The following is a 72,089-nucleotide window of genomic DNA, read 5'->3' as shown; positions in this document are numbered from 1 at the left end:
AAAGCTCTTCACTTTTTCCAACGGTTGCCAGGAAAAATTTATTTGAGAGGATCGTCGGGTTCCGAGGCTGATCATTTTTGTTAGACTGTTGCGCCACCTAATTTATAATACAGGTTGAGGCTACATACAAATGGAAATTTGGAAAAGCCAATAAAAATAATGAAATGTTTGCATTTTATGGTTTTGTAACATTTATGTATAACTTTTTTTAAAATTAATAATTTGTATGTCAACCATATTTGAATATAACCATAAACGGTTTTGAGTAGTTATCGCAGTTATTTTTTTAATATCACGAATAGCTTCGATTAATGTGTCCTTGAGTTCATATTGGTTGCAACCTTAATAAATTTTACAAGATTGCCATGACCAAAAGTTTTCAATTATCTTTAAGTCCAATAAAATGTTGAAAGCCTTCTGATTGAATCCAACTTTTTAAAACCCTGGAAGAGTGGATAAGAGGAGATGTCTTGTAATAGTTGTTCCAGTTCATTGTTGTGAACAAAAGTTTTGAGTCGATTGTGCCATAGGTTATAGCTCCCCACACGCAACTTATGTACGGCTATTATGGCTTCTCAAAATAAGCTCATCCTTTCTCAGACCATAGAAATAAACGTTTCGAAACTGTCAAGATAATTTTTTTTTCAATCAAAATGCTCTCATGGAAATGCACACGATTATTTTTTAGTTTTCTAAGGCGATTCAAGAAGTTTTTATCCCCCTCTGATCTGGCTGTTATTTACAAGACTTATATACGTCCAAAGCTTGAGTATAACTCCCATATCTGGGCTGGTGCTCCTGAAACTTAGTTAAGCCTCTTGGAAAGTATTGAACGTAGAGCTTTTAGATTGATTGGTTATATTACCATCATAAGATCATTTACTTCCCTTGAACATCGCTTATTAAAAAAAAAAGTTGTTTCCCTCGGGATAGTATGACTTGTATGTACACGGTCCGGCAAAAAGATCTCCCATATCCATTTTGTTGGAACCAGAATTCTTTTTTGTTTCTAGTAAACTGATTTAAGTTTCGTTGGATTGATTTGATTGATTGATTTTTTCCCATTTTCTTCGAAAAATTACGGACCTAACACACCAAATTCAGCAACAGCTCACCAAACAGTCACATAAGGGCTGTGAAGTGGTAGTTGATGAATTTTTCGAAGGTTTTCTGTTGCCCAGTATCGGAAATTTTGTTTATGTACAGTAGCCGATAAATGGAAATGGGCCTCGTCAGACAAAATTAAAACAGCACCAACGGGAATGTTTTAAATAATGTCTTCACAAACAGTTCTGCAGAACCACCAGACGGAACCAGAAAACGGCACGTAGACCTCTATCTATCTACACCCGGAATACCATTTTATATTTATGAATAAGTCAAAAAATACGGGAGGTTTGTTGCTGGACTCTGTACCGTTCTTGCTGATACTACACTTTTGAACCATATTTTAGTCACTGCCATAGTGGAACTTGAGGCAAGCCGTAGAATTAATTTATCTTGATCTTTTTACATCTGCGGTAGGGATTCTTTGTTGTTTCCCATATTTTTTTGGATCAGCAAGTTAATTGCTTATAACTGTCTTGCTTCCGTTAAGTCTCTTTGCTATTTCACGTCCTGAAAGTCCCAAATCCTTGAAAACATCTATTTCTTTCTGTAGTTGTCAAAGCCTTTCTGGAACCTATTTGTGTTACAATTTTAAATCAAAACAGTTGTTTTCAACATTCTCTTAGATATTCCATACACGAATTTTAAAAGATAGGACATAAATGCTTCTTCAAGGAAATTTTTAAAATTAATTAGTCGTTCATAATTGGATACCTACTAAAAAATTCCAATGCTTGTTTCTAATTTGCCTGTTAATTTGTTTTTAATTTATAATGGGGAAATAAGTACCTATTCACGAATAATAAAAGTTTCCGGGTACAAAACTTAAAGCAGACACATTTTTTTTTAAAATGTGTGGCCTTATCCTAGTGGTTGGTGGTGTATTTAACTACAAATTTGAGTCAATGAAGACATAAACTTACTGCCATTTGTATAAATGCTTCGTACAATTGACTTTAGAAAAGAAATATTTGTATTTGTACTCTTAGTAAAAAGGTTTATTCTCTGAAATGCAAGAGTGGTTAATGTTACACAAATATAAGCGTTAGCTAGTATTCCAAGATTTGTTTTGTCACATGCCGAAAGATAGATAGGGAAGTGCTTTTAAGCATAAGTGTGACTAGATTCAATAAAACATCGCCGAAAAACTTTTTTTTTTCTTTGAAAAATGTATTTTCACGTCGAAATCCGCTAAAAATGAGACTAGTGTTGATTAGTTTTAGAAATTCCCTACAAAATTAATCTTGATTAATCAAAACCATGTGCCGATGAGCCTAGAAAAGAAACTGTAATCGACTGTAAGGATATTTTAGAAGAACTGCATCCAATAAAAGTTGATTTTGCTTAAAGGAACATAGAACGGTCGATTTAGAATTCTATACAAGCTTTTGCTTGAAGACAGTTTTTTGAAAAAAATTGTAAAATAAAAGACATGAAATCATTCTTTATCTACACAAAAAGATTAAAACAACCGAATTTTTGGAGACTTAATATATTGAAACACCTACTACGTCTAATTTCTTGGCGAAGTTCTAAAATAAATTAAACGCCCATGTTCCGAATTTCGATCGAAAGTGAATTGAAATCACTTTTCAATTTTATTTGAGTTAATTTATTGATCAATTTGTGTAATAGTGTAATAGTTAATGGAAGTATAGTTTTTGGGAAATGAAATGAAATTGCATGTTCTTTAATTCGATCATTTTCGAAAACTTAGAAATTGCTTCGAACTGTCAGGACTGAAGGATCATCCATTTTTATTTTGTTTCTGAAGTAAAATGTTTGCTACTTGTGTAGATTTATGTTTGGTAATTTTGGTTTTGGTCAATTGATTTTAAATGCAAATAAAAAACTTTATTTCATCTTTTACCCAACGTTTCGTCGCTACTCACGACTTCTTCAGGTTTGCTATTTTGAAGATGGATGCAATATTATTGGCAATTTTAAGTGAAAATAGGGAGCAAAATTCAAGAGAATAATAAGATGAATTTTGCGAGACAAATCAAATATATTAGATTTATCTAAGCAAAGCAAAGACGCTTTTTTATATGTTCTAAGGGGAATAAGTAGCTAAGCAGCTATAAGTAGCTTCACCGATTCCTTCAATTCAAAAACTTAATGCAACCCTCCGATTCCTAGCAGAAGGAAGGAAGCTATCAAAGATCAATTCACAGAAATAAAAAATGTGATTTGAATGCGGTAGAAAAATGGAACATACCGAAATACAGATTTGCATATTCGAAAATATAATTCACGATAACGAATTGTGAAACACCCAAATTCACTTTAACATGGGCAAAAAGCTCGATCTAATAATTCTCGGTTTATCTTTGGAAAAATAATTTTCAAAAAAAAATTGAACTCGAGCATTTCTTCATGTCTAAACTGAACAATTAACTTAGATATTAAAGTCCTGGAATCTCTTGAATATCATATGATGCATACAACTTAAATGATAGAAACTATAAGAACGTAAAGTTTCATGAAATTTTGTGATAAATTTATTCTCAAGATAAAAAGTGTAAATAAAAAATGTATTAAAAAAGTTTAATATTAATTCAGAAGCCCATAATGTCAAAACGGGCGTCTTGAACCAAATTCTAATATCCTGGGTCCCCAAAATATGGTGGACTGTTAAATCGAAGTTCTATCTAATTTATTGAATTTATCAATAAACCAAGTTTTAGATTTTTCTCCATTTTTCTATGCATAAAGCATATTTAAAAAGTCTCTCATTTGGAAAATATGTTTCCAAAAATCACTAAACACTAAAGAAAAATGTATTGAAGGTCTTGAAAAATATGGTATGAAATATTTAAAAATAAATATTGTCTTTTTATTAAAATATATGGAATAACCCTGGTATCTTACCAATAATAGTTTAGAATCCTCAACAGAAATTCGAACACACTTACAAAAGTTGAATTTTTTAATTCGAACAAATTTGGATCCATACATTTGTTGACACACGACGATATTTAAACTTATAACATTCTTTTACGCTTTCACAAATATGTGAGATTGTTCAGACGTTTTGTTCTAACTTTGATGGTTGTATTTATTTATTATCAAATGCATTTGATTTCGTCAACTACTATTTGAGGATATCCAAAGAATAAAAATAATCACCTCAAAACTACTAATTTTCTAGCAAACAATTATTAGCACATCTAAATTATTATAAACAAAATGCCCTCCAATCTTAACAGTTCTGCCCAAAAATGTAATAATTTTAGTTGCAGTTTTTCAAAATCTCAAGAGTGCAATATTAGTCTTAAAAGAAGAGACTACTTAGTCTAATCGAAAAGCAACCATAGCAAACCGTATGCAGAGATTGGTAAAATACTAGCAAAAAGCCGATATATACCATTCGGATCATTGATAGGGTGTGACTTGCTTTGAAAGGGCCAAGCATAAAGTTCGTCTTTGGACTTGGAGGTGAATCAAGAAAAGAAATTGGATATTGTACGTAATCGAATACAAAGGCAAGTCAAAGAGTTTCTGAGATTTCGATGATTTTTCTGTTGGAGGAAGATTCAATGGGCAGGTTCAGACCACATAAGGGACTTGAAAGTTAGGCAAGTTTCTAGTATCTGATTGGCCAGCTGACAAAAAGATTACCTTCCAATTAAGGCAACTTTAATGGAAAGTTAACTGGAAAGTTAGTCAAGAAAAATCTCCCCAACTGTCACTTCAAGTCTACTTCTATAAAAATGACAGTTGATAATGTTTTTCCATTCAACTGAAAGCTGAAATTTATTACTTTATGATGTATTTATTTTCTGCACAACTTTATTAAATGCTTTCTGTAAAAGGCTGCCTTGTCAATTTCTAAAAGAAATAAATAATATTTCTTTACCATACAAAATACAAATTGTGGTGGATTTTGACTTGCCTGAGGAGTGTTTTGAAGATAATAATTGTGCTGGTACTTTTTGTACTATAAACCTAAAGTAGAGATTTGCGAAGCAAAGTTCTGAATTTGAAATTCATGACGCTTGAAAAACTTACTAGTTGCCTCGGTCATAATTTATATTCAAAGAATGAATTAGACTGCAAATGAAGTCCCTTATGTTGGCTGAACTTGCCCAGTGTTTTTCAGACTTATGACCGTATAACTTTGTCTAGAATGTCTTACACAGAACTTCAAAAAATAAACCTAGCATCTATAGTGCATCATTGTGTCCGAGAAGCTCTGGTTTTGGGCAGCATTTTAAACAGACTAATTAATATGGACATTTAAAAAGAAACCATACAAACAAATGTTATAAAGCTACAAATCTTTCCTAGTTGTTGAAATGTCAGTACAAAAATGACCTCAAAAAAACGGATCAAGATGTATAAATATGGCTAGCACTCCACAACCTCTTCCTCACCCAACAAAATCTCTGGTTCTAAATACATTGGAAGATTTGTGAAAGTATTGGACAAACGCTTGTCAATAAATCTGAAAAAGGCGTTAAAGGAAAAATTTCAAAATATTGGATTGACCAAAAAACATTAGAAAGACATGTCTAAAAGTTATGTAATAATTCAATTACACTAAAGTACACTATATTTACTCTAAGAGCCGGCAGCATGTTTTGGGAATGGACCATTTTTTCGACTTTCAGAACGAAATTATAACCACATTAGTGATTTAAAAAAAAATAGAAAAAATTCCCTGATTAAAAAACATGTATCCAAGAAGTTTAAGTTTCATCCTTCAGCTTGTCAGACGCATGTTAAGCATTTTCAAATGCAGTTTTCAACTTAAAACTCTCAAATTTTCGTATAGATCATAATCAAAACATCAACGTATAATGAATATTTCCTTCAAAAACGAATGATTTATTCAAGAATGGAGTGAAGATGAATAACACAACTTATTATCGGCTACATGAAACTTTATGATTAATTTGAAACATTTATGTTACATTTAAAACATGATGAGTCCAAGGAGCATTGAAGGACAGTTCATTTTCTTATTAGGAATATAAACTGGTCCTCTAAATTTTAAGTGTTTGCCTTAGATTTGTTTGCATTTTTTATCATGGATTTTTTGTAAGCTAAACCAAAGTCATGCCATTATTTCAATTCCCCAATTTGTATTTGTTAGTTAAACCTTAACCTTGATTTCGTGCTTATTTATTAATAGTTGCTATTGGAAACCCTCCCGAATAACTCCAATCTCATCATTTAAAAAAAATATATTTATACAAATCATTTTGTTATCGACAGAATGTGTCATACAAATTTAAATCAATGTATATACTCATTAAAATATATAATTCAGAATAACTCAAGTTTCCATCATCATATTTAAAAAAAAAACCTAATAATAATTTACCATTTTATTGTCCTTTTTTTCATATTTTGTCAAACTTTTAAGAAATCTGCACAAGTATTTGTTATAATTTCTCAACCAAAACACAATAACTATTCTCTATGTCCTAATATCAGTATTTTTTCGTTTTAAAACTACTTACCTTTAGCTTTTGATAACTTCTTTGATGTCCTGTTTTCCATTAAAAAAAAAAAACGAAAAAATAATACAAAACAAACATATTTTAGTTTCACTTAATCGAAACGAGTATTATAGAATAACTTTAAAATTAAAATCACGATATTAAAATTTAAAAACTAGCATTAATTACTAAATATATAGTAAAAAAAAAAAAATAAAAATAGGTTAAATCAAAACGGATACAAAACAAAAGATAAATAGATATTTTATTAAAGAAAATTGTAAATACATGAAAAAAATGAGAACAAATTTATTGAAAAACGAAAAAACAAAATTTAAAAAACACATAATTATAAGATAAAATATAACACAAAAAGTAAATTAGGTACGACAAAAAAATTAAAATTAAAATTATACATTAAACAACAGCAAAAAAACAGAAAAAAAATACAATTTTTATGTCGTCCTTTTTGAGACAAGGAAATAATTTAGTTAATAAGAAATTAATATTAAAAAAAAAAAAACAAATGAAAAATAAAATCAATTGTGAGATTCAATTCGTGTGATCAGTCTGAACTCTGAAAATGATTTTAAGTCATAAAATAAAAATATATATATTAATATGAGAAAAAAAGTTAGTTAAACATGATCTAAGATAAAATGAAGACAACAACAAAAACAAAAAACAATCTATTATAATTTATTACTTAAATGAAATAATTTAATTATGAAAATTACAGAAAAACACATGACAAAACGTAAATATATGTATGTATGTACTACAGGAGCGATCGTAAGAGATTATATTATTTAATTATTATGCAAAAGAATTATTAATATACAACAAACAAAATATGATGAAAAAGTAAAAAAAAAAAATATAAAAAATTGAGTGTTGTTTTATTTTAGACGGAAATACTTTTAAACCTAGACAAACAAACTTCCGCTTGAAACGTCGCGGTTGTTTTCAATTGATTTACATATATGAAGATGTTAAATCATTGATTTTTAATTGTATTTAACGAAACTTTTTTATTTTTTTATTACGTCTATGAAGTTCACCAACGGGCCATAAGGCCTTCACTTAACCTAGGAGTAGGCGATAGTGTCCGATGTGTAGAAATATTTATATCTCAGATCTTCTCAACTTTTCCTCAGCCGTGCAGCTTTTAGTTAGACCATTATTTGCGAAGTACTCCTAGGCCGACTGTTAAACGAAATGAATTATTATTATGCTACGGCAACACTTACACTTATTTTACTATTTACTTAAATTCATTGTAAATTTAAGTGTAGATGAAATTACACATCTCGACTTTAAATTACGGGTCTTGTACCCCTTTTCCAAAACCTATGCATAACACATACACGAATATATTTCTAGAAAAATCATCTATGAATGTAACAAAATATAGAGACTTACTCAGAGATTCTGTTTTCATAGGTCCCCATAATATGTCGGAATGTATTATCTCCAAGCAAGATAATGTCGATTTTTCATTTTTTGTATCAAATGGCAGACGTGTTTGTTTCCCTCTGATGCATGCATCACAGTTCAGCTTATAATTTTTAAACTCTGGAAGTCCTCCAACATTTTTTCACGTTGCATATGTCTCAGGGATGCTGCATTTAGGTGTACCATCCTCTTGTGCCAGGTTTTGAAATCTCCTGTTGCTTTTATATTCCTGACGTTCCCAGACTTTGTGTTTTAACAGGCTTCTTCTTTGAATGGAGAGACAAAATAAAGTTCCTCAGATTCGTTTGCACTTAAGAGTTTGTGTTAACTCTTGCTTGCAATTCTTGTATTATCAGCCTTAAAATAATCTTTCACACCATTCACAGTTGATTGAAATCAAGTTTTATTTAAGATCTGGAACAAAATGTGTATTAAAAAGTGAGCAAAAAACAGGTGTTTTAATTGACTTCGCTGACAATGTTAACTGTCCTGATACCCATGATCTTTATTTGTTCATCATTCGCTAGTTTGACAAAACCAATGTGACGTTTAGATAGAGAAGAAAACCTTTTTTCGCTGTGGAACATGTGGGATGTTGCCCCACTATCCAAGCCCTAACGAGAACTTTTCTTTTTAGGGTTATCTGATACCTCGAGCGGTCTCGTTGGAGAGATCTCCAAAGATTCCTGCATTATAAAACCTGTTTCGCAATACGAGTCATCAGCTTGTTTTGCTAATTCTCCATCTAATCGACAATTACTTGCTTTATGCCCTCTTCGTCCGCAACGTCAGCAATTGTAGTTGCAATACCTTGGAATGAGAAAAAAAATTATTAAATTTACCTTTAACTTTGAAGGCATTATGATTTGATAACTTTGGCTTTTTATCGCCAACCCAATACAATACGGGCAGTTTTCAAAGTAGTATGTCGCTGCGAATGAGACTATCTAGAAGTATGACCACAAGGAGGTCATGGTCGAGTTTTACTTCTAGCTCCGTCAAACGACTGATTATGGCACAAAATTCCCGCAGGTACTCGTACATAGTTTGAGTATTGTCCATACGAATATTTAATAGTTTCTTGAACTCTTCGGCCTTTTGTCGCACACTCTTCCTATCATAGCTGGAAGCCAAGAAATCCCAGATCTCTAAAGAAGTTTTAAAGTTTTTTACAAGAGCTACGGCGAGTAAAAATTTTTAACACCAGCTGGTCCATAACTTGTAGAATTTATATTCTAATGAAAGCGATTTGGAGATTCAGAAATAAAAGAAGGGAACTATATGACTATTAACAAGTACATAAGTAATTTATTCTACCGTACCTTGTTTCATTCTCTAAATATATTCCCATCGCTTTCATTAGAATATAAATTCTATACCGACCCACTTTTCAGCTCTCCTATGGGACTGGGTTCCACTACATCGCCTTTTCAAAGGGTATGTTCAATTTAATGCCACGTACGCCTTTGTATAACAGTTAGGTTAAGTTTGTTCATATACCTTGAAAACTGGAAAATGTGTGGAATATCGTTTATAAATAGATTAAAGAACAAAGGACTAATGAGTCTTCCTTGTGGGACGCCCAAGATTCCTTTAAGCACTTAGAAACAAAACTTTATTTATATCTCCACGAATTGGGTTCGATCAATGAGATAAGATCATAATAAATAAATAAAAGCGTAAAATTCCCGGAGCATCAGGGTCTAGTGTCTTGTATCTCTTAGAAATTCTTATGTGGGAGTCATATCAGTAATGAAGGGTACCTCTAGTTTTTATGCCGAATGCGAAAGGCTTATTTGAACTTTTCATGAGGATTTGTCTTTTTCTCGTTAGAGGCAGTATCTGTGAAAAAAAAACTTTAGGTGGAACTGGCAGGAGCTGAAGCCAAGCCCTCTAGCATGAAAGTCCTATGCAATAACCATCCCGCCGCGGGTACTAATAAGAATAAGAAAGTTTTTATTTTAAAAATATGGAATGAAAACCAAGCTTCGACAATTTGTGAAATAATATGTCATGCTAAACCCTATGAAATGCTTTGTTAAAGTAAGTACTAAGTATAGATGATTTGGGTCTGAAGAGCATTTTCAAACCCTCTTGCAACTTTATAACACAGTTGATTCTAGAGCATATTGTTTAAGAAAATATTTGCATGTAGCAAGTGGTGTTCCTATGTCTAACATAAGGCAGAAGTGCTCTGTTTTTGGCGAGCTCATCGGCTTTACAATTTCCCGGAATGTCTCTGTGGCCCGGCACCCAAATGAGGTGAATGTTAAACTGTTCCGTCATCTCCTTCAGAGATGATTGACAATCGTGGACTGTTCGAGAGTTTGTGGAGACAGATGCGAGAGATTTAAGAGCGGCTTGGCTGGCTGAGAAGATTCGTATATCCTTACAAGATATAACGTTTTCTTTGAGCCAGGATAGTGCTTCTTTAATCGCCATTACTTCTGCCTGGAATACACTACATTGATTGGGAAGTCTATAGAATACACTGAGATTCAGTTGTTCCGAAAAGATACCACTTCCAACTCCGTGATCGGTCTTTGAACTGTCTGTATAGAAGTGTATCGTCTTCCAGGGGTCTCTCTTCTTCCCAGGAGGATCTTGAAGGGATTGACACATGGAAGCTTTTAACGAATACAATTTTTGGGGTGGTATAGTCTAAGCGATCTGGGATAGATCTGAAACTGTCTAGAATAGTAGTATGTCCAGTATTGTTACTGGTCCATTGAGAGGTGGCTCTAAGCCTCACACATGAGTTGGCTGCCACCATTTTGGAGAAGATGTCAAGAGGTGTTGGGTTTAAATGCACTTCCAGTGCTGCGGTTGGTGTTGAGTGAAGTGCTCCTGTGATGCACATACCTGCTAACCGCTGGACTTTGATGAGCTTATTTAGATTTACCATCTTGTCCAGTGCGGTCCACCATACAACAGCTCCATAAATGAGTATCGGTCTAGCCAGTGGGTTATTTTTGGGGAGAAGCCCCATTCTGATCCTATGGCCTTTTTACAAGTAAAAAGCGCTACAGTAGCCGTTTTGTAGGAGTTCCAAGAGAACTTGGGGGTACTTCGCAGAAATTGTAGTTCGGCCGGAATGATTCCGTCTGATCCTGGTGATTTATATATATCAAAGCTGTCTATGACCCATTGCAGTTTTTCCCGCGTTATTAGATCAACTAATTCGCTTGTAGAAGCTTGAGACTCTGATGGTAAGTAATTGAGTATGTTAGAGCTACCTGGAAAGTGGGTGTCTAATAACAGATTAAGAGATTCTTCATCTGTGATAGTCCACGTGCCTGCTTCTGTCTTTAAAGCACTGGGTATTGTTGGACTTTTTGAGAGAATTTTCCTGAGTCTTGAAGCTTCTGAAGTATTTTCTATTTTACCACAAAAGTTTCTCCAAAAGACCTCCTACTTTTCCTTAATTCTTTTTTATATTGCTTTAGAGCTTGTTTGTATAAGTCCCAGTCAGGAGGAGATCTAGTGTACTAAGATCTATTGAAGAGTTTGCGACAGCTATTTCTGAATGGTTCTAGTTCTTTGCGCATGAAAGCCAAAGTGGTAATATATTAAGCGATTTAAACAACGGAAATGATGGTTCCCATCTAGGTTTGTGCAGCATTACTCTAATGATCTTCTTCTGGGCTGTGATTAAAGGCTATAGATTACTTACAAATGCACTATCCCAGCAGCCAGTACCAAATTCTAAGCGAGAGCTACCTAATGCACAATAGATAGATGTTAATAGGTTTGCTGGTACTCGAAAGAGAAAGATTTTGTTTAAAACAATATACATATTTTTTACTCTCATAATGTGTGACTCCCAGTTCAGTTTTGAGTCTAGTGTTATGCCAATGTATTAAATTCTGTAACACATTTAAGTGGCATGCAAGAAACGGTACAACTAGAATGACTATAGCTTGCGTCATGAAGACCAACATTTTCAATAGAAATATCATCTGACAAGGAAAAGTACATAATCTTGGATTTGCTACTCAGCATCATCTGATGATACTTAAACCAGTTTGCCAAAATAGGTAGATTGCTATTCATTGAGGCCTTTATTTTCTATCAACAGAAAGAAAGTCATCAGCAAAAGCAACCATATTTCCTTTAAAAGGCAACTGAAAAATTGAATTTATATAAACAATACAAATTAAATGCCCGAGTGCTGACCGTTGGGGTCTAGCACTAGTTATAGAATCACTCATAGTTGTACCGATTCGCACATGCTGGGCCTGGGACCTGCTTTGAATATAGAATGAGAACCAATTTAAAATGTTACTTCTGAATCCATATCTGTAAAGTTTATTTAAAAGAAGTTTATGGTCGAATAAATCAAATGCTTTTGTCAGATCAAGAAACAGAGCACCAGATTTATTTGATTTATCGAGTTAATTATTGAATCTTTCCAAGAGAGTCACTACTGCACCTTCGGTAGATTTACCCTTAATGAATTCAAACTGCGAAGAGCTGAGAATTCGATATTTATCAAGAAACTTAAGCATTCTTTGGTTTTTTTCAAAATTTTTTGAGAAAACAGATAGCAACGAAATTAGTCTGTAGTTATTAGGGTCTGTTTTGTCACCTTTTTTTGTGTACTGGGAGAATAATTGCAATTTTAGGGCATTCTGGGAATACCCCACTTTCAAAGCTGACAATATATGATAAGGGTCTTGTTATAAAACTATATATTTTTTTTATTACTATTGTACTTAAGTAATTTATTCCAAAGGAAGTTTTTGATTCCAAGTTAGCATTCACATGAGATACTTCATGTTCGGTAACCGCACTAAAAAAGAAAGAAGACAAAACTTAATCATCAATTGGATGTTCTAGAAAAATCTTTTCGATATTTGAAGAATTTGGTGTATGGTTTTTAACTACATCTTTAAAAACAGATTAAAATTATTTGCAATATCCGCATCGCTTTTTAAAACCGTATTTTCTGAAAACTCTATGCGTTTAAGTTCATTGGCGCCATTTTGTTTTCTTAAAAGATTGTTAATGATGATCCATTGCTGTTTTGGATTAAACCTACTATCGTTAAATTTTTTCTTGAAGAATGCTTCCAAATACGAAAATATCTAAACAACAACCATTTGCTATGTGTAAATCAGTTTAGTTTTCGTCGTAAGCACAGCTGTACAACAGCTCTCATAAATTTTGTTGAAAATATAAGGGAAACTGTTGACTATGATAATGTTATTTTTCTCGTTCTTTTAGACTTTTCTAAGGCATTTGAGACGATCAACCAAAATGTCTGCAATCCAGTCATACCTGGAAAATGCAGCGGTTGAGGTAAATGATGATTTATCCATGGTTCATAGTTGGTCTCAGGAAGATGGACTGTGCATAAACCCATTTAAGTCTAAATCCTTCCCCAAAATATACTTAAATAATAATCAAATTGAATTTGTCGATTCAGCAAGAAACTTAGGAATTACGTTTAGCAAAACACTTTATTGGAATCACCATATTCGACTAACAATTGGTAGGGTTTACGGGGGGCTTCATATGCTGGGGACTAATCATAAAATAACACCCTTAAAAACAAGAATCATATTAGCCAAAACAATTCTGATTCCTATTATGCTCTACGGCAGTGAAATGTTCAATAATTGTGATTATGAGCACAAGCGTAAGCTTAATGTTGCATATAACAGCATAGCTAGGTATATCTTCGGCTTAAGAAAGTACGATCACGTTTCTCAATTTTCCAAATCAATATATGGCGTTACTCTTGAGAATCTTTTTAAGTTTAGAACGTTAACACTACTAAACAATGTTTTCCAAACTCATCAACCACCTTAGCTTTTTTTTTTTTTTTGTTGTAACTTATAACACATCATGTGAATTAAATAATTAAGTTTATACTGCCTTAGAAGATATTGTATCTCATCTCAAGTCGGTCAATTTTTGTATAGAAAATCTGCAAACGATTGACTGCCAATTTTGTTTTTCTGAAAATTAGCTAAAAGGATTTGCGAAAAATCTGCAGTATCCGATCGTGTTCCCGTATACTTGCCTTTAATCAACATTCCAAACCAATTCCTGTAGGAATAATACCCCTAAGATATTAGTACGCATTCTAAAGGTGCAGTTTTATATAAAATGCGACGTAATGAGGTCAAATCACACGATCTACTTAGGTGGCATACTCAATGCATTTGGATGCATTGACACCTCGTGAATATCGTGTGGATTGATGTAGTCCCAACCCCTTTGGCAGGACCGTGCAAAACATAGTACTTTGAAAACTCAATGCTGTCTACGGTTGATAACGAATTACCCTCCCATGATGAAACTTGCATTATTATAGAGTAAACAGCTTTCAAATCTAAATATGTTCATCACAGACTATTTTTATGAAGTGATCACTATTTAAATTTCCAAAAACGATGCATTTTTAACTCTTCTAATCAAATGTCTTAACTGATTTGAGTCGCTTGGAGAGAATACAAAATGGATCTTAAATAATGAAAGGTATACTTACTTACTTAGTCCGTTGGGAACCCCTTAAAGGACATATGGCCTCTACTACGCCTACGCGCCATAGTGTTCGGTTTTCGATGATGCGTTTCAGCTCCCTCCAACTCTTACCTAGTGACGCTGATTCCGCCTCGACTGTCCATTTGATTCATGGTCGACCAGCTCGTCTTCCTTCTTGTGTGAGCGGATTGCCGGAATTAATTTTCAGCCACACAACTCCTGCTTCTTTCTATATACTTGTTGTCATTTGATGGAGATTCATATTACTATGAGAGAGTTAGCAAACATAGTCTGCGTAATCCAAATGCTTTAAACAGAATGTCAAAGTCTATTGGATCCCTCCGCTACCTGACAGCGCTGAGCGCAGTACATCGCTTATCACCAACAAAAACAATATTGGTTACAGAATACAGGCCTGTCTGACTCCGCTTTAGATTTCAAAATCATCTGACAACCTACCATTCGTGCAGAAAGTGACACTTGGATCCATTATATGCGGTGCGGATTCGGGGATTAGATTCTCCAGACGCTTCAGAAGGTATCGGCTGCACGTTGTTTGCAAACCCTTGGTTTAAAACCGCGGAAGTGTTCTTTTCACCTTCTGACCTGCTCATCCACCAAACTTATCACAGTACCGTTTACTTCCTTCACCAGGGTTTGATTTGAGCTGTGTGTACCGGTCAGCTCTTTAGTTATTCTGTAAACGGTTCTGCTGTCGCAAATAATGAAACATTTTTAATCCCGCGCCTCAAATTATTCAGCCTTGAAGCTCGTACTTTCGAAATGCCAAGTAGCTTATCCTTCAGCTACATAATTAGTTCTTCCACATTTAGAAGCATTTAACAGATTAAGGATGAGGAATGAAGACAAGGACAATAATTCAAGAGCTGGATTTCACTCCATTCTTGAAATTCGTCCCGAAAAAAAAAAACAATATTTCAATGTTATCTCTTGCATCCCTGCATCTCTTCAGCATTATTATAATTCTAGGTACATTTTTTGACCGAAACAACAAACACTGCGAATATAAAAGATTCTAATTCAATTTAAGACTTTTTTATCAATAATAAAATGCATATGTTTTAAATCCACAAATTTTTCGACAGCTGCAGTGAAGATATATTCAATTTGGAAAGCTTGACAAAAGAGAAATTGTTCCAATTTAAAAAATGACCCTTGCTAGAAATTCAATCGTTCTTTATTAATAACGGATCTCTAATATCAAAGAGAGGGTGTGTCGTCATTTTTGCCTTGCGTTATCTGTTCCTTCAACATAAAAAATTTAAAAACGGTCAAAATTTATACCACAATACTTTATTTTTGTTAAAGAAAATGTTGATCTCAAAAAACTTCTTGCCATCCCAGAAGTTTCAAAAAGCCGTATCCCGTGATTTGATCATCTGCCGCTTTCTCTCATATGAAATGCTTAAAAAAAGAAACAAAATCTTGTAAGATTGCAAACATGATTTATACTTCATCACAGAAACAACAAACAAGCTCAACCGACAGTATTTAGCAAAAGTATCATGAGAAATGAACTTTTAGTACAAAAATCTTAACGCATGAAAATCCAAAAACAAAAAAAAACACAACACATCATTTTGGGTCGGAATAAATTAAAAAATTAAAACAATTTATTAGATAAAACACAATAAAACACAATGGGATGATGACTAACACTCTCTTTTTTTAAATACAAAAACATAAATATTTATTTTCTGAACTATTTACTGCATTGCTAAATCATAATAAGGAGTATCCTTGCACCGTACCAGAACCGCATCCGTAATCATTTGGTTCCATTCATTCGAGTACATGGAAAAGTCAGCTTTCCTAAATAACTTAATTTTGTTGTGCGCGTCAATGTTTGAGCACAAGTAATAGTTTATGGCAATTTCGGTGAGTTCGGCGTGGTAGTTCTTCATTGACCACTCAAGTACACTTTGGCAATTTGTTTCGTCCAATAGAAAAACCATAACATTAAATATGACCTTCTCTAGCTGGGGTATAATGTACACTCGAGATAGCTCAAATGCTTCGATAACTGATTTGTACTTTTCTACAGGTGGAATGTTAGGTGGCTTATTTTGGGAACGAAGTTCGATGAGATTGAGGAAATATCGCAGACCACTGGCAGAATAGGCTTTTAAATGAATTTCGCCCTCATTGCCTTCGCGGAAGTCACTATTTAACATGGAGTTGAATACTTCACTCACATCTGAGAGGAGCTTTTTGTTGAAGCTCACAGAAATCTCTTCGTCGTTGTCGTGGACGATGAATTTCATATCACAGTCGTACGATTCTGCAGATGTATTCTGATCGTTAAAGATTTGATCACAATCGAAAGATTCCTTGTCACTGTCAGGTATGGCGATGTCGAGGGTAGATTGGCTCATGGCGGTGAGAGCCTCAACAGCTTCGGTGGTGAATTCGCTGTCTTCAGTGAGGATCATGTTGATGAGAGTAAAGAGCACACTGCACTCGGTGAGTAGATGGTAGAGAATTCGATGGTTTTTTATAATGAATCCAACTGCTATGGAAGCCCTTTTTTGGCTGGCGTCGTCGGAGCGTAGCAAACGGGCCAGTTCACCCTTGCCATAGTGTGTTTCTCCAACATTTGTGAGAGTTTCAAGGAAACCAATTCCTCCTGTTTTAAGCTAAAATACAAGAAAAAACTACCTATGAGAAAAACTTCATTATGTTTTCTAACCAAGAAACTTACTTCATCGACTTTTGTCATTTGGAAGAGCTGGTTAGCCACACCTAGTTTGATTACTTGCGCAAAGAACTGACTTTCACTGTAAAAACGACAAAAAATAAGTTGGAGTATATTTGAAGGCTTGAAATGCTTGTATAATCTTACGACAGAATATTCGTTAGTGATCCGCAAAAACAATTATTGAGTCCGAAGGTGTTGATAGCTTCTATGAGGGTGTACAGCGTCTCTGGCTTGCTCAGTTCAGCTCCCTTATTAACTAATAGCGTCACTCGGTATATAAGATTCTCAATTATATCTATTGTGCTGTTTCCTAGTTTTGGCAATTTAAGTGGTGGCACATCTGCAAAGCAAACCCATCCCAATGAAATAGTTTTTCATTCGATGTTAAACAGACTAAACAGTCTTATGACTTACCTTGGCTTTCATCTTCATCGTCTTCTTTGTCTAGTGCGTTATCCTCTAAATTATTTTCCGACTTACAAGCTATGTCCAATAGTTTCATTATATCAGAATCATGTGGATCAGTCTTTATGTTGTCATCGTCATCGATGCCCTCATCATCGCTACACACGGGTGAGTATGTTTCTGATTCGGAATCCATTTCTATTTTGATTGAAACGGTTTTTTTTTCGAGAAAGTTTTTGAATTATACTAATTTTCAAGATTTACCTGAGTTTACTTTAAAACCACCTCCTATGGGTGACATCCCTCTCGAGCTACAAGGACTCGATGGAGACACAATAGAACGAGGTGAGCTACATGGTGATTCGTAGTCGTAATTCGATTCGTCACGAAGTTTTTGGGTCTGGAAATTTACAAAGTGAAATCAAAAATGGAAGTACATAAGAAATCGTTATTTTCACTTCGAATATGAAGTTTTAGATTTAAAAAACAACGACTAGAGAAAAAATAAGACTCTGTATTTGAAATAAATAAAGATTTATTTCGGATTCGTTTTTTATTGAACCAGCTCGGAAGTCTTGTCTTACGTTGTATATTTTTAGTAAATGTGTAAACGTTTCAAAAAAAAATTCTTATAGGTTTTTAAATTTTAGAACTACACCAACCAACCCGAGCAAATTTTTTATTTATGAATTACTCATTAGCATTATATTTTATATATTACATCTGGTTTTCCATTGGGAAAATAAATTGATCTATTTTTTTATTTCTATATCCAAATGCCGATTTATTGAATTGATTGATTTATTTTGATCTAAAATAATATTTTGAACTTTTAAATATGCTTGGTTTTTTATGCTTAATAATTTTGATAATAATCCAGTAAAAATATTTTGAAAATTGATTGGGATTCCAACTAGTGCATCTTACAAAGGAGTTTTTCAGATAACTTGAGTGATATTTGTAATGAATTTTCTTCATTTTTCTGACTTAGGTGATAATTTACTCATCAACAACATTTTAATAATTAAGATTTTATTATAAATGTTGTTAGCTTTTTGTTTATCTTCAGATAATGTATAGAAAGGTTGATCATCTCTAGAAAACAGTTTATCTGCTGTACCGGACATATTTTAAATATGTCATCACTTATCGTCATCATTAATGAATAATCCTCTTCACAATTCTAGATCTAGGGCAACTGTGCAAAACTATGGACCTTTTGTTAAACTTCAACTACTCCCTAAGGTACTTGAACCGATTTTACAAAATAAGCTTTTTAGTTTAGTTCTAAATCACATGTTAAATTTGGTGATGTATTATCTTACTTACTTACTTAAGGTGGCGCTACAGTCCGGGGCGGACATGGGCCTCAACCAACAAGCGTCTCCAGCCAGCTCGGTCCCTAGCTAGCTGTCTCCAGTTTCGCACGCCAAGTTGGTTAAGGTCCTCTCCCACCTGGGTGCGCCACCTGAGTCGCGGTCTTCCTCTACTGCGCCGTCCCTCGGGATTGGATTCGAAGACCTTCCGGGCTGGAGCGTTGATGTCCATCCGCTCTACATGACCTAGCCATCTAAGCCGTTGGACTTTGATTCTGCTAACTAGGTCAGTGTCGCTGTACAGCCCGTACAGCTCGTCGTTATATCTTCTCCTCCATTCTCTATCTATGCGTACGGGACCAAAAATCGCCGAAGAATTTCTCTCTCGAAGCATCCTAAGACGCTCTCATCTTTCTTTGACAGGGTCCAGGCCTCAGCGCCATAAATGAGAACCGGGATGATGAGTGTCTTTTAGATGGTGATTTTACATGCTCGAGAGAGGACTTTACTTCTCAATTGCCTTCTAAGTCCAAAGAAGCAGCGATTTGCAAGAGTTATACTTCGTTTTATTTCAGCGCTGGTGTCGTTGTCTGTGTTAATAGCGGTGCCTAGGTTTACAAAGTCCTTAACTACCTGAAAGTTATAGCTGTCCATGGTGACGTTTTGTCCAAGACGTCGTCGTTCAGTGTCCTTTTTTGATGACAGCATATACTTGGTCTTGCCCTCATTGACCACTAAACCCATCTTCTTCGCTTCCGTCGCAATGCTCAAAAACGCTCCACTGACATCACGCTTTGATCTTCCAATTATGTCAATATCATCTGCGTATCCGAGTAATTGGATGGATCTTTGGAAGATTGAGCCTCTAGTGTTGACGGTTGAGTTTTGCACAATTCTTTCCAGAACGATGTTGAAGAAGTCGCATGACAGTGCATCGCCTTGTCTAAAACCTTTTTTGACATCAAATGCATCGGTAAGATCTTTTCCGACCTTGATAGAGCAGCGTGCATTCTCCATCGTCATTCTGCACAAACGTATAAGTTTGACAGGGATACCAAAACTAGACATTGCTCTGTATAGAGTTCTTGCCTATAGATGCTGTCATGCGCGGCTTTAAAATCGATAAAGAGATAGTGGGTATCGATTTGAAGCCACACTGATAAGGACCAATCAGGTTGTTGACGAACGGCTTCAGAAGTTCACATAATACGGCAGAAAGGATCTTATACGAAATGTTAAGGAGGCTGGTGCCTCTGTAGTTGGCGCAATTGAGAGGATCTCCTTTCTTATATGTATCAGGCATACTATGCTTGGATTCCTCTCATCGGGCATGCTTTCTTCTGACCATATTTTGGAGATGAGTTCGTGCATGCTCCCTACGAAGTCATCGCCTGCTGCTTTTAATAGTTCGGAAGCGATGCCGTCAGCTCCAGCAGCATTGTTTGACTTCAGTTTAGATATAGCTATCTTCACTTCGTCAAGGTCGGGTAGGCGGAATTCTTGATCTGCGTCGCCGAGGTTGAGTGGTTCTATCTCCCTTACAGCGGCTCGTCATCGCCGTTATATAATTTGGAGAAATGATCTTTCTATATTCTCAACATCGACTGCGGTTCTACTACGATGTCCCCCTGATCGTCTTTACAGGCTTCGGTTCGTGGCTGGTACCCTTGGGAGGTTTCTTTTACCTTTTGGTAAAATTTACGAACATCATTCCTGTTGTGACATTCCTCTATCTCCTCGATCGCGCGCTCCTCATGCTCTCTTTTTTTCTCATTTGAGAAGCCGGTGTTCCTCTCTCCTCTACTGCTCGTAGAGCTCGCGAGCAGCTCTGGTCCTTTTGTGCAGCGCAGTTTTGTATGCATGCTGTTTCGCTCCGTGCGCTTGCCGGCATTCGTAGTCAAACCAGGGGTTTCGCTGACTTGGTCGTGTGAAACCTAGCAATTTAGAGGCGGCATCTCTGATGGCTGCAAGGCAATGTTGCCACTGGTTTTCAATGCTTAATGCAGGTAGCATAGGAGTCCTTAAGGGTTTACTAAAGACTTGATAGGAAAAGACCATGGGAGTCTCTTACAATTGTAGCCGTCTAACGTCGAATCTTCTCACAGTACTTCCTTGTTTTGGCTTGGATCGGGATATCCGTAGCCGTACCTTGGCTACAACGAGGTAGTGGTCCAAATCAATGTTGGCCTCTCGGAATGTTCGGATATCCTGGATACTGGAGAAGTGTCGTGCGTCGATCGCAATGTGGTCAATCTGGTTGACGGTTGATTGATCAGGAGATGTCCATGCCCCCTTGTGAATATTGAGATGTGTGAACTGCGTACTAGCTACCAGAACGTCTCGCCCCGCAGCGAAATCGGCCAGCCTGAATCCGTTGTCGGAGGTAGTGTCGTGCAGGCTGTATCTCCCGATTATGCCACCAAAGATGTCTTCTCTTCCTAGCTTGGCATTAAAATCTCCTAAGACAATTTTAATGTCATAGCCAGGGCACTGCTCATATGTCTTGTCCAAGAGTTCGAAGAATATGTCTTTGGTGTCTTCATCTTTCTCCTCTGTTGGGGCATGCGCGCTTATTAGGCTTATGTTGGCGAATTTAGCCTTGATGCGGATTGTCGCGATGCGCTCGCTCACACTGTTGAAACTCAAGACTTTTTGCCTGAGACTAGTTCCAACAACAAATCCACACCCAAATAGACGCTGTCTTTGTTCTCCGCAGCAGTCGCCGTAGTATACATCGCAGTATTTTATTTTGCGTTTTTCCGGTCCATCCCATCGCACTTCTTGGATGGCTGTAATATCTGCCTTGCAGCAGTTTAGGGCTTCCGCTAATTGTTCGGCTGCACGTGGTCTGTTAAGGGACCTAACATTCCACGTACATATCCGAAGTTCGTTGTCCTTATTTCGTTTGCGTGGGTTGTCAACAGTGAATCCGTCCGTATCCGAGGCTTGTTGTTGCTTCGAAACTATGATGTTTTTACGTGGCCAGGAAGTCACCCCGACGGCACAACCCCCAACCTGGAGGGCCAGATCCTTAGTATAACTCCAAGGAAGGGGAGCCGGATGAACCACTCCTTATAGGCCTGGGCTCCGAATATGTCGAAGAAGCCCTATAAGGTGTTCACTAAGTAGTTCAACCTTACTGGAACTGTAGACGCCACCGTTGATTCTACCTCGAGAATTCGTCCGCTGCCGCCTAGATAAGGAGAGGTGCCTTAGTGGAAACACCTCTCCCCACCTCTCTCGTTTGCTGCCCCCAACAACTTTCCACTGGGGTTGGAACCCAATCTCCAGTTGAGGTACTAGGCACCCGATGTTCACCGCGGGGAGGTGAGAGTAGGAGTTGATAGACAGAGGTGGGTTTTGAGAAAAACCTGTGGACGCTTGTGTCCTCTTGAATGCACATGTCTACCATTTGATGTATTATCAAGTGAAATAAAAAACCTTTTCTGGCGTACCACAAGGCAGCCATCTTGGACCACACCTTTATATTCCTTTAATAATTGCCAAATTACATTTCTATTATTACTATTTCTATTATTATTATTATTGCATTATTTTTAACTGGTGTTCTACAAATTGATTATAATTAAATATTCTATCCTTTTCTAAGATAATAGATTCAATTCTTACGTACACATAATTAAAAAGCATTCGTTATCCAAAATGAGTATTCCGCTTTAAATTGAACATTTTATTTCTATTTTAAGTTTTGTTTGTAATTTTATTATTATGTAATTTTATTATTATTTTTTTGTTATTTAAAACAAAAAGAATATTTCGCTTACTTCTGTTTCTACAAGAATGCATTTTGGAGTTACAGCTTCAAAAAATACATTTTAAATTTATGACACAGTTATTTTGGTGTAAATTTGCGGTTAAATGCAGTTGATTGCAAATAAAATCCCATTCACATGCTAATTGAACGTTCCAAAAGGAAAAAAGTGTGTAAAGGTAATACAACTGACATAACCTCAAAACCAATGCCATGCCCTGCTAAACGCGATCTTGTTAACAACTAATGTAGGCACTACGTAATGAAGTCATTCTAATTGGCTAATTCCAATTACAAAATGAGTTAAAATTGACAAATATAAATATATAAAATAAGAAATATTTTTGTTTTCAGAACTTTTAATACTTTTTCTTTTTAAATTCAAAATAAATAGAAGATATAATATGATGGATTTATATTTGTATTTAAATACCGAAAGATTCATTTTGAATTCTTGTTCCCTTGCCTAGCTGCTGATTGTGAAACTTCAAAACCAGTGTGCACTAACTTTGTAGCCGACATTAGTGTAACTACGTCGGAGGGGAGATTTCTAATACTTTTGTAGTTAGATTTAGCCAATCAGAATCCCTTGGCTATGTAACCACTAGCTTTGTGAATGCGACCATTCACTATTCCGATAGGTAAATCTTTCTATTCTAATTTTGAAATTATTTCATGATAGTTATTTTTTGGGATGTTCAAATGGTAGACATGTGCATTCAAGAGGACACAAGCGTCTACAGGTTTTTGTCAAAACCCAACTCTCACCTAGTACCTCTTAGTGAACACCTTATAGGGCTTCTTCGACATATTCGGTAAGAAGCGGTTTATCCGGCTCCCCTTCCTTGGAGTTATACTAAGGATCTGGCCCTCCAGGTTGGGGGTTGTGCCGTCGGGGTAACTTCCTGGCCACGTAAAAAATACCTTTAGTTGCGAAGCACCAACAAGCCTCGGATAGGGACGGATTCACTGTTGACAACCCACGCAAACGAAATAAGGACAACGATCTTCGGATATGAACGTGGAATGTTAGGTCCCTTAACAGACCACGTGCAGCCGAACAATTAGCAGAAGCCCTAAACTGCTGCAAGGCAGATATTACTGCCATCCAAGAAGTGCGATGGGATGGACCAGGAAAACGCAAAATAAAAGACTGCGATGTATACTACGGCGACTGCTACCTAGAACAAAGACAGAGTCTATTTGGTGGTGGATTTGTTGTTGGAGCTAGACTCAGGCAAAAAGTCTTGAGTTTCAACAGTGTGAGCGAGCGCATCACGACAATTCGCATCAAGGCTAAATTCGCCAACATAAGCCTAATAAGCGCGCATGCCCCAACAGAGGAGAAAGATGAAGACACCAAAGACATATTCTTCGAGCTCTTGGACAACACATATGAGCAGTGCCCTGGCTATGACATTAAAATTGTCTTAGGAGATTTTAATGCCAAGCTAGGAAGAGAAGACATCTTTGGTGGCATAATCGGGAGATACAGTCTGCACGACACCACCTCTGACAACGGCTTCAGGCTGATCGATTTTGCTGCGGGGCGAGACGTTCTGGTAGTTAGTACGCAGTTCACACATCTCAATATCCACAAGGGGACGCTGCTTCTTTGGACTTAGAAGGCAATTGAGAAGTAAAGTCCTTTTTCGAGCATCTAAAATCACCATCCATAAGACACTGATCATCCCGGTTCTCATTTATGGCGCTGAGGCCTGGACCCTGTCAAAGAAAGATGAGACCATCTTAGGATGCTTCGAGAGAAACAAATCTCCGGTTGCAGAATTAAAGTCCAACGGCTTAGATGGCTAGGTCAACCAACTTGGAGTGCGAAACTGGAGACAGCTAGCTAGGGACCGAGCTGGCTGGAGACTCATGTTGGTTAAGGCCCAGGTTCGCCCCGGACTGTAGCGCCACCTTAAATAAGCAAGTAAGTTATTATTTGGGGAATGCGATTCACGATAGCTCTGAACGTCATCAACCTCCAAGCCATCAACATAACACTAACATAAAGCACACAAAAAATCATTACTAATAAATTATAACCAAAGGAGCTGCTACCCACTGCTTTGCCTGCTTGGTAAAAGAAAATCAAAATATACATACATTCCATGGGAAAGTATACATGACATAAATGGTAAGTTTTCGACGATCAAAAGAAATAATGAAGAACCAAACCTAACGTTGTCTATTGTTAAAGTGATGAAGCACGTGTTTTCTAGGTTCACTCTTTTAGTTTTAGTATTTTCCCTTGCGCTTTATTAATTGTTATTAACTTCAATTGAGAATTGAAGTCCTTTGAATTAGAATGGTAAATCTGTACGAACTATTGTTTAAAGTTTCATCCTATCCAACGCCGATGGCTAATATATTAGCACTAACAAGGTTTAGCCCAAATTATGTGACACGATGTCTTCTACCTTTACAGAATCGAAGGGCATTTAATGTGAGGGCACAGTGCACAACTCAAGTGAGTCAAGGATCTCTACTAGGTATGAAATGATCTGTTCTGAGTCCTTGATAGTGTCTGTTGAGAACTACTGCCTTATATCTCCTGCGACTTCATCCGATATATTTGAATTTAGTTTCCAAACAACATCGCTATTTTACCGATTTTTAATAGTGCTTCAAGCCCATTGATAGATCTAAAAGCAGGCAGCACCTAATGATATGATAATAATTAGCGTTCATTAAAAAAAGAACATATTAAACATCTAATTATAAGTGTTTCTGGGACCGGCCACTGATCTACTGGAATGAAATATTATACCACGGTAAAAAGTAGCTTAACACACTTTCAAACAGAAGACACCAATCTTCTCTCTCCGATGATATCCCAAATAGTTGAAGACTTAAAGTACCTCAGCATCTATATTGATCAAAACCTTTACTGGGACAAACACATTGCTATTTAAAAGACTATCTTCTCTCATCCACCCGTTGTTTTTACCACCTCAAAAAGTATTTCCCTTCAATTTTGTTGAAGATGGTTTATTTTGGAATTTTGCATTCCAAGTTGCAATATGGAATAGCTTGTTGGGGTGGTGCATGTGTCAACAAACTACAACAATCACCGTTATTCAAAAATCAGCTATACGTAACGTTTGTAAAACTCATCGTTTAACACCATCAATGGAACTTTTTTGGTCTTTACAAAATTTTTCCCGTTAGACATTTATATTTTTTTAAAGGTGTTTTTTAAAAGAGCTGGATATTTGGAAAGTCCTATTTCCGACATACGAAGTCTTAGAAGTAATTCAATCCTTGTAGTAAATATCCAATATTTCCGTGCGACAAGCTACAGAACCTCCTATTCCATTGCTTCCTGCAAACTTTTTAATACGGTTCCTATAGAAGTTCGTAAAATAAAAAATATTGGCGCGTTTTAAAAAGAAATAACGTCATGGCGTCTTGCCGTAGACCACCAAGAAATAGGACGCAACCGTCCGATTCCGGGGACGCTACAATCATGAACTGAATGAAATCTACTTCTAAGCTGATATTGTAACAAATAGCAAAAGCTCGGTAGACCCCCGTGGGCCGGACATTTGGCTCATAGGAACGAAGACGAACCAGTTTGAAAAGTCCTTTGTAGTCATTTTATGGTAGGCGACAGCGTGGCAGACCATGCTTACGCTGGATTAGGACGCCCAAAACATTGGGGTGCGCAACTGGATGATGATCGGAATAAATGGAGAGACTTGTTGTATGAAGCCAGGACCGTTCACCAGTTGTCGAACCGATGATCATGATGAACATTCCGTAGAGAACTAGGGCCAACTCTCAACCATTCCTATGCGTGAGTCATGTGAGGTATGGAAGGGACCTACAGTTTTATGCCGAATCCGAGCGGCTAATTTAAGAAAGTACTTTTCATGACAAGAACTACTCTTGGAGCATTTTTCAATTCACCGTAAGAAGCAATAGCAGTGAAAAAAAATGAAGGTGACACAGGCTGGGATTGAACCCAAGATATCGAGCATAACAGTCCTACGCAGTAACCATCACACCAAGGTAACCGTACTAAACGATTTTATAAAGTAAAGATATTTTTAATAATGAATAAAAGGAGAAATGATAGCAATTATTTCATATATTATATTCTCACCTTACACACAGATTCTACAGAATTTTCCGGTAATTTGCGTTTCTTTGAGGTGTTTTTTTTCTCCTCCCGTTTTCTTTTGCGATAATCATCGTCACTATGCAGATAAGCGTCAAGTTCGGTAATCAAAATACCAATCAAGCCTTCACGTAGCATTAAATCCATGCTTATGTTGTCATATTGAAAGTTATTGAGCACATATAGTATCTAAAACATGAAATAAAAAAGATTCATCATAAATTTTACAAGGAAAACAAATTGTTGGCTTTAGACCCTACCGACGAAATCTCTGTATGTGATTTGGAAGTCCTTGCGATGTCCAAGAGTTTACCAATGGCTCCTGATCGGCGGATTTTCGATCGATTGCAAGCATCTCCCGACAGCATACAAATCACATTGATGCAATGTCTGATTTCACTCTCAGATAGAGGTTTGGCTGCAAAACAGAATATTAACATCACCTTTGTAAGTTCCGAAAACCAGGGTAGTTGAGAAACTTACGCAAATTCCGGTATATAAGAAGCTCACATGCCGAAACAATAGCGTCGGCAGTACCCAAGGCGTGAATAGCACTTGGATTCTTAGAGAAATTCGATAGGATCTTAAGAGCTGTCGCTCGATAGGGATTATCGTCGGAGGCAAAGAACACCACAGCGGCAAGAAAATTGCTTCTATTGACACCCTGCAGCAATAACACAACAAAAACAAAAGCAATTAAGTTTACCAATAAACCAAAACTTACCTCCCAAGCTTGAAAATTCAAATTGATCTCCGAGATGATGAGGAGACACTTGAGAATCTCACTGGCCAAATCGATATTCGACTTTTCCGTGGGCATAATGTAATCCGTACAAGTCTTCGAGTTCTTCAGATTGGCCATGTCGAATATGTCGCTTCGAGGGCCTTCCAAGTTGCGTGCCACTTCCTCGAAATACTTCTCTCGATGTTGGTTCTTCTTCAGACCACCAACCTTCTGAGGCAACTCTGGCAGAGGTTCGGGAATCTCCTTGTTCTTCATCACTCCCACTAGGGTCTTCATAACCAGAGTGAACCCATCCGACGCCAAGAAGTGCCTCAAGAACTGCTCTTCAGCCACAAGGAATCGGCATGCTCTGAAGCACATAATCTGTGTTTGCACATCATCGCTCTCTTCTATTATTTGGCAGACTGCTGAAGCTATTGCTGGACAATGCGTGGAGAGTAACTTGGAGTTGTCTACTTTGGCAAGGTTTCCCAAGAGCCTACAAGCCCTGCACTGGATCAGAGCATTCGGGATGCTCTTGAGAATCGTTGCCAAAGGTATAGCAACTTTATTGTCCAAAGCCTAAGAGCAAAAGACAATTGCGCCAGTAAGACAAAGCACATAACAAAGTCCAAGAACTTACCTCATTGCAGCAGTCGACATTTGTGCAGCAATTCCCCAGAATGCTTAATACAACTTCCAGAATCTGCTCGTGGGGTTTGTTTAGGAATCGCACCATTGGTGGAATACCACTACACTGATGGAACATTACTATGCCGTCACGGTCTTTGACCAAATCCGTCCGGAGCTTGACCAAACCCTTTAGAATGACATTTTTGTCTGTGGAATTCTTGAGCACGTCGAGTATGTGCGAAACTATTTCACGGTTCATTTTGTTAACCGTGATTTGAGGTATTTTATTCTTTTATTTAAATGATTTTCCAATTTACGTAAATTATGTTTTTAATGGAATTAAAATTAATGAAATTGAGAAAATTATCTCAAGTTTGACAGAAGATTAGGTTTTGTAGGTGTTTTCAGTGTGCAATTGTTTGGTGGTTGGTGAACAAAAAAGTTGTATAACACTTTTCGGATTGAAAATTCTATTGGCCGGTAGATGGCCATAGCAAGTGTTATATTTAGGGCTGCCAGGTAAAATGGAAAATTTAACGGATAGAATTTGAATATTTATTTGATTTTATTACAAAAATTGGTTAAATTTTTAAATATAGGGTGGTCAAATGTTGACTATGTGACCTTGAGTACATACATAAATCATAAGTAAAGTGATGGGTTGAAAATCAAAGGTTTTTAAGTTACTGCAAATATCAAAGATTCTTCAAACATGTGGCCTTTTTTGATTTGTTAATAAAAAGCGTTCGAAATTCTGTATGTTCTGACAGTTCCTCTTTTGAAGAAAAGAAGAGAAAAGCTTCCACCTATTTGTGCAAATATACTTACTTACTTAGGTCCTCCGACCTGTTAAGTCCGTTGGGAACCTCTTAAGGGCATAGGGCCTCTACTACGCCTACGCGCCATCGTGTATGTTTCCGGAGATATGTTTCAGCTCCCTCCACCTCTTACCTAGTGACGCTGATTCCTCCTCAACTATCTTGAGCCATGTGCATCTCAGTCGTCCAACGCTCCTTCCTTCAAAAAGGATATTGATATTAGTTTTTTTTAAAATTTTCTAATTAATACAAAAATAAATAAAATTGAATTGAAGTTAAAATAGATCTTAGGGCCGAAAGGCATTAGTAGTAAGTGTTATAGTTTAACTCAGCGTGTCCGTATGGGACCATTAAGTTAGTTGTAAGTTATGGATAATTAGGCTAGTTTTATGAATTTTTGTCTAGCTTTAAGATAGGTTTACGAATGAATTAATAAAAATGAATTTAAAAAAAAAAAAACGCTTCTTCCTTCTTCTGTCAGCGTATTCCACTGCATTGCTTGGCCTTCAATGCAGTCGTTACCTTTTCGAAGTGTATGTCCAATTCATTGCCACTTACGCCTTCGTATAATAGAGTTGATGGGTTCCTGACATGTCCTTCTATAGAGGACCTTATTGGATATTCGGTTTGGACAGAAATTCCTTAGGATGTTGGGGAGACATATATTCACGAAGGTTTGAAGGTTTCTTGTTATAGCTGAAGTAACCTTCGAAGTGCTGCACTCATAAAAAAGCACAGATTCAACATTTGTGCGTAATAGTCGTAGATTTTATCTTAAGCTGATAGAGTTATTCCTCCAAATTTTCAACAGCATATTGAACGCCGCTTTTTCTTTACTGATGCGGCAGATGACGTCTTGTTTGGTTCTGCCTTCGATGAAGAAAGCTCTCCACTTTTTCCACCGGTTGAGTGGAAAATTTATTTGAGAGAATGGTTGGGTTCTGAGGATGATCATTTTTGTTTTGCCGGAATTTATTTTCAGCACCACGACTTCTGCTTCTCTCTCCACACTTGTTGTCATTAATTGATGGAGATCCGTGATCCTGTATGACAGAGACTGAGTGCAGTACATCGCTAATCACCAACAAAAACAATATCCTCTGACAACCTTCCATTGTACAGAACGTGACACTTGAATCCATCATATGATTCCTTTAATTAAATTAAATTTTCTGGAATGTCTCTCCTCCGCAAAGCTAACCAGGTGTACTCCCTGTTCACGCTATCACAGGCTTTCTCGAAGTCGATGAGCAGCAATTGTAGTGGTGCTTGACATTCAGCGCACTGCTCAATAATGGTCCGTAGGGTGTTGATATGATCAATTCAGGACGATCCAGTGTGGAATCCTGCTTATTCGGCATCGAGTGTGACCTCAAGGTATTCTCTGATGCGTTCTAGTATGCTTTTTGCTACTATTTTTGCAACGGCAGGCAGAACGCAAATTCCTTTCTTGTTTTCCTTTTCCATCATCATCATCATCATCATTCCCTTCTTCCACTCATCGGGGACGCTTTCGTTGGTCCAGGCTTCTTTTATGAGCGGATGAAGCAGTTCCCTTGATAACGTTGGCGCTACTTTTTAAAGCTCAGCTGGAGTTCCATCAAATCCTACCGAAAGATAGTGCTACAAAAGTCAAAACATTTTACTTGGGACTTTTACTGTTATTACCTCACACAAATTTCAGAATTAAATTGTTTTAATTAATTAAAAGTTTTTTTTTGGCATTACAAATAAAAATTTCCACAAGGCTGATTTCTGGTTTGTACAAAACTTATAAAAGTCCTTACACAAATTATTTTGGGTTAGGTTAGACAATCCAAATAGGTACTTGCTTTAAGACTTGTAATCACAAATTCTATGTTTCTTCATAAACAGTGCTAGGAAACCTTAAAAATACTACTGCTCCATTTTATAATCCACCACAACAAACTTTTAAATAAGTTAAGACTCTGTTATGTGAGCAATTCCTTTTTAAAGTTTTTTCAAATAAGGTCTTATACATAACGTATGAAAGCATTGAAAATCGTAAAAATCCTATCGATTTTCATTTACATTATTTAGCTTACGTTATTATATCCCAACATAAGAAACATTTTATCTACTTCTATGTTTCTTCGAAAAGTTTCAATGACTACATCCATCAGAAAGAGGGGTGTACCTACATTTGGCTACCAAAATCATAAATGAAGAGACAGCTATTGGATTTGCAAAAGTTAATATAATCGATTATAGCGTTTTTGTAATAAGGAATTTAAATTCAATTAAAAACATACATTCCTACAGAATTGTTTATAAACACAAATACGTTATCTAGTTTCTGGTAATGATTCTAGGTTACTTGGATACTTCTATGAATTTTAATCTTGCTTAATATATACTTTTGCGTCAAGTACTCGTATGTGAAGTTTGGTATTGTTTATTATGTTTATTATATTATTATTATTAACTAATTTTGTTAAGTTACCTATGAATATTTTATACAAGTTTTCTCACAGAAGGAAATAGCTTTCACAAAATAAAACGAAATTCCCACATTTTTGATAAAGCAACGAAAGCAATAGTTTGTGTAAGTTGCATTTTTTACTTTGTAAGACTTCATAAGTGTTTCTTACACAAATTATTAGCTGGCTTAATTATTTAAGTTTTTTTAAGCTTGTTTAAGATGTCAAAAATTAAAATAAGCTTCCTTTAAAAATTGTATATCTTGCATTAACATATAATGATGCCAAGATGCCGGTTATTTCGTAACTACTTTCTTCTAAGTGCGCAACAGACATAGCTTCTACTGAAAGGAAAAGCACCGAAATTAGCCTGCTTCACTGCCAGCAGCACGATGGTAGTTTCAGCATTGTTTTACTTCTTCTAAGTGCAAGACTTAGCCTTTCCCACCCGTTTATTCTCTAGTTTGGTGCGTAGTCCAAAATGTTTATTCCGTGGTAAGCTTTTCTATGGAAGTCACGAACATAGCTTCTCACTGCGAGACAAGGTACCGATGATCTTTTAGTTTTCTGTCTGGGGCACGAAAGGAATTTAGAAGTGTATGACGGACAAGGCTTAAGACGATCGATTATTCTCTAGTTCACTGTCAATGAGGACCTTGCGTTGCGTCCTGGCTAGTGCTCCGCTGACCATTCTCTAACCTTTTCTAGGGACAAGTTTTAATACCCGTACTGTTTCAATGATAAGGAAAATAAAGTATATGTAATTCCTTATTATATATTTAAAGAAAAAAAAGTTGTTTATAAATCGGATTTTCAAAACTGTAAATCCAAGTTTTGTTTTGATTTCTTTGGGAAATACCTTGAAAACTTACTAACTCAGCCTTGTACAAAGAAGCATGATACGTTTGTTTTATTTACTATTGATATATTTAATTGATTTATCTTAATAACATAACTAATGTATTGATTAAAATATTCATTTCAATAAAAAAAGCCTCTATAATGGAATATTCAAAATAGTGTTAAATATTTTGAAATGCCTTGAACATACAAAATTTATCAGATGGCTCTGGTGCAGTAATCGTAGATTCTTTAAATTCTTTCTTTTACAAAATATTCTGCATGGAAATTAAATAATGTTGGTCAGTTGCTTTTTTGACAAGCATATTTCAAAATTTGAACCTTGAACGGATGTTTGTCAAACCTCAAGTTCATTTCATTTTAGAGGTAGGTTTTAAGCTTTGTAAAAAAAATTGGAATGCTTTTATCAAGAAAGCGATATTTTAAATGAATTTTTTAGATAAATTTGACTTTTATGCGGACCAAATTGCATTAGGTTTAAAAAATTTAAACTTTTTTCATGAATATTGATGCTTTATTATAAGAACCGGTAAAATTCTATCGAAAAAAACTTTAAAAATTAAAATATGTGATAAATTCATAGCATCAAAAGAGTCTATGAAAATGAAAAGAGAATACTTTGACTTCTACCAAAAACCCTCGTAACCAAAATATTAAAAGTTTAAAGTGTTTTCTAAAAATAAAAACAATAGTATGTTGGGGACTTTGGACACACTTCTCCAGGTTAGTCTGTTTATTATTTGTGTCTAAGACTTTAACTTATTAAGCCTAAGGACCTTTGTCATCTTATTTTATATTTTTATTATATCTGTAGTATATTAGATGAACTTTAAAGATTTAATGAGACGATACGAGTATTTTACTTTGCATGTATTCGAAATAATTTGAAATTTCAAAATTTAATTTATGTCTACCTTTAAATGAGTTACTATTCATTATTGAGTTGAATCCCTTTCTCTTATCTTGATATTATTTGATTTCCAAACATGCGTTTCTTTAAAAAATAAATTCGGTTCTACATACTTTCAATTCAATTAAGTGAACAGTTTTGTTTAGTAATAATAACGATGGAAATTCATTTGACTCGCTATGCTGATATTTTTTTAAAATTTAAGTGCAAACATCAAAGTTCTTCAATTTTGGTCCTTCAAGAAGGAACGGTTTCCTCTTTCTTCTATTTATCTTATATGGATAATTTTTGTTTATAAATTCATTTAAGACTTTCATTTGCTTAATCAAGTGGAAATATGCAAAAACTTAAGGGACAAGTTGCAGGATTATACCATTTGTCTTTTCTTTCATTTTCTGAAGAAAAGTAGTCATCAAATAGTTGAAACTATTTTTAGAAGAAATATAATTAAAATAACAATTTGAAATAAGCGCAAAACATCAGACAACAATTCTAAGTGAATGTAGGTAGGTACCTAAATTCTTAAGCTATAATGTCTGGCTTTGAAGTAAGGGTAGATAGATATACACATTTATATTTCGCATAAAGTACGTTATCTGTTTTCATTATTCAAAAGACTGTGAATATTTCCAGACTCAAAAAAAAAAGAATAACAAAATATTTTGCTATGGAATTCAAAGTAAATTGCTTGAATGAAATAATTCGACGATAGTCCCATTATCATTATCATATTATTCTTAAACAACAACAAGGAGGAGTTTAACCCTCACCCACCTATTCTTTGTTTAAACAAAGGCTGATGTTTGACTCATTTTAAAAGCGAAAGTTATTGAAGCCTTTAACAGTCAACATATTTTATAGGTACGAGTGCCTGTTGTGAAAACAGTCAAGGGACAACAATTCGTCAAGACAATTGTAAACCTATTTTAACTTTTTGTTTATTCGTTATTTGTTTATACGACACTGATACCGAAACTGAAATTGAAACTGAAACCGATACGGATACCTACAATTGCGGTCTTTATATTTGCATTCTTATAAAGCTTCAACAATAAATTTGGGAGTTCTGGGGAATACAAAATTTAAGTTGTGTTCTATAGATATTATTATTATTGGCAAAAAGACGAATGAACAGTGGTATATTTTGTATTCAAAAATAACTCAAAGTTAGGGAAGCAACTTATTTATTTAAATTCGTAAGTAACCTTTTTCTAAAAATTATTCATAAAAAGTCACAATATTGTTCCGATATTTGCTTATGCTTGTTGTAAATCTGTAATCTTTTGCTTCAATATTTAGGTGAAATATTTATATCTTACACAAATCTGAATGTAAAGCTAAAACATTTATGCTAAACGGGTTTCAACAGAAAAAATATTGTTCTTGTAACGAATTTGTTGCCTAAAACAATTTTTTTAAATCAAGTTTGATTTTATATACATATAGAGTCCAGAATTTCCAGAAACCAAATAAGATATTAGAGTGATTTAAATTGTATCTACAAGAGAAAGATTTGTACTTTGCAAAACCATCAATTCATTTTTAAGATACATATATATTTATAAGACATTTTATCCTTAAAAATCCCGTTTTTGATTGTTTATAGAATTTTTAAAGCGATTATTAAATTTAAAGGCGAGACTCGAATGCATTGGAATCCCTTAAAAATGTTTTGTTTTAGTTGTGCTCCTAAAAAAAGGTAATTTTGTCGCCAAAAATCATTTAAAATCACCCTGAAAGGTTGAGGTAAACATTTTTGTATGAGCTTAACATACATAGCTCCGTAAAATAGTAATCGAGAGGCCTTAAGTCACACAAAGAAGGATGTCAGTTAACAGGAACTTAAGTTTTCAATGAATACAATATGCAATAATTAGATTGTTTAAGTGTGCTGTACGTATGACAAGTTGTGCCTTTCTGTAAGAAGTTGGAACCAACTGTCGCCGATGTCCAGCTGATTTATTTTTTAAAAACCAAAAATATGTATAGTCACGGCTTATCATTCACCGAAATGGCAGCTTCTTCCTCATTTTAAAACAAATAAGGACCAATGATACTGCCAGCATGTAAACCACACAAAACATTACATTTTAATAGAAGCACATAGCTAAAACCACTATTGATAATAAAGTTGTTCCTTTCTAAAAATACGCAGAAGAGTCTAAAGGCGAAGTTCCTAAAAATATTACGCTGGTGAAACACAAAAGTAAGCTGGTTTTAAAATCAATCGTTTTGAGAAAGTTCTTGAACGCGTAAATGATTCTATGGGACCAATCTTTTTTCATACTCGAACTGAGGCAAGAGTTCTAAGAGACCCCAACATTCATAAATCCGCTGGTACGGATTGTATCGACGCTATTATTCTGAAGAGGTATCTTTCCACGCTAGCAAAACTAATGGGTAAGGTTATCCATCTATCCTATTCTTTTGGTCTCGTTCCTCATACCCTCATTGAAATTATATATATGTAAGCCTCTTGAACAGAATTCTAAAAAGAGTTCAATAATTGGTGACATTAACATCATCAACTTGATTACTTCATTCGAGCATCGTCGGGAAGTTTCTTATCTCTCGCTTTTTTACCATTTATTCAATGAACTATGTTCTTGTGAAATAAACATAAGCATTCATCATCTTAGAAATTTAACGTTAATACTCGCGCTTCTAGAAATGCTAATTTTTTTACCCTTGATTCCAACTTTGGCCGTACCATGAAATACAGATATTCATTTTTTAGCCGTACGCATTTCGACGAGCTATTTTTAATATTATCCTTCCGCCTATCAATGGGGCTCCCAACTCCTCTTCCTCTCTGTCTTAAAAGAACTTCAAAACTTACAGCTTGTAAGGTCTTAATTGTAATATTATGCAATTTATTATGCATCAGTTTTGATAAACATTTCTAAACTGACGCCCGCAATGCAAATATTTATAGGAACAATTATTTTATTTAGTCTGACAATATTTTCAGAAACTTCATTATAAAAAAATTATGTAGGGTAACCATTTGACAATTGCCTTCTAAGTCCAAAGAAGCAGCGATTTGCAAGAGTTATTCTTCGTTTGATTTCAGCGCTGGTGTCGTTGTCTGTGTTACTAGCGGTGCCTAGGTATGCAAAGTCCTCAACTACCTCAAATTTATAGCTGTCCTTGGTGACGTTTTTTCCAAGGCGTCGTTGTTCAATGTCATTTTTTGATGAGAACATGTACTTGGTCTTGCCCTCATTGACCTCTAAGCCCATCTTCTTCGCTTCTGTCACAATGCTCAAAAACGCTCCACTGACATCACGCTTAGATCGTCCAATTATGTCAATATTATCGGCGTATCCGAGTAATTGGATGGACCTTTGGAAGATTGTTCCTCGAGTGTTGACAGTTGAGTTTTGCACAATTCTATCCAGAACGTTGTTTAAGAAGTCACATGACAGGTCATCGCCTTGTCTAAAACATTTCTTGACATCAAATGCATCAGTGAGATCTTTTTCGACCTTGATAGAGCAGCGTGCATTCTCCGTCGTCATTCTGCACAAACGGATAAGTTTGACAGGGATGCCAAAACTAGACATTGCTCTGTAGCGCTCTTCACTAAAGATGCTGTCATATGCGGCTTTAAAATCGATAGATAGATGGTGGGTATCGATTTGAAGCTCCTGGGTTTTTTCCAAGATCTGCCGTAGTGTGAATATTTGGTCGATAGTGGACTTTACTGGTCTGAAGCCACACTGATAAGGACCAATCAGGTTGTTAACGAATGGCTTCGGACGTTCACATAATATGGCAGAGAGGATCTTATACGCAATGTTAAGAAGACTGATGCCTCTGTAGTTGGCGCAGTTTTGAGGGTATCCTTTCTTTAATGAACGGGCACACTATGCTGAGATTCCACTCATCGGGCATGCTTTCTTCCGACCATATTTTGCAGATGAGTTGGTGCATGCTCCCTACGAAGTCATCGCCTGCTGCTTTTAATAGTTCGGAAGCGATGCCGTCAGCTCCAGCAGCATTGTTTGACTTCAGTTTAGATATAGCTATCTTCACTTCGTCAAGGTCGGGTAGGCGGAATTCTTGATCTGCGTCGCCGAGGTTGAGTGGTTCTATCTCCCTTACAGCGGCTCGTCATCGCCGTTATATAATTTGGAGAAATGATCTTTCTATATTCTCAACATCGACTGCGGTTCTACTACGATGTCCCCCTGATCGTCTTTACAGGCTTCGGTTCGTGGCTGGTACCCTTGGGAGGTTTCTTTTGGTAAAATTTACGAACATCATTCCTGTTGTGACATCCATCTATCTCCTCGATCGCGCGCTCCTCATGCTTTCTTTTTTTCTCATTTAAGAATCCGGTGTTCCTCTCCTCTACTGCTCGTAGAGCTCGCGAGCAGCTCTGGTCCTTTTGTGCAGCGCAGTTTTGTATACATGCTGTTTCGCTCCGTGCGCTTGCCGGCATTCGTAGTCAAACCAGGGATTTCGCTGACTTGGTCGTGTGAAAACTAGCAATTTAGAGGCGGCATCTCTGATGGATGCAAGGCAATGTTGCCACTGGTTTCCAATGTTTAATGCAGGCAGCATAGGACTCCTTAAGGGGTTCCTAGAGACTTTATCGGAAAAGACCATGGAAGTCTCTTACGATTGTAGCCGTCTAACGTCGAATCTTCTCACAGTACTTCCTTGTTTTAGCTTGGATCGGGATATCCGTAGCCATACCTTGGCTACAACGAGGTAGTGCATAGGACTCCTTAAAAGGTTATTAGAGACTCGATCGGAAAAGGACATAACAGTCTCTTGCGATTGTAGCCGTCTAACGTCGAATCTTCTCACAGTACTTACTTGTTTTGGCTTATATCGGGATATCCGAAGCCGTACCTTGGCTACAACGAGGTAGTGGTCCGAGGCAATGATGGCCCCTCGGAATGTTCAGATATCCTGGATACTGGAGAAGTGTCGTGGGTCGATCGCAATGTGGTCAATCTGGTTGACGGTTGACTGATATGGAGATTTCCATGTCCCCTAGTGGATATTAAGATGCGTGAACTGCGTACTAGCTACCAGAACGTCTTGCCCCGCAGCGAAATCGATCAGCCTGAATCCGTTGTCGGATGTGGTGTCGTGCAGGCTGTATCTCCCGATTATGCCATCAAAGATGTCTTCTCTTCCTAGCTTGGCACTAAAATCTCCTAAGACATTTTTAATGTCATAGCCAGGGCACTGCTTATATGTCTTGTCCAAGAGCTCGAAGAATATGTCTTTGGTGTCTTCATCTTTCTCCTCTGTTGGGGCATTCGCGCATATTAGGCTTGTGTTGGCTTGATTGCGGATTGATGCGCTCGCTCACACTGTTGAAACTCAAGACTTTTTGCCTGAGTCTAGTTCCAAAAACAAATCCACACCCAAATAGACGCTGTCTTTGTTCTCCGTAGCAGTCGCGGTAGTATACATCGCAGTCTTTTAGTTTGCGTTTGCCCGGTCAATCCCATGGCACTACTTGGATGACGGTAATATCTGCTTTGCAGCAGTTTAAGGGACTTAAAATTTTCACGTACGATCTGTACGGAGTTCGTTGTCCTTATTTCGTTTGCTTGGGTTGCCAACAGTAAATCCGTCCGTATCCGAGGTTTGTTCTTGCTTCGCAACTAAAGGTATTTTTTTACCTGGTCAGGAAGTCACCCCGACAGCACAACCCCCAACCTGGAGGGCCAGATCCTTAACCGCTTCTAATAGTCCTGGGCTCCGAATAAGTTGTAGAGGCCCTATAAGTAGTTCAACCTTACTGGAACTGGAGACGCCACCACCTCGACAATTCGTCCGCATCCGTCTGGATAAGGACAGGTACCTTAGTAGAAACACCTCTCTCCCCTCTCTCGTTTGCTGCCCCAACAACTTTCCACTGGGCTAGAACACAATCCCCAGTTGAGGTACTAGGCACACGATGTTCACCGCGGGAAGTAGAGTAGGAGTTGATAGATAGAGGTGGGTTTTGAGAAAACCTGTGGACGCTTGTGTCCTCTTGAATGCACATATCTACCATTTGAACATCACTACATTTAGTATAAAAATGTCCAACCATTTCAATATGCAACTTTTCATTGGGAGCTATGTAACTTTTGTCATGTGATTGGCAACAATTTTCAGAGGACTAACAGGTAAGATCTGTCCTAAGCTTTAGTACAACCATGATTCTGAGCAAAACTTATTTGAAATTAAAAAATAATACTCGTAAAATGATAAAAATAATTTTTTTTACACAAATTGCGGTATTTATTTCAAAAGAAGCAAGTTGAAGATGGTGGGAAATTAAGTTCCTCTAGAGTTGTCCTATAGATGTTAGCAATATAATATCGAAATTTCTAAAAATACGATTTCAAATGTGTTCATCATTAATTCATTTGCTCAACCATTTCAGATTTGTTAACCAATTTTTAACCTTTTTGATATTGGTGGAGAGCGGCGACTCGGCGGCGTAACGTACTACAGCCGTACGGGTCAAATGCTATTTTTATATAATTTGTTTTACGTTACATGATTACTTACCATTCATTTTCGTTACATACAAATTTCAATTGATAAGAACTTTTACAATGCTTAACTTCTATGACTCCAAATAAGTTCTAAAATAAAAATTCTACCATAATATTTGTTTAAAATAATTTTAACTCCTGATAATAAGTTTAAAACCCCACTGTGTATGGGAAAATTACTCATCCACCTGTTTCAGGTCAGGTCGTTATTTATGACGACAATAAATTGAGTTTTTGTTTCCTTTTTTTAAAAAACGTGTTTGAATTCATAAACAATATCAATTTGCTCTTTTTTAAATAACCGAATTTTTGCTTGCCTAAATAAACACACAAATTGCGGCTTTGAATAAATATTAAAAATAAAATAAAAATGAGTAAAAACTGACTTAACGTGTGATAAGTATATTTTTATTGTTAAGTTCAATTGAAGGCGCGTTAAAATTTGAAATGACTCAAAGTCGCGCAAGTCACACGTTATTGATAATGAGACGGTAAGTAATTATATTCAAATGTTTTTTTTTATTTTCTGTTTATTTCTAATTTAATGTATTTTTTATCAATTTGGCCCATATAAAGTTTTATTGTTTTTTTCTTTTATTTGTTTCTATTTCTTTAATTTATTGTTTCTTTTTGTATCATTGTGGGTTTTGTTTTGGTTAACAATTAGTTGAATTAAGCAAACCATGTTAAATAGAAATAATATTTTTTCAGTATACTGTGCGGTACCTAATCGTGTTTTATAATCAAAATAATGTAAATAAATTATTAACATGCTTTTTGTTTGTGTTTAAATTGCATTTGACAAATGTTTTCATTTTTAAATCTTTTCAATCAATCTGGTGCAAGGTGAGAGTTCAAGTGCAGTAAATTCAAAGAAACAAAACTTAGACTTTTGAAAATAGAAATCAAGATGGGACATCATAGATAGTGTGATCCCTTAAAAAATGTATTTTAAGATGTGGTTCGAGATTAAAATAAAATTTCTGAAAAATTTAAGACCTTGCGAGATCGTTAAGGTTAACCCGAAATTAAGCAATAATCACATATTATTTGTTTACTTACTGATTTAATTATCTCAAAGAATAAATGACTTAAGAATTTCGCGTCCTCTGATGTGAAATGTTTAGTGCTACGTGGTGAAATAATATGACTGATCTTATCAAAACAGATATATTCTGCCTGAAAACATAAACAATAAAACTATAAAAATCCATCAAAAATAAAACTTTCACAAAAAGTTGTGAAAGAAATAGCTAAGAACACTATTATTTATAATTATCCTTAAATATACTACAGTCTTAGTTTAAACAATTTTTTAATTTAAATTTTATGTATTTACGTAACTCATCACTCATTTATGTTACGACACATTTTACGAGTCAGTAAAATTAGAATATTGAAGAAAATCTTTTCCGAAGATACAACAACTATATTTACATCATAAATCTTTGTTTTTGTGTATAAAAGAGATGCAACGGATAAACATTTTTTAATTATTTTGTTTCATTCAAAAATATTGAGGTTTTTGTGGTGTACCTTACTATACATTCACTTTTAATGATTATTAAGTGAGGATCATATTGAACGAGATCAGAACATGTTCTTTGGAAATGGAAACTAACAAGCTATAGTGTGTTTTTTTACACTTGAGAATTTTGAATTCAGTATTTCACAAAACACTTTTCACTTTGCAACTTTGCGCTTTTACATTGCAAAGAAGACATTTTTCATTTTAAAAGTTTCCTTTTTTGCAAAATACGTTTATTCAAACTCAAATTTGCAAAGTGCATATCTTTTCTGAAAAGTGAGAAGTTTTGTTATTTTGCAAACAATAAAACTCGCGAATTATAATCAGATTTTTGAAGAGTTTTTCATTAATATGTAAAGAGCAATTTTCATTTTGTTGTTTAGGTGCGTTTAGGTACGTTGCAACAACTTTATTGTACACTTAATGGGGCTGGAAATGGAGCCGAATATCACCGTGTTGCATCTATTCACGGAATAAGCAAAGCAATCGTCTGCAGAGTAGTTCATCAAATGTCTCTTTAACACCATTTCTTGAACTCAAAATTGTTTATAGATAGCCGGAAAATAATTTTCCAAGGAGGACTTCCTTATGTAGCTGGATGTGCCATGATCATGATATGTAGTGATTCAACATTTAGATTAGATTTACTTTGTAACTTTTCAAAATACGAAATAATCGCAAAGTATTATTTTAAATTGGTGAAACACTTTTACTTTTTAGTTTTCAAATACAGTGTGAAAAATTGAAAAGTTTTTACTTTACAGTTTTTGTGAAACACTGTACATTTACTTTGGAGGATATTATTTTTTTGCAAAGTGGCAAATAGGCCCCTGGTAGATAATTTCATGGCATTTATGTTTAAATTTAATTTTTAGTACATATTCCATTTATTCAATTGTTATTACTTTAACCAATAAATCAATAGTTGCTTTAGTATTGGCTTCCAATATTTCAATGCTCCAATCAGCCAATTTGTATGATGATTCGTTAATGGTTAATGTTGGGTTCGCTGCAATTTTGATTATTGACGAATTAGATCTACACAATTTGAAAGCCTTGATCTGGCTTTAAACAGTTAATGATGAATTGCAAATTCTTATTAAATCAACACAGTTTGATATTTTCAACTGTCAACTGTCAACTGTCACACACTTAACATAAAGATAAAGATGAGCCCCGCTTGAAAATGTTCTTTAATGTTCTATAAAGGTGACTCACAAAATTCAAACAACACAATGTGACACATTTGGAGGGCTAAAAGACAATTTTAGTTATTAGGTTCTTTAAGAACATTGTTGTCCAGTAAGGTATAGTCTTACTATTTAATTTGGACGACTCCATGAAAGCTTTCAAATATTTCAACAGCTTTCTCAATATTTCCTATTTAAAATACAGCTGATGATGGAAGACAAATTATCAAAACTTATTCTTTTGCGTGAACCTTTTGCAAACAATTTGATCAAAAGTATTAAACAAAACTTAAAAATTGTAGACTAAATAAGATGTAATTGAAGACGAGTTTCATGAACTTCAGTTTGTTAAGAAAATAAAAATTGATGTTTTCCTAGAATACGGCTTGACAGTTTCTTCTTAACAATCTGAATATTTGCTCCTTCATACAGAAATGATCTTGTTAAATAAAATTTAAGAATTATTAAAGTTTTTTTTTAATTATTAATTTTGCGAATACCTTTAAGACTAATACAAATATTTGTGTTGCTTTTGAAAGAAAGACCTCTTTTTTTGTACATATCGTTAAAATACTAAAAAATCTGCAGATGAAATCCTTAAAATTAAAAAAAGGCTGGAATGCGAGCCACACCTATAACTTCCCATCCCGTCTGTCGATTTCTCTTGCCTAAAACTTTAACAAAACAATTGTTCTCTTAATACTTGAGTCCAAAACCATTTCCTATCAGTTTTTTGTTGGTTTTTATTTTTATTTTAACGAAAGTTGTCAGTTTAATTTGTATAAAAAATGTACTTAAAATTATTAGCAATATTTTGAATTGTACCAATTTTTCACAATATTAGGAGCATTATTTCTTTTATTAACAAATGCATATTAAATTTTTCCAAGTACAGTAACTTGCATTGAAAATACAATTTAGCACAGAATTAAATCATTTTGAAGTCTATGACTCCATATTTATTCAAAAGATATGGGAATCGAATATTAATTTTTTTTTATAAAAAACAGACTATTAGATTTGTATTAATATTTTGCTTAATGTCGAAAACAATATAATCTAAAAGCTAAATTATTTTGAAGCCAATATTTTTAATTTTTGAAAAGGTATTTGTGTCGGAAATCAAATTTGACCAAGTTTTATATTATATATTTTAATATACAATTTAATTCAAGTCCCCATAGTTTTTGGTTTAGGGACCTTGAAACGTCGAGAAAAGTAAACATTTTTAATTTGACAAATCGACCGATTACAATATATTCCAATCGAAACTTAATAAGGCCTTATATTGTATAATGATACCGGATGGTAAACACACCGAATAGTGAGTTTTAATGGATACTCGATAAAACACCTTATTGAAACAGAAATTTATTCAGACACAACCATTAGTACTAAACCCAATACTCCGTTAAAAATTTTCTATAAACTTTGCAAACGGTGGTTCTGTGCCATAAAGCCAAATGAAATAAATGAATAAAAAGTGAACTAATTTATGAATTGGGCTTATTTTACTATTATAAAGTGTATTAGAACCAGTTTCCAACAATTGCTCTTGTTACACTTAAACAACGTGCCCAGGACTGTCCATACGACATTATAGTTTTAACTGAAACTTGGTTAAATAATAACTTTTTAAATGGTGAATATTCCCCTTCCGATTAGAACGTCTTTCGCAAAGATCGTCAAAGTGGTCAGACTAGAAGAGGAGGAGTTTTGTTGGCTGTTCAATCAAATTTTACAAATAGAGAAATTGATCAGATTTGTGTTTGTGCAGATCTATTAATTCAATCTTTTAAATGTATTCATTTATATATTTTCGTATTGCATATCGCACCTTCATCTCAACATCTTTTGTATATGTATGTCTCACATTAAAAATATTGCAGATATTTATCAGCCATAAATATGTATCAAATCAACAATATTTGTAATTCTATTGGTCGTATTTTGGATTTAATTTGTATTGATAAATGCCTTGAAACTCAATGTAATGAACCATCTTATACAATGCATTTGAAATAGTTTTTAATTTTTCCATTTTGAATGAATCTAAATCGAAAAAATTTCTAATTGTATGATTTTAAAAAAGCTGATTATTATCCATACATACTTATTTAAACACAGTAGATTGGCAACATATCTTTAGCGGTAAAGATACAGAAACGCTTTTACTTTGTTTCGGAACATTTTAGATTCAGTTCAAATAAACCTATTTGGTGCAACAAAAGTATATCAAGACTGACAAATGTCATAATTAAACTTAATAAAATACAAAAATCTTCAATTTATTTAAATGAACAGTTCAAACAAATTAGAAGGGAGTATGAGTTTTTGAAAAAAAACATTTAACAAGTAATACATCTCGTCTCTTGAATCGAATATTAAGAATGACCCTAAGAGTTTTTGGTCATTTATTAACACGAAAAGAAACTCAACTGGGATTCTATCAAGCATGACTTATAATAATGTGTTATCCGATGATATTAATATAATTTTCAATAACTTCGCGTCGATTTTTCAACCTAATTTCATTAATCTCAAATTGGACTATACTACAACAATATATTCAGATCCTGGTAATTTGCAGTTATCTGCAGATAATGTCTTACAAGTACTTGAAAACAGTTTTTCTATTTCACCAGACAATATTCCACCAATTCTTTTAAATACTTGTGCTAATATACTTGAGTTCTTACATTAACCAATTGCAAAACTGCAGTTAATTCTTAAGGGTTTCGAAGTGTATAATCTTATTCACAATAACATTTCAGTTTACCAACATGGTTTCTTAAAAAGTAGGTCCACTTCTACAAATTTATCAATATTTTCAAATTTTTGTCTATCACAGATGGAAATGCGTTCTCAAATCGACACTATTTACACTGATTTTTCAAAGACTTTCGACCACGTTAAACATAGTGTTTATAAACTAGAGATATATATATGTAAGTAAGTAAGTAAGTAATAAGTAAGTAATTCATTTATTAACAGTTTTTAAAATAAATACATAATCATTTGTTTTTGAATTTAAAAGCTTTGGCTTTGCCGTCAGCTCGACTAGCAACTTAAATTTTTATAACATTGGTAAACTTTGTTTTAAATCTCAGTTTTAATTATATATTGATTTTTACATACATATATACATCTACTAGTTTAATCATATTCACTCATAATCAATTTTCTAAATCTGCAAATTTCCTTCAGATAGTTGACAAGGTTTTTCCAATCTGGTCCATTCAATATTAGAATTGTCTCTTGTAGAGTGAGAGAGAATTTTTGAAAATATGAAAATCTCTTGTATCTGAAAATTTGACATACGCTTATAAAATGGAAGCAGTCTTCTTTGGATTTATGATTGCAGAGTGTACAGAACTGGTTGAAACTCCCATTGTATGGTCTACCGTTGAGACATAAGACTTCGCATTTAGCTTTGAAAATCAAAGAAATATCTTTGTAGCTTAAAGATTATTAAAATAGTTATTGTTATTTAGATTAAATTGTAACTGGCTATATAATATTCGACTTTCTGATGCAATAGCAGTTTTTATAAATTGATTCCGAACCGAGTCTTCATTAAGCTGGATAATTTTATAAATTTTTTCCTTAACATCAAAAATGTTACTTGTATTAATTTGCATATCTTCACCAAATGAAGAGGCAATTCGTTGCCATTTGTCATACCACCAGTCTTTGTTCCTTATTTCGTAAAGCAGCATTATTTTGCTCAGTCGCTCATCTGGGAAACCTAAGACTTTAATAATATTTATAATCCGCTTGTAGTTTTAATGTGCTTGTAAATAATTTTGGTAAGCCAGTTTCCAAGTAGATCGCATAGTTCGGCGTGTTGATTTGTAGGTTGAAACTTTTTTTGATGAAACTCCTCTGAAATTTCTCAATTTCCTCATACTCTTCCATTCCCCAAACTTGAGCTGCATAACATAAAATGGACTTCACAACTGAATTAAAAATTTGGTATTTGGTAGACAAATATACAAGGTTGTTTGAGAAGATCTTTCTACATGTTAAGTTTATTAGACTTTGTGATGTTTTGGCTTTAATGTCAAGGTGCTTACTAAAATTCAGCAGTGGGTTGAGGTTCACTCCAAGATATCTATATTCGTTTGTCACCTCCAAACTTCTTCCTTTGTACTTTCAATTACTTCCAACTTCAGTCCGACTGGATCGCGAAAAGATCATTATTTTTGATTTTTCTGTATTGATTTCTAATCCCCATTTATCGCAGTATGCAGACAGTCGGTTTATCATCAATTGAAGATTTTCTTTCGATTCCGATAGTATGACCATGTCGTCAGCATAAAGTAAATCATTTATCCGGATTCCGGCCATTCTAATTCCTCCAGGTAAGTCGTTAACTATGTCATTAATGAATAGTGAAAATAAAAGTGCACTAAGCGAACATCCTTGTTTGACACCAGAATCAGTACTAAACCATTCAGAAAAATGAGCTCCATCCCAGACGTTAGCATCTGTGTTTGTATACATATTTTTGATGACATGTACAAATCTTGTTGATACACCGATCTGCGAAAGTTTGTATATTAAAGCATTGCGATTTACAAAATCAAACGCTGCTTTGAAGTATGTATGTATTTCACTCTCAGCTCCTAATGTGGATAAGGATCTCTTTAGTTGGGAGCAACGGCGGAATGAGAGACATAATTTCAGTCGTTCAGAGTACACACCACCACCAACCCCTTCTTTGGTTTTTGAGCCATCTGTGTAGAAGTGGATTGACTCATCCTCTAAGAATGTCCTATCCTCCCAAAAAGATCTATTCCTGTCGAATTGTAGTTGGGGGATGGTGTAGTCTGTGTGCTTTGGAGTTGATTCTAAGTACCTTAGAATTACGGAGTGGCCAATGTTGTTGTTAGTCCACTATTTGTTCGCTCCAATCAGGCAATCAGTGAAATATCAAAATCTCAAATGGAAGCACTTCCAATTCACTACCCATCTTGATGAAACACCCCAATTACTTAATGGCTGAGTGGGGTGGTACTTGCCAGCAACCTCTGAGCAAGATGGATAATGCTTTGCCTAAGGAAATTATAAATTTTTTGGGTGTTCCTCACGGTAGTCACCTTGGACCACTTCTTTTTATCATTTTTACTACCAACTAACCATTACATCTTATTGTTGTATGTGTTTGACCAATTCTTTTTTAATACTTATTTATTGTGTTTTATTAGGCTCTTTTGGTCTTTTTGTTTTTTGGAATGCGAATAAATAAATTAAAAACTATTCCATTCTTTTACCCGTAAAAGAATGGAATAGTTTTTAATTTATTTATTCGCATTCCAAAAAACAAAAAGACCAAAAGAGCCTAATAAAACACAATAAACATTACATCTTACTTTTTCTAAATGCCTTATATTTGCTGTTATTTGAAAATATTCAGTTCCATAAATTCACTTAACGATGCAAACAAAAGTTAAAATTGATTTAAAAAATTTAATTAAGTGGTGCAATATCAATGGGTTATATCTTAAGAATAAGAAATGTAGCATTGTGACATTTTCTAGAAATTACAGTCAATTATATTATAATTATAAACTTGAAAACGACATTTTAAAAAATCTTGATAGCCATAAGGACTTAGACGTAGTCTTCGATTCTAAAATGAATTTCTCAGATCACATAGACAAAGCGATCTCAAAAGCGAACTCTATGCTAGGGTTTGTTTTTCAAAATTCAAAAGTTTTCGAAGTCCCATATACATTAAAAGCTCTTTATTCTAGCCTTGTCCGGCCACATTTTTGGAGTATTGTACTGTTATATGTCTAGCATTTGTCGTATAAAAAAGTTCAAAAAAGTTTGACAAAGTTTGTCATTCGAAAAATATTTGGTTATTTAAATGTTTCCGAGGTGTATTTTAATTGATCTAAAACCTCTTGCTCAGAGAAGAAAATTAAACTCAATATTTTTTGCTTTTGATGTCATGATTTTTAATGTTGACTGCCCATTTATGTTTTTTATTTATGCGCCTCCCAGAAACTTGCGCTCGTGACTGTGATTTTTAAAAGGTTCCTTTCCACAGCACTAGCTATGCGAAATACAATGCTATCACAATAGCTTGTATGGATTTTAATGAAAGTGATTTTGCAATTGATTTTAATATTTATAGAAATGTTTTGAAACATAATTAGTAAATTTGTTATAATGTTTTAAGTAAGTTATGTACATATTTCATTTGTATGTTATGTATCATAATTATTTGTATGAATAGAGCGTTTAACTTTTAAGACGAATAAATAAATAAATAGGGCCAAATTGGTTTGGTTGGTACAATACGACCAACTGCTGTAAATTGGCCTTATTTTACTTTTGTAGAGCGCAGTAGCCATTTTTTAAAAGTTACTCCTATAAAACGATTCATGATTAGTTTCCAAACCTAACTTTTCATCCACCCAAAAAACACCCTTTATATAAAAATCTATTCTAACGTTTTGTGTTTATAGCAGTGCTATAAAATTTCTTTTCTCCTATAATTTTGTTTGTTGGCTTGGACTAATTTAAAGATGTACTTAGCGTATTAGTGCAAAAAAAAAACAACTTAAATTAACTCAAAGCTTGTAGTTTTTTTCTTAAATAATGCTTTTTATTTGCCTTCATTACCAAGCCTATGCTTTTGAATACTTGGGAAAGATTTTATTCTTTGAATGGAGATTCTATATGTGAGAAAATACTCAATTTCATGGTGTAATTAAATTGATGAGAACATTTTGAATAGATTTTTATAAAAATACAAATAAATTGATCGCACATTTTGAATGAATAATAAAGAGGCATAATCAGGGTTAATGTAAGACTATACTATGTAAAAAGGTCAATAAATGTATACCAACCTCTAAGAACATCTTTAATAACGTAACACATATTGTTAAAAGATTAATTATCTACCAATTAAGTTACATATCCTATTTAGGTATATTGAGATTTATTTTTGCTCGAATCAAGAACAATTTGATAACTTACAAAAGGCACATAAACACAAAAATGAACGTAGTGAATTTTCTTATTTGCTTTTTAAATTCACACAAAAATCGAATTGAGGTGTTAATCAAACATAGACACTAAAAAGTGGGCCTCGCATGTCTGTCTACCTACTTGTACATTGACCTATAAGATTTAAAACAGCGCAGCGTTAGCCACTTAAGTGACTTTATTCAAATTTAAGATGAAAATGTTTGGAAGTACAAGTTCTTGACGGTAAAGGATGTTATACAAAACATTTTAAATGTGTTCTATGTTATATTAACGGTTGTAAAGCAACTAAATTACAATTTGTAATTTGTGTACAAAAACAGTAATTTTAAGTCATGTCAAGACTGTACCTCGGATGGTCAATCAATGTTATGTTTTGAGTTTCCAAAATTTCAGAGTAATTTGTGAGGTGTGCGTTTTAATGATGAAGAATGATACCATTATACCAAAGTCTTTCGTCATAAAAAATGCTTTACTGTTCAACTTTCCTCAAGTGGTATGGTAGCCACATGTGCGCTTTATATGGTTTGAAAGGGCTCCCAGTACAAAAACAACTTTTGCTTGCTTTAATTTAATTTAAAATATTTATGCATTCAACTTCATGGTCAGTGGCATAAATTCATGATTCATTACCTGTGACGATATTGTGCACGCCTTTCAGACCTACAACCACTAAATTTCTTGAGCATTTCTTCAAAGCAATGAACACTATAGTCTTTTATGTTCAGGCAGTGTTAAACTATGTGTATTACATGAGCATGAACATAGTAACTTCTTCGAAAAAAATAAGCATTGATACAATATATTATTAACGCTAGTTAGTGATACTTATTTTTAAGGTAAGGTGCCTATCTCTCGGTATGTCACTTGATGATCTTGTACTACCTGATTTTACACCATATTCATTGTTTATGTTTATGGCACAACAATTGATTTTGGTCGACCTTCAGTAATGAATACCATAATGAAGAGTGTTATAGGATATTGATTCGATAACAGATGAATGTAGATTGAAAGTGGTCAAAAACGTGAAACATCATTCTTCAATTTTACTTTTTAATACCTAAATGAAAAACTTGCTGTAGGCAAAATAAAACACACTCAAATACCAAAACAATCGGACAAAAACCACTTAAAATACTTCTTCCAAGGCTGGAAATGTAAAGAACATCAGGCTCCGTATAATTATTATTACTTTATTATGGTCTTATAAACAACTTCACGGATTAAAAGTAAAAGTTTTTGATCTTTGTTTTTTTTTTTTTAATTAATGTAGATACATATGCATTTTAAAGTTAAATACTGTCATGGAACAAACTTTTTAAAACTTATCCATAAATCAGATTTTGTTGTTACCATTTGCCTTAGAAAATATTAAACCCATTTATGTACTTGTCTGGGATAGCTCAGGTAGACTTATTTGCAAGTTGGAGCGTTTATTTTGTAACGTCATGTGGCATAGCTGGAAGAGTAATTTATCAATATAGTCAAATTTGTAAATACTCCTAATATCACTTAGCGAAACCTAAGTAGGTGAGGATTCCGATTCAATTGAATTTTGTATTCATTAGTATAACATTTCCCACAATGGGCGAGTCCACATTAGGAATAATGTTCCTTAACAGTTCTTGACAAAATAATTCTTTTTTCAATTATATGTGATTTAAATTTTCCGCAAATAAGCTAATCATTCCTTTATCGAAGCCCTAATTAAGACAGAATATAACCTTCTTGTAAATTTGATACTTTGTCTGATTCCATGCAAAGAATTGGTTTGTCATATTCTAGAACTGAACACGTCCTCAAAGGCGATTTCAATGTGCACAATATTTCATGGCTTCAACATTCGAGCCATATAACATGTAGGTCGAGCAGCAAACACTTATGACTTGTTTTATACCTCTTACCCTGGTAAGTGAGTGCATTTCTCGTGTGAAAACTCAAAAAAAAAAAACAAATGGAACGGTCTCAATACTTACTTCAAGTTCTTGAACTGGTCACTATGCTTCCTGGATAGTGACAAGTTTGATTCTCTTGGGCATCAGAACGTTTATTCCGAACAGGTTTAAAGGCATCAGAAATAAGGAACACGCAGGGTTTGAATCGAACTGTAAAGAGGTTATTAAAATTAGTAGGCACGCAAGTTGCCGTTGATGTATCCAACTGAGGAAAACTGGAATAAGTTCAAGGAAGCTAGAAAGGCTTGCAATAACCATATTTTTACATACTTACTTAATTAATTAGGTCCTCCTTGAACCTGTTAAGTCCTTGTTATCGCCTTTAAGGGCATAGGGCCTCTATACGCCTACGTGTCATCGTGTACGGTTTCCGGAGATGTGTTTCAGCTCCCTCCAACTTTTGCCTAGTGACGCTGATTCCGACCCGACTGCTTTGCGCCATGTGCATCTCGTACAGCTCTTCTTCCTTCTTGTGTGAGCGGATTCCACTGCATTGCTTGGCCTGCAATGCCATCGTTACCTTTTCGAAGCGTATCCAATCCAAACCATTGCCACTTACACCTTCGTATTAGTCTTAGCGTTAGTCTATAGGTTCCTGACCTGTCCCTCTATCAAGGACCTCATTTGATACACGGTTTGGCCAGAAAATTCTTAAGATGTTACGAAGACATCTATTCACGAAGGTGTGCAGCTTTCTTGTAATAGCTGAAGTAACCTTCCAAGTGCTGCTCCCATAAAGAAGCACAGATTCGACATTTAAGCGAAATAGTCGTAGCTTTGTCCTTAAGCCGATGGTGTTATTCCTCCAAATTTTCGACAACATACCGAACGCCGCTTTTGCTTTGCTGATGCTGTAGATGACGTCTTGTTTGGTCCCTTATTCGATGGAGACGATACTTCCCAAGTATTGAAAGCTCTCCACTTTTTCCACTGGTTGCGACAAAATATTTATTTGAGAGGATGGTCGGGTTCCGAGGCTGATCATTTTAGCCACACAACTTCTGCTTCTCTGTCCACACTTGTTGCCATTTGATTGAGATTCATGTTCCTATGGGAGAGTAACCAAACATCGTCCGCGTATGCCAAGTGCGTTAAATAGAATGTCAATGTCATCGTTATCCCTAGGAGGATCCAGCGCGGAATCCTGCTTGTTCGACATCGAGTGTAGCCTCAAGGTCTTCTCTGATGCGTTCCAGTATGACTTTGACGATAATTCCCTTCTTCCAATAATGGGGGAAGCTTCCGGTGGTCGTTCTTTTATGAGCGGATGAAGCAGTTCGCTTGATGACGTTATATATATTTTCACGTATATTTCGGCGCTGTTGTCTTTGTCTGAGTTTATAGCGGTGCCTAGATAGACAAAGTCCTCAGCTACCTCAAAGTTATAGCTGTCCATGGTGACGTTTTGTCAAAGACGTCGTTGTTCAATGTCCTTTTTTAATGATAGGATATACTTGGTCTTGTCCTCATTGACCACTAAACCCACCTTCTTCGCTTCCGTCGCAATGCTCAAAAACGCTCCACTGACATCAAGCTTTGATATTCCAATTATGTTAATATTATTTACGTATCCGAGTGATTGGATGGACCATAGAAAGATTGTGCCGCTAGTGTTAAGGGTTGAGTTTTGCACAATTCTTACCAGAACGTTGAAAAGTCGCATGACAGTTCATCACCTTGTCCAAAACCTTTTTTGACATCAAATGCATCGGCGAGATCTTTACCAAACTTGATGGAGCAGCGTTCAATCTCCATCCTCATTATGAACAAACGAACAATGTCAAAACTAGACTTTGCCTTGAAAAGCTATAAATACTCGTACGTGCCTTTAAAATATTGTAAATTAAAACCACGCAAGTAAGTAAGTTTTATATAACTAAGTTGAGAGGCAATTAACTCTTTTTATTGACTAAAGAATATTAAAACGCTAAAAATAGCTTCTCCGGCAATTGCAATATCAGTGCAGATAATTCAAACGCAAATAAAAAAACCATATATTAAAACGGCGTCGGCTACCTATAAAATAAAAGCACGCGCTACATTTATAGATATTCGAAGAATGTTATAAAAAGATTATATTTCAAGTAATTTCTGCTGTACATTGTTAAACAATCAAGTTACAAAACTTGCACCCAAATAATAACTAACCTAATTCAACAATTATTATAGAGTGGAATCGTTTGAAATTTTTGAATTGAATTTAACAATACCCAAATCAATCGTGACTTCTGAATAAAAAAACTTATGTAAATATTTCCTAAGTTTAAAATACAATAAGGAAGAGTTTCACTTCAAAGGACATCTTCTAAGAAAACAAATATGAAATGAATAACCTCTGAAATCAACAAGTATTGTTATTTAAGTCTACCCTTACAGAAATAGAATACGTTCAATTGCCTTACATCCAAAATAGATCAAAAGTTCAAGAGTACAGGCGGTTTTGTAAATGATATGTTTCCTTTTCATTTTGAACAAAATTATAAACAACCCTCAAACATAACCCTATTGAAAATTGAAGATGTTTCCTTGTACATAATGATGTTCATATTGTAATAAATATTACCACACATTTTGAATATATTTCATTTATATTTTTTCAAGGACAAGTGCAATGACAGATCCAAGACAGAGTCGGAAATCCAACCACATTTAAATCGTTCATCACAAATTCATCAACTTTTGACCCATTTACAATCTAGAGCGGTCATAGGAGCCATAAAGCTTATAGTTTTAATTTGTATAAGTAAAGATTTCATCCAATGATTTGTTAATAATTTAACGATATTCACCAAAATGCGGTTTTCCATTAAAAAAAACAACTAACATCTTTGTTTTCTTTAGAATTAGTAAAAAACTTTAGTAATGCTTTAAATAACTTTCAAAAGATCTTTTCTGAGAAAAAGAACGAATTTTTAAGTTTTTTAAGTAGAAGAAATCTTGAATAAAAGGGCAGAATTTGATATTAACTTGCCTTTAAATTTCTGAAACTCGTCTTTAATTTCTTCTTATTTTTTCTGACGCACATTAATACTGTGGGACTTTTTAAATTGTTTTTTCTGTCAACATTAAATAAAAGAAATCTAAAAGTTGGAGTGAATTTGCTTTGGATGCTCTAGAACTGAGATTTAAGCACGGATTTCAGGAATATAAATTTCCCAAAAAAGCAAAAGTGAAACTATCGTTAAACTATTAGCTAATTGAAAAATAATGAACGTTTTAAACGTATTAATTTAATAAAAAAGATTTGAATCTCTCGAGAACTGAAGTGAAAACAAAGAAGGCCCATACTGACTGGCGACATGTACAACGCTCCTAGCTGAAAAGTCTATACATTATTGTTCCCTTATGTCCCTTATCTATGTAGAAATATATCGATGAATATAACTATCATGCATTATTGACAGTTACCCAATAAGGGTATCGATTATCACACCATAATTTATCGCAGGAAAAACTAGTAGCATTGCGACATCTCGGGTACAGTATGGGGTACAGTATGGGGCTGAAGGTAATGCTGTCTCGTCAAACGTACTATGCGCCCATGTGTTACAAGCAAAGATTGTGGTACCATACAGTATAGTTCATGGTCCCATACTTATAGGAGTTGTTGCAAGACAATATAGGAATATCACAAATACTTTTTTAGTATGGGTCTCCAGGCCATACTAGCATTGTCATAAATGCTATACACTTCTTTCCGTGTGAGTGCCACACTAAAGATTCTTTCCAACTTATTTGTTTATAAATAAAAAATAAATTGGGTGTCGCGACAGTCCGTTGAGAACCAAGGAATAGTGACTTACAACTCTCAACCATTCCTGTGTGCGAGTAATATTGTGAGGAATGGAGGGGACCTACAGTTTATATGGCGACTCCGAACGGCAAATTTTGAGAAAGCACTTTTTCATGACAAGAGTTACTCTTGGAGAATTTGTCAATTCCTCACAAGAGGCAGTACCCGTGAAAAGACTTTAGATGGCATAGGCAGGGATCGAACCCAAGACCTCTAGCATGACAGTAAAACGCACTTTTTTTTTTTTTCAAATTCATTTTTATTTATTCAATCTTAAACCTATCTTAAAGCTAGACAAAAATTCAAAAAAACTAGCCTAATTATCCATAACTTACAACTAACTTAATGGTCCCATACGGACACTCTAAGCTAAACTATAACACTAATTACTAATGCCTTTCGGCCTTAACATCTATTTTACTTCAATTTAAATTTTATTTGTTTTGTTTTTATTAGAAAATTTTGAAAAAACTAATATCAATAACCTTTTTTTTTATTTTTACTTACAAACTACTTAAAATAAGGTCCTTAAATAAAACTTAAAAAATAACTTAAACTACCTATTCTACCTATAAACTACTTAAAACTAGAACAACCACAGCAGCAAATCTAACTATCTAACATTTTTGTTTTTCATATTTCGTTATCTTTTTTTTTTTATTATTTTTATTTATTTTTTTTTTAATGTTTTTTTTTTTTTTTTATTTTTTGTTTTTTAATGTTTTTTTTTTTTAATTTTTTTTAATTTTTTTTTTCGTGCCACCATGCCTATTCTACTTAAAACTAAACCCTAAACATAAAACAAGTATGTAAGCCGGCCAAGGCTTAAAACCCTATCCCGACTACCCAATATCAAGTGCCGATTGAAGCCACCAAAACTGGTTCTCCTGCTTCACCCTATCAGTTCGGTCCCGTTCGGACACAGCCCTACTGAACCGAAGGAGCTCTGCTCCGCCTTGTACCATGACGTCCCGATTGTACAGGAGTCGCCTATCCACAGTTCTTCGTCTGACGTGGTAGATTAACGGAACTGCCAATCTATCCTGTATCAGACCGCATCTATCTAAAAAGAGGAATGCCTCTGGGGGAATGAAGCCGCTCAAGCGTGCACTCTTAAAATACTCGTCGTTCGGATAGAACGCCCCAAAAATTAAATTGTTGGTCGAAGACATAGCTCTTGCAATGTGACCTCGAACGAGTTTTATCACGAAATTGTCAATTCTGTTGATTCGAGCCCCGTTGTATAGGATCTCGTTTGAATAGTAATGCACAAAAGAAGATTCGGCTGTTCGATATAAGCCGGTACAGCGTCGTAAACACTGCCGCTCGAACACCCGAAACTTCTCCATCTGGGAAGGGGCAACGTTGAACCACACAGGACAACCATAAACGATCATTGGCCGTATGAGGGCCATGTAGCAAATTACCTTCACTCTGGGGTCAAGCCGACTGCTAAAAAACAGCCGTTTCGTCAGAGCGAAGGCTCCTCTGGCCCTGGTCAGAGCAGCATTTATATGTCTGTCGAAATATAGATACTGATCTAACCAGATACCGAGGTACTTCACTACACAGTAAAACGCACTAACCATCATGCCACGGGTACTACTTATTTGTTTATCTTTTTTTTATTTAATGCACCTATTTTCTTAAATTCAAGAACAAAACATTTTTCTCTCTTCCATTTTGAAGTTATGTTGACTCCTTTTTGATCAAAATATTTTCAAAAGGTGTGAGATACGAGTTTTAAGTTTAAAGTCAATATCTTTCGTTCTTCTCCTAATACTTGAGTCGAAATCATTTCTTATCACTTGTGTATTGTTTTTGTAGGAATTTGTGTTTTAAAAAAAAGTTGTCATTAGAATTTTTCTAAAAAAAATTAACTAAAAGTTAAAAACAATATTTAGCATACGATAAAATATTGATTTGATTGTTTTTTTTAACCAGCAATTCTTACCGATTTCGTAGATCTAGTTCTTATAAAAAAATGGACTGTATACAATATTTTAAATAAAACGAAATTGGTTTGTAGTTAATATTTTTAAGAGATTTGAGTGGAAAATCAATTTTTACCAACGTTAAGCAATGATTTTTTAAGGTTTAAGTGGCATTAAACTTTTCCCAATATAAAAAAATTTAAATATTTTGTTCAGTTTTTTTGATTTACCAAAATATCGTAATTGATTTTTTAAATTTATACTAGTTTGGTATTACAATATACAATTTAAAAGGAGTCGCTAGCATTATTGGTTCGTAAAATATTTGTTGGTCAAAAAACACCCACTCGATTTTTGTGAAAGTCTTTCCCGACGCTTGCGAACGTACTCACGAACACACAGATATCTCCCTAAAAATCTTTGATTTAGATAGAACCCTTGAAACGTCGATAAATGGGACCAATTACAAGACAAGTTAAAGAGTACGTTAACAAAATCTTAATGCATAATTTTCTTAAGCTTAAAACGTAAAAGGGTCAAGGCGTTGACTTTCTAACGTTACCAAGCTATCAAAATTTTGACTAACGTTGACTATCAAATGTGTTGACTCGTATATAAGGCAATATGACGTTTATTTAAGGGGGTATTCTGGTCTAGAGACATGAATTTTAGGTAATTTCTGTAGAAAAAAGCAAGCAACAATTTTACCATCAATTTTTTTTATACATTATTTATTCACATTAGAAGAATACAAAAAAAATAAAAAAGCAAAAAAAAAATCATAATTCCGTTAGTTATCAGCTGATGGAGTGGTGCGTCTCAAAAATTTATTAAGATTATTAATCTACAATAATGTCGCAATGTCTGGAACTACGGAAAAGTTACAAACATTTTTTTTTTACAAAATGGCGACTGTCTTAAAAAAAAAATTTACCACTCTTTTGAACATTTTTCGATTTGTTAAAAATAGTAAAAGTGAAAATTTGGGGATGGCCGTAGTTCCGGACGTAGACAAGTCCTTTAAGAAGACTCTCTTAAAATTTCAAGTAAATCTGTTCAGCAGAACCTGAGAAATCGTTGGTATCAGATTCAAAAAGACAGTTATGAGAAAAACGCGTTTAAAGTACCCCATTATGTCTTTTGTTCTATTAGTTGCAGCCCAACCGATTTAGATGGCTGCTCAGCAAAATACTTATTTCTCCGAAAATAATTTGAATTTGGGAAAATCCTCTCGCAGACATACTCTTAAATATAAAAATATGAGAAAAAATCGATTTTTTTTATTTCTAGACCAGAATACCCCCCTAAGTCTGTCAACAAGTTTATTACGGTAGGAAAATTCTAATTCTACCTAACTGTTTTTTATGAACTAATGATGCTTGTTTAGCAGATAAATTTTTCAATCGAAAAGCCTTCAAAATACTGAAGAGTAAGTAAGGTGTTTTTCCTTGTTGAACTTTTATCCCCTCCTAAAAGTGGAATTTTTATGAAAATTGGTTTAAACTTTTGATAATTAAGTAGAACCAATATACGAAAGTAGTAACACATCTATTAAGCTGAGAGCATTCTTCTATCAGCATAATCAGCCTCTCACGTTTCGTAATGGACTCAAACTGGTTCCATTGAGCTTAGGAGGAAGGCTCAAGATTCATGTGGTATCACAATGGACCATTAAACTGGCCTAAGTGTGTCCGTTTCCATCTTGGACTCACTTTTACTTAAATTAAACTAACACATCTATTGATCGTAAAAGGATGGTTTCTAAAGGAAAATTTAGTTACCTCAAAGAGGATTATAACTTATTTAGAATGCGTTTATATTCTTGACTTTGATGACATCTTATCAAACGTTAAAAATAATTTGCCTTTAAAACTTATTTGAGTTGATAGATGGGCCCAAAACAAATAGTCGTCCATTTAGGACAAACATGACTTTTAATCTCAGCACTGATCTACTTGGATAGCACTCTTTGCTCGCATTCAGTTAAAATGCATCTGGATAAAAAGCTAATTGAGGGATTTTGGACACACATGGTTAATGGCTCTCTTCATTCTTCTCAATAAAATTAACAAATCAATTATTTTGACCTTGCGATTTTATTTGAACTATTATTCCTGAACTATTTTGTATCAATAGCTATAAATAGCAATGGCAAACATGCATTAAGAGTTGACAGAAAAGAGTCAACGCATTGACTGAAAAATGTTTAACAAATCTTAAAACTATCCTTAAACTAGACAAAATTCTTAAAAAAAGTAGCGTGCATTTAAAAATATCTTAATGGCCCTATGCGAGTGCTCTAAATTAATCCATTATCTTATGACTACTGCTTTCGGCTTAAAAACAATAACTTTACCTAAAACCAAGGAAATTAGAAAAAAAAACTTGGTAAAACGCGTGACGCTCTTAAGACAGAGTTTGACATGAGAGAGTCAACGCTCTGACCTTTAACTTGATTGCCTAATAGCTGCTTTGGACTTTTTCTTTAATTCATTATTTTTTAGATTATTATTTTTTAATAAAAAATTGATTTGAACAGTAAAGGATTTAATTTTGAAAAAAACCTAAAACGAAAAGAAGTGCACGCGCCTACAAATTATAAAACAAAAATATAGGGTTAACTACCCTAGAATTAAAGAAAAAATCCCCAAAACAAAATCCCCAGACAAACGGCAACTGACTTTAACTCGGGTTTATGTTTTCTTTTTTCCTCATCCAAAAAATTGGTCTTGAACCAGAAGTAAAGATTTGAAAAGTCGTAATCTTTTGAACTTTTGCTTAGCTCCGAAGAGTACACTCAAATGATGAAAACAAACATGCATTGACGGAGTTTAAAAAAATTAGCAGGTGGGATTTTGTTTGTGGATTGTTTAGATCCTTGGGATTTTATTTTTGGAGATTTTGTACTTGGGCATTATGTCGGTATCTCAAAAATATGACTATAGTAAATAAACAGTTTTTTAAGACATTATATCTCTTAATTTCTGCCGTGAACTTTAAAAAAATGAGTTTGTGAAATCACGTTCTTGTACTTGATCATATAATTCATCGCCATTTCAAACAATAGTGCCACAAAACAACTCATTCTCACACTATACCCACTTACTTAAAAGTTCCCACTACCAAGTGCCCATATAACTCCAATTTCTTAAATCTAGTTCCTAGTCTTACCAAATGAAAATTTAATTTCTTAAGATGAAATTTCAAATAATAACATATTTACACCTATCTGTACACGGTCCTGACCATTGTCATTCTTTTTTTCAGAAGCCTTGTGATTATTGTCAAATAATCTGATTTTTGTTGTCCCTACAACAAGAATACAAAAATTACCAAAAAATCATTTCCCCCTCATTTGGGTTGGGTATTTCAAAAGAATTCCTATCAAAAATAAAATTGAAATGATACTCTAAATAAAAAGCGTTACCAAAAACAAGTACGTACTTTTCATTGCTTTCCATGTTGGCGCCAATAAAGTTCAAAATCTACCTGAATCACCCTTAAAAAAGATAAGAAAACAAATTTAACCTACAACAGTAATCAGCTGATTTATTATAAGATACATTTTCCAAACTTAAATTTCATTCATAACACCGGCAAAAAGCTCTTTTCCATCATCATCCTAGCAACATGTTGCTGGCGCAAATACCAAGACTCTTAATTTCTTCTATTTTGTTGTCGGCGTTTTTCCATTCAATTGAATTTCATGGATCCATCCATCTTATAGTAAAAACATAAAAAAAAACAAAAACAAAAACTTATTTGCCGGCATTCACACAGCACAACAATCAAATGTATCTATCAGTACGTGTATCTATAGTAAAGTTAAAACACCGAAACTTGCATCGCGCTGGTGCGGTGTAGAAGCGACGACCGACCCAGCGACGTCTGATGGCTGGCAATAGATGGATTTTGGATACAATAGTAAAGTTTTCCTTCTTACGAATTCAGTTTTATCGAAAATGTCTTCAATAACGGTTCGTTGTGCGGAACTTGAATTTTAAATCATTGCCATATTTAAATTTAAAAAAAAGTAATAATAATAAATAAGAATTGTGAAGTAAGTTTTGATATAGTAAAGTTTTATGTATGTATGTTATAAAAACTGGCAATTTTGTTAATTTTTGTTTAAATAAAATTCTTACAATCTTTTTGCAGACAAATTTGCAAATTTAAAGTGGAAGTGAATTTAAAGAAAATCAAATCATTCTTTAAAGGTTTTAAGTTAATCTTTTGTGCGCTCCTTAATCATTAAATTAAGGCTAACCTAATATTAAAAAAAAAAGAAAACATTGATTTAACGAGAAAAAAGTTATGCAAAAATTTTTATAAAATCTGATTAAAATATTCATGTGGTGGAATTAATCAAAAAGAAGGTTATAAAATCAATTTGAACTCAATAAGTGAATTAAAATATTAAAACAAGATTTTTTTAAATATTTAAAATAATTTTAAATAAAAGTGCAAGTGAAATATTAATTAAAAAAATCTGTTATTTAACTGAAAATATAGACTTTCATGGATTAGAAAGCCTGCAACTTGCATTTTTCTGGATATCATAAGAAAATTTAAAAATAGAAAAAAAGGTAAGTAAATAACCCAAAATTTTTTTCCAAAAATTCTTCCGGATTGAATACAAAGAAAATCAACAAAAAAACAAGAACAAAATAAAAGAGATGAATAAATGTGTCATATAAATTCGGCGAATAAATAAAACCGCCAACTTATATGTTTCATTTATTAATTTAAATTTATAATTCATTGTAGATTCACCTTAAAACCAAGATGCCACAAAAACCTAAAAATTAAATCAAAGCATGCTCCCAAAAACAAAAACATCATCATTATGTTGAATGAGAGATTTGTATAATCAAATTCTAAAACACCTCAATCAAATTATAAAATCAAAAAACAAAAAATGTGTGCGTGGGCGTATACTTAATATTTTTTTTTTATTTTGTAAATTTCTTTAGTGCGTGTTATTGTGACTATTTGTTTAATTAGTTAAAAGATTTAGCGATTATCACTTTGATCAGTAAGCACTCTATCATCTTTCATCACCTTTACGTGATGCTGCTACACCGAACTTGTGCTTAACCAAAAATCCCGAAAGCCAGATGGTTTGATGGTGTTATGGTTATTGTGGTTGTTTAACTTTAAATTAATATTTTATAGCCGTCCTGAACAGTTTAATTGTGCTTAACAATATTGATCTATGAAAATCTGAATTTAAGCAACTTAATTAAAATTAACGGTTTTGTTTTGATTTATCTTTTGTTGTAAATATTCGGCCGGCACAAAATTGTAGAGGGAAAGGCTGAATGGATGATAAGTTGGTTTTTGTGTTTTACTTTGAAAATGATTTTTTAATCTGTTTGACCGACTTCTTTTGTACGAACCCTTGCTGTCTGGTAGCAGGTGCAACAAACTTATCATCTTTTGTCCATTTGGGGGATGAGGGACTGAGACTGAGATTATAACAAGGCATAGGCTAGGCAATTGTTACAGAAAATATATATGTACGAGTATTATAAAAATTCATTTTTGTACGTGTACGAGAGTGAGGAGTTTTAATATTTTGTAACAAATTTCTGTTCGTGTGACGGTGGGTGGAAAACATATTGGAAAATTATTCAAAAAATGACAGGAATTGTGAGTGAAAATAGAAATGTAATAAATTAAAGGAATTTAAATTAAAAAACCAAGGAAAACCAAAACAAAAGGCAACTAAATAAATATAAATTACATTTTTTTTAAATATTGGAAATATTTTGTGCAGTGGGCGTTTATAATTTAAATGAAATTAAAAGTGACAGAAATATGGCCACTATGTCGTATGTCAAAAAATGTTATCAACATATGTTTGAGGATATTTTATGGTATTTTTTTGAAAAATGATTTTAATCGTCTATACCAAATCAAATTAAATTAAATTAAAAACATTGATTTATGAGATATAAATATTAAAGAAGTGGTATCTTGTCAACTAAGGGTTGAGTTTTGTAAGGTTGTGTTTTTTTTTATATAATTTAAATAACGTCACTTAATTAATGAAAATTACATCAAAAATGACTAAATTGTTTTATTTATGTGTTAAGCTTTCTTATGGAATCTTGTAATACGAATAAAAAATGTTTATTTCTTGTCACAATATAATTTATATCATTTTTACCTTACATAAGACAGTTGTATATAAAGAACTTAAACATGGGCATATGTCTTTTCATAGTTTAAGATATTAACGTACACATGTGAGGCACAATCGTATTTTTATATTGTATAAATGAAATATTCTTTTAAATTTATCTCACATTTCAAAACCGTAGCATGAATAATGCAGCAAAATTATACAATAAAATGTTTTTATATCGGAAATTATTTTTGTAGAAGACGTTGGGTCTCATTTAAACCAACCAAAATAGGGTATTACTAAGGACAGTAAGATATTATTAGCCATTCCGAAGGAATTCTTTATTTCCATTAACCCAAAAAATGTCTACCTTTATAAAACATACAATCATTACTTTTTGATCTTTTGTCGACATTTTTTATTTCAATTTTAAAATAATTTTTTTTGGAAGATGTATTCTAGTTTTAAATTCAAAACTGGAAATTAAAACAAGCAGAACAAATAACTATAATAGTTGATTTAAAAACCAATTTAATATTTTCTTAAATAATTTAATTCTTTTTTTTTTTATAAAAGATTGAAGAGTTTTTTAAAAATATTTTTAGAACGAGTAGGGATATCAATTTTTAAAAGAATTCGTTTTACAGATATTAGGTATCATCAAAAATTGCAATCACTTTCAAACAAAATAAATGGATTTCTTTTTTCAATTAAAAAAAGGCAAAAAACAAGAACAAAGTTTGAAATTCACTAACGAATAAATTACATTTTACTAGGAATTTCATAAATTTATGCAAAATTGATATTAATTTTAACAGAAAATTAAGTGACGGTTTTTCTTATAAATTATAAAAATGGATTTGATAGTTTTAAGGGCGGTACAATGTAGTTTCATGGCACGAAAATCAGACAACATTTTTAGAACAATTCAATCGTCAGTTTAAAAAAAATATGACTTAAACACTGATAAGCAAGTTATAAATTTCCAATGGACTTAGTAAAAATTAAAATAAATTGAAAAATGTCTTTTGATTTGTCTTAAGTTCAACAAAATATTAATAACAACATTTTTTTCTAAGATGAATAAATTTTAAGTCAATATTTTTCTATTCTTATTGATTAAAAAACCATTTCCTTACAAATCGTTTTCGTGTTTTGTTAAAAAAAAATTCTATTGAATTTTTCTTAAAAAATCACTTAAAGTTAGCAACAATATTTTAAATATGGTGAAATAAGTTTGATTTCAAAATCTGTTTTTGTAAACTAGATTTTTAGTCGAAAATTAATTATTAACAATTTAGCAGTTTTTTTCGAAAGTATTAAAAAAAATATAGATGGACTCTAAGACCATCAATTTCTACCTACTCTGTGTAGTAGATTTGTAGAATTTAATTTTTATTAAAAAAAACTGACTGTTATATTTAAAAAAAAAATCGAATGAAATTAGTTTGAAACCAATATCTTTAATTTATAAAAAGATATTTGAATCAAAAATCAATTTTAACCAACGTTTTGTAATGTTACTTCGATTTTCTTAAAACTTTTACCAAATGCCAAAAACGTTATTCTTTTTATGGATTTATTTTGGTGGTTTTTTGTTTTTGTTTTATTTAAAATATTTGACGTTAAAAAACAAGATTCAAATTGAAACGATGCAAAGTGAATTATGATTTTGTATAGGAAGAAATATATAGATCGAAGGTTAGGTTCCAGAGCTACGAAAATACTTCTTTTTAAAAAGAAAATTCAACAAAGAAAACATTTTAAAAGTGAAAATGCTATTAAATCTTATTACGTTCGTAAAAACCACAAAACAAATCAATAAATTCAATTAAAATAAAACCAAATAGTCAATCAATTTATAAAAAAAAAAAATTATCACTGATGAGTCCATATTTGCTGTTGTCAATCTACTTTCTTTATTAAAATAAACGTCCAGTATTTGCTGAACAGCTTTTCTTGTGAAACAAATACGTTTCCTTGCAATTGATATTTGAAGCTACCAATTGGGACACTTTAAAACTTTTCGCACTGTCAGAATCGTTTATTAAAAAAGAGGCTGGGATGCGACCCACACTGATAACTTCCCATCCCGTCTGTCGATTCGTCTTGCTTAAAAGTTTGTCTAAATGTACTCGCATCAATTTTACCAAATTTGCGTACTATTTTTTGTAGATTTTATTTTTTATGAAAAAACGGACTGTTGGATTCTTGTATAAAAATCACTGAATATCGAAAACAATATTTTCTGTAAAATAAAATAATCTTGAAGCCAATATTTTTAATTTTTGAAAAGCTATTTGAGTCGAAAGTAAATTTTTACTAAGTTTAAGTATTGTTTTTTTTAAGAGTTTTATTTTTTGTAAAAAAACTGTCAATTCGATTTTTTTCAAAATTCTACAGAATGTTGAAAACAATATTTCTTATAAGATGAAATTAGTTTGAAGCCAATATTTCAAATTTTTGAAAAGATATTTGAGTCGAAAATCAATTTTTACCAACTTTTGTTAATTTTTTTTTTAGGTTTTTAATTTTTTGTACAAAAACTATCAATTCGATTTTTTTCAAACTTTAACTGAATGTTAACAACAATATTTTTTGAAAGATAAAAGTAGTTTACAGCCAATATCTACAATTTTCAAAAAGTTATTTTGAGTCGAAAATCAATTTTTACCAACTTTTATAAATTTTTTTCAGGTTTTTATTTTTTGTAAGAAAACTTTCAATCGATTTTTGTCAAAATTTTATCACATTTCAAAAACATTACGTTCCGTTGCTCAAAATTGTTTTGGAGATGAAATCATATTTTAGTCGTTAAATTTTGGAGGTGAACATTTTTTTTTCAGTTTTTTTGATTTATAAAAAAACCGTTATCTTGATTTTTTTCAAAAAATATATTTCTTTGAGATCACATTACATTGTATTATATAAAATTTAATTCAAGTCTCTAGCGTTTTTGGTTCGTAAGATATTTAGGGTTAACCAAAATTTTCACCTTTTTTTTAAACTGCTATGGTAAAAAAACCACCCATGCAATTTTCTTGAGAGCCCTTTCTGCATCTTTCTGCCATATTATCTGTATAAAAAAATTTATTTGAAGTCGATATCTCTTCTGGTTCTTGAACTATGGACGACGAAAAAAACGTCGCGAACGTACGGACGTACGAACGTACGTACACACGCACGCACAGACATCTTTCTAAAAATCTTTTATTTCGACTCTAGGGACCTTGAAACGTCGAGAAGGAACGGATTGTTGGATTTTTTTCAAAAACTTACTAAATGTCGAAAATAATATTTTTTGTGAGATAAAATAAGTTAGAAACTAATATTTTTAATTTATGAAAAGATATTTGAGTCGAAAATTTACTTTTACGAACTTCTAGAAATGCTTTTTTTAGGTTTTTTATTTTAAAAACTTTTAAATCGAATTTTGAAAAAATTTTATCGAATATTTAAAACAATATTTTCCATAAGATAAAATTAGATGTAAGCCAAAATCTCAAAGTTTTGAAAAGATATTTAATTTGAAGATCAATTTTTACCAACTTTTGTTAATTATTTTTTAGGTTTTATTTTTTTCTCAAAATGGTACTCAATTTTGACAACAATATTTTTTAAAAAATAAAATTAGTTTAAAGCCAATGTCTTAAAGTTTTGAAAAGATATTTTGGTCAAATTTAAATTTTTTCCAACTTTGAGTAATGTTTTTTTTTGTTTTTTATTTTTTGTAAAAAAAAACTGTCAATTCGATTTTGCTTAAAATTTCACCAGATAAAATTTAATTCAAGCCTCTAGCGTGATGTATTAGATCCTAATTAGTCTGGATGCGGAGGGCTTCAGAGTGATAGCCTATGCGGACGACGTTGCCCACACAATACAGATTTAGTCTTATTTTCGAGATACAAAATTGCATTTGTCCCTATATTAGAGGAATCCAATTAAAATTCTCAGACGAGGCTAAATACCTGGGTCTTGTCTTAGATACAAAACTAAATTGGAAGCGCAACGTACAGGAAAAAATCAAAAAAACTACTGTAGCTCTCTTTTCTTGCAAAAAAGCTATTGGTAATAAATGGGGCTTACAACAACCCAGAACCACGCATTGGCTATACACATCGGTAATCAGACCGATTTTAATGTACGGTGTGGCAGTATGGTGGACTGCTTTAGAGAAATGAATAAACCTTGATATATTATATAAAGTCCAACGTTCATGTATAAGCGGATCGCTTCGCACAACCCCATCTGCGGCACTGGGTACCTTACTCTACTTAACGCGTCTTGACATTTTTAACAAACACAAAGCTGCAAACTCTGCTAATCGCCTAAAAGCTTAGTCACAGACTTACAACAACATTCGCCACTTCGTAGTTCTTAGGTATTTAGAATCAATTTCAAAGTACACAGACTACACCATCACCCAACTGCAATTCGACAGAAATTTCCAGATTACCTCCCAGATCTTTCTGGGAGGATAGGACATTCCTGGTTCAATAACAAAAGAAGTTGTTGGTTGAGGTGTGTACTCTGAACGACTGAAACTAAGTCTCTCATTCCGCCTTCCAAATCATTGTAGCGTGTTTCAGGCGGAACTTTTGGCGATAAAAGAAGTTTTGTCCTGACTTAAAGAAAACGTGATATCAACATCTGATATACGTATTTTCTCTGACAGCCAGGCCGCTATCAAATGTCTGGACTCTATCTCTACAACTCTATAACAGTCCATAACTGTCGATCATCTCTAATGGAGATAGCGCAACAGTTTAATATTTACCTTTGCTGGGTGCCGGGCCATAGAGACATTCCAGCTAACTGTAAGACAGATGAACTCGCCAGGAACGGTACAGTACAGCCCATCCTACCACGTTTGGCAAGTACTGGCATACCAATCGCTACTTGTAAACTGCTGCTAATGCAAGACGCTGTGAGGAGGGCAGGCACCAGGTGGAACAACATTACCACGTGTCAAGTCACAAAAAACATCTGGCCAACACTGGATTTAAAACGTTCAAGGAGCTTGCTCTCTCTAAGCAGATCGCATATAAGCTCGATAATAGGTGTCATAACCGGACACTGTCTAATATGAAAGCACGCCACGAGACTAGGCGTATTCTCAAATGACTTTTGCAGAAGATGTATGGACGAAGAAGAGGTCGAAACAGTTCTTCATCTTCTCTGTACATGCCCTGCTGTCTGGCTCGAAAACGCAAGAATTACCTAGGAGAATTCTTCTTTAAAGATCTAAACGATATAAATAATATCAGCATAATCAGCCTCTCACATTATGTAAGGGGCTCAAACTAGTTCCATTGAGTTTAGGAATAGGAAGCCTCAAGATTCATGTGGTATCACAATGGGCCATTCTAGTAGCATTTCTTGAAAATTTCTATTTCTTATATTAGGTTTTGCTTAACAAATTAAGCAAAATTTGTACCAACTTTTATTAATGTTGTTTTTTAGGTATTTTGTAAACAAACAGTAACTTCGATTTTTATTAACATTTTACCTGATATCAAAAACGTTATTAAACGTTGTTTTGAGGTAAACACATATTTTTTTCTTTAAATAATTAACGTGACCTGTTGTTGTTTCATTCTAAATTTTCAAGTGACAAATATTTGTTTCAGTATTTTGATTTATATAAAAACCGTTCATTTAATTTTTCAAATTTATAATTTTGAATTTATTTTAAATAGTTGTAGTACAAAAATCATTTACTTAGTTTGTTTGTCCTTTCTACACCTTTTTGTGTTATTATCTGCATAGAAAAATTTATTTAATGACGACATCTCTCCATGTTCTTGAGATATGAACGACGAAAAATGGTATCCTGAACGTACGGAAGTTCGAACATACGTTCACACGCACACACAGGAATCTCAAATGTCAACATTTTCAATTTTACAAATCAGACTGATTACAATAACTTAAGATGAGAAGTTAATAAAAAGATCGGTTAGAAATATAAAAGGCCGAGAAATATTCAGAACAAAGGAAAATAAAATTTAAACATTGATAAACAAGGTTTTGGAACAGGCCTTTTCCGAAGGCCTTAGTTCAAATACGAAAAATTGGGAATTCACGTTTTAAAGTAAAAAAAAACAAATATTTTAAGAGTGTAAGTAATTTTTAACTTCCCATAGGAAATTATTCTAATGGGTCCGATTTGTCGAATTGAAAATTTTGAGATTTCTCGACGTTTTAAGGTCACTAGAATCGAAACAAATTTTCAGAAAAATGTTTGTGCGAGTGTGTGTACGTACGTTCGCGAATTTTTGTTCGTCGTCCATAGCTTAAGAACCAGAAGAGATATCGATTTCAAATAAATTTTGTTATACAGATAATAAGGCAGAAAGATGCAGAAAGGGCTCTCAAGAAAATTGCGTGGGTGTTTTTTTTTTAAATAGCAGTTTAAAAAAAAGGTGACCATTTTGGTTAACCCTTAATATCTCACGAAACAATGACGCTGGAGACTTGAATTAAATCTTATATTATATATAAAAAAAATCCAATGAACGCTTTTTATAAATCAAAAAAACTGAACAAAAAATTTGTCACTTCAAAAATTTTACCAATAAAAATGATTTTATCTGTAAAACAATTTTGTGCAACGAAAAATAACGTTTTTTACATCTGGTAAAATTTTGAGAAAATTCTAATTGACATTTTTTTAAAAATAAAAACCTAAAAGAACATTATTTCAAAGTTGGTAAAAATTGATTTTTGACTTAAATATCTTTTCAATAACTTGGATTATGGCTTCAAACTTATTTTTTCTTAAAAAAAATATTGTTTTTCGACATTTGGTAAAATTTTGAGAAAGATCGAATTGACAGTTTTTTTTACTAAAAATAAAAACCTTACAAAATTCTTAATCTTTACATGAAAAATATTGTCGGTAACTTTAAAATTTTTAACAATAATTCAACTGACAACTTATTAACACTCAAACCTACAAATTTCTAAGCAAGACAGATCGACAGACGGGATGAAAAGTTATCAGGTAGGGTGGCATCCCAGATTTTTTTTTATTGAAGGAAGCCAAGTGAACAAATTAAATGTTAAAGAAAATTTAGCAAAAATCTACTTGTTCGTTTTTGAGAACATTTCAAAGCTTAAAACCTTGATTTCCAAGTTTAAACTTAACGACCAAATGGTGTTTACCTGTAGGGACGAGGGCAGAGGGACGGAATCGGGGTACCCATTTTTTCGACTTCTATACCATCGAAATTTTTTATGAATGCCAAACTAATAAAATATTGCTCAATTATTGCAATCGAATTTTTGAATAAAAAATAGGAGTTTTTTTTGACAAAAGTAGAATTAACTGAAGACTCATGAATGATCTAACTTATTACATAATATTATGTTTAAATTAAACTTAAAAAGAAATTATAAGGAGAGATTCTTTTAGAATTCCTAACCGAAAGCAAGAACATACATTTTAAAGTGTCTGTCATGTAAAAATCCATCATAAAATCGTGGAGTTTATATTTTTTGTAAGCCAAATTGTTTGTAGGACCTTAATTTTGTATAAAATTGTATTAATTTGGATTTGTTTTAAGTTCATTACAATTCGTATGGTGGCGTCCCAATAAATAAAATGCAGTTGAAGTTGATAGCTCTCAATCTTTTACCCCTATCAAAACTCGAATTATGCTGGTAAAAACATTAATAGTGCCAATTCTTATTTATGGGTGTGAAATATATAGTTCGTGCAGTTTTGAAAGCAAACGTAAATTAAATGTAGCTTTCAACAGCGCAGTTCGTTATATCTATGGTTTACGAAGATATGAGCATGTTTCAGCGTTTTCAGTTAAGCTTTTCAACATGACATTTAACAGTTTCCTGGAGCTTCGTACTCTACTTTTGTTTTCTGACATTTTACTAACGCATGAACCCCGCTATTTGTTTGAAAGAATACGAATACCTACTTCGAGTAGATCCGGACAACTCATTCATCCGCGGTACTCATCCTTAACATCGGAGCGCCAATTTTTTATAAATAGTATTCGTCTTTGGAATAGTCTTCCACGCTATATTAGGAGTATTGAAGATCCGCGAAGGATGAAGATAGAAATTAGAAATCATCTATCGTCTTTAAATGTTTGAGCATTAATTATGATTAGAATTAATGTAATTAGTTTTCTTCTTATTTTTCTTTGTTTGTCTTTGTTATAGACTAAATTGAAACAACTTTGAATTATCTTTGATACTACTTATAAAAATACTTATTTGTAATAATAGCTTTTCACTAGCTTATAAGATATTGTATCTTACTGTGTTAAGCAAACGATAATAAATTGTTAAATTGAATTAAATTGTTTTCTTCCTTGTTTTGGACAAAAAATAAATTTCAAACATTACAAATCATGAGTATTTCTATATTTGATTCACTCCAAGTAAGGCATAAGGCGCTTGTTTACATTACCGTTTAGTTCAAAATGGGCCTCATCAGATATGAACAAACAATTAACCAATTTGTTGTCCCTAATTTTTTTGCAAAATTCCTAGTCAACAGGGCTTAACTTGCTTGTAATTTGGGATTGGTACGAAAACAAGGTTAAGTCACCTTGAAATATCCGCTGTAATGACCTTTTGCTAGCTCCAAATTGGATCGACAAGTTTTGAGTCGAAACGCTTGGATTTTTCTGTATTTCCGATGCTACAGCGGCGTAGTCATGGTCTTCTAAACATAAACATTGCGATCTCGATTGAAGGGTCTTCCTGCGATGCTCCCATATAGTAAAAACATCTTCACCAGGCTAATAATTGACAAACTTACGTCTTAATTCCCTTGGGACGGA

The 72,089-nt window shown here is 33.7% G+C and overlaps 1 protein-coding gene across 1 annotated transcript; it reads right to left on the bottom strand.

Moving 5' to 3' along the window:
* Positions 1-16,158: 16,158 nt before the first annotated feature.
* On the bottom strand, positions 16,159-28,604 carry LOC129941449 (uncharacterized). The gene is made up of 10 exons (XM_056050076.1): positions 28,207-28,604; positions 27,564-28,145; positions 27,323-27,503; positions 27,100-27,257; positions 26,825-27,028; positions 17,890-18,025; positions 17,635-17,823; positions 17,365-17,560; positions 17,224-17,299; positions 16,159-17,158 (listed from the first exon to the last, which is right to left on the bottom strand). The coding sequence occupies exons 1-10, from the start codon at positions 28,453-28,455 to the stop codon at positions 16,229-16,231; spliced, it is 2,901 nt and encodes a 966-aa protein (XP_055906051.1). The 5' UTR covers positions 28,456-28,604; the 3' UTR covers positions 16,159-16,228.
* Positions 28,605-72,089: the final 43,485 nt, after the last annotated feature.

This window comes from Eupeodes corollae, chromosome 1 (assembly GCF_945859685.1).
Source record: "Eupeodes corollae chromosome 1, idEupCoro1.1, whole genome shotgun sequence".
Taxonomy (NCBI): Eukaryota; Metazoa; Arthropoda; class Insecta; order Diptera; family Syrphidae; genus Eupeodes; species Eupeodes corollae.
This window is presented reverse-complemented; position numbering and strand designations above follow the sequence as displayed.

Excerpts from the sequence above, each read along its gene's own strand:
- LOC129941449 (XM_056050076.1), bottom strand. The coding sequence starts at position 28,455 with ATGAACCGTGAAATAGTTTCGCACATACTCGACGTGCTCAAGAATTCC. Across the intron at positions 27,504-27,563 it reads TGAATTTTCAAGCTTGGGAG|GGTGTCAATAGAAGCAATTT; the intron begins GTAAGTTTTGGT and ends TTATTGCTGCAG. Across the intron at positions 27,258-27,322 it reads TCTTATATACCGGAATTTGC|CCAAACCTCTATCTGAGAGT; the intron begins GTAAGTTTCTCA and ends TCTGTTTTGCAG.